The following is a 52,323-nucleotide window of genomic DNA, read 5'->3' as shown; positions in this document are numbered from 1 at the left end:
TCATCATTCCCTCATTTTATGCAGTATCATTATGGTCACGGGCATAAAAAATATTAAAAGCACAGTATTTACGCATACAATCAATATATTTGAAAACGTAGAAAAACATGCAAAATAGTCAATGTTATTGGTATTCTATTGCTTAGCAGTGTGATTACCCGTGATTAATCTTAGTGACTTACTGGCATGCAATTAATCAACAGTGCTAGTTGCTAGTACATAAGAACATTAAGAACAAAAGTAATAGTTTTAGGAGTGACTTTTTTTTCTAGTATAGCACTTGCTAGGTTTTTTACTGTAATTTTTAATTCTAACTTTTTTCTCTTATTTTTTTAGAACTTTATTCTGTTGGATCATGTAACTTCCAGGCTAACTAATTACCTGGGCTGGTGTCAACATTTTCTTTTCGTTTAATCCACCAATGGGGATTGTCAACAGTCCAGTGAAGGGTTTATGGCACCATTTATTTTTTTAGTCTAATCTAGATATTTGCCAAAACATGAGAATTGAACAAAGCTTCATCTGCCCATATCACCCACAAACCAATGGACTGTCTGAAAACACTAAGAAATCCCTCAAAAGGTAATTTTTGGAGAGGGCAGATTTCAATGACAAAGACAAGTAGAGTGCACCATGCCGGGCGCTGCAAATCTTCCAAGTCCATGTACTACATTGTCACATGTGAGATGAAAAACAATCATAGCAATGTACTGTAATGGGCTCCTCCTTACGCCTTTTGCATTCTCTATTATCTGTCTCAGGTTTTGTCTACCTTGGCAAGGTTTGTTGAAGAAAAGTGCCTCCGGTGACAAAACGGCATAAGTGTTCACACTGCTATGTGACTTCTGTTGGGGAAAAATCCTAGCTCCACACGGGACTTTTATCTTTTCCCCTCCCTGTGTTGTTGATAAAGATGCAGCTTGAGACAATTTGTTGCTGATTTTGGCCTCCAGGAAGTGGCCCATAATTCCCAATCTGTCACTCTGGTCAGCCATTTGAACTCCACTGCTCTGCATCCAGGTAACCGGCTACCCAGCCCTCCCACTTGCAAGTCCTGCAAAATTTAACTTAGCGGGCTGGCTTTTCTGTGTGAGCTCAGCAGAGAGGAGAGCGACTGTCTGGATTCAGAGACACAGTTGTGGAGGCACAGGGCTTACTGTACAGATAGATTGTGGTGCCCTATGCAGCCTGAGCGCTTGAACCCCCTCCCACGAGGCAGCTCCGTGTGTAGTATGGCCAAGGAATGTAGTGGCGTAATTAATTTCCAGTATAAACAATACCACTGAGAAATGAAGCCTTTATAACTGCCTTAGACTGGGACTGCCAAATTTGGAAGAGAGTTGACTGAGACAGTGGGATATAAACATATGGGCTACGTCTACACTGGCATGATTTTCCGGAAATGCTTAAAACGGAACAGTTTTCCGTTATAAGTATTTCCGGAAAAAGCGCGTCTACATTGGCAGGATGCTTTTCTGGAAAAGCACTTTTTCTGGAAAAGCGTCCGTGCCAATGTAGACGTGCTTTTCCGCAAAAAAGCCTGATCGTCATTTTCGCGATCGGGGCTTTTTTGCAGAAAAGAAATCTGTGCTGTCTACACTGGCCCTTTTCCGGAACATTTTTCCGGAAAAGGACTCTTGCCCGAATGGGAGCAGCATAGTTTTTCCGGAAAAGCACTGATGATTTTACAGTAGATCGTCAGTGCGTTTCCGGAAATTCAAGGGGCCAGTGTAGACAGCTGGCAAGTTATTCCGGAAAAGCGGCTGATTTTCCGGAATAAGTGGCCAGTGTAGACACAGCCTATAAGAGAGTGTAATTTGGGGGCTGCACTCCAGAGGGGGTGTGCACAGGTGGGCTGGCCACTCCCCAGGCTGAGTCCTCCCACAGAGGTGATCAGCTTGTGTGTAATTTTACAGTTGGGGGGTTTCCTACTGGTGCGCGTGCCAGAAAGGGGCTTAAGAGCCAGTCAGAGCATCACACAGTGATGTAAACCCAGGTGGAGAGACCGGTGGGTTCAGTGTGAGCCCAGCACATCCAGTGGCACCCAAAATGGGGGGCCATCCCATCACACTCTGAAACGGAAAGTCCCTGTTCCGGAAAAGGGCCAGTGTAGACAGCAGAGATTTCTTTTCCGCAAAAAAGCCCCAATCGCGAAAATGACGATCGGGACTTTTTGCGGAAAAGCGCATTTAGATTGGCACGGACGCTTTTCCGCAAAAGTGCTTTTCCGGAAAAGCATCCTGCCAATCTAGACGCGCTTTTTCCGAAAATGCTTTTAACGGAAAACTTTTCTGTTATAAGCATTTCCGGAAAATCATGCCAGTGTAGACGTAGCCATACTGTATAGAAATCCATATAGCACAAGCACATGAAATGTCCCTCTCCTTCATGTGGATGAAGATATGCACAGCTTAAGCCCCCCCTTATCCCTTCCCCGTTATGAATTGCACACATTGGGTTTTGATATAAAGAAGTACATTTATTAACTACAAAAGGGAAATGTTAAGTAATTTTAAGGGATAGCAAACAGGAGAAAGCAGATTACTGAGCAAATAAAACACACAAACTAAGCTTCACACACCAAGAAATGGGATAACCATTTATCCTAAATGTTGTTTTAGACAGTGTGACCTTACTCCAGTGGGTCCCATGCTTACTGGTGGGTCCCAGAGGCTCACTGTGACCCTCAGCTTCAGAGGGATAGCCGTATTAGTCTGTAATTGAAGAAACTTTAAAAACAATGAATAGTCCTGCAGAACCTTAGAGATTAACAAAAATGTAGATGTGTAGTCTTTCCCTCTCTAGAGTCATTTCCATCACAGGGTAACAAGGGGCTTAGTTGGAGAATTCAGTCTCTGTTGCCCCCTCAGGTTTAATAAGACCAATCTGGCCTCCTTTCTTAACACTGGCTCCCCTCTCCGGAGGTATCACAGTATCGGATCAGGGTAGGGATGTAATCGTGTAGTCGATTAACCGATAAGCAGAAGCTTATAGGTTAATACTACAGACTACTTGCATTCCCCCGCCCCTCCGCATTGCCAATAAAATTTTTAGTAGACTGCCCAGCAGCCCGGTACAGTCCTGGCTTGCGATGGCGCTGGGACTTACCCCGCTGCGGCTCTGCATTTAAAGTGTATTAAGAGCTGGGCAGCCTGACTCAGTTCCGGCTCGCACCAGCTCCGGAAGCTCAGACACCCCCTGAAAAAGGGTTGCTGCCACCCCGTGCTGCTGCCTCTTTATCAGAGGCAGCAGCAGCACCACAGGGCAAAAGGCAGCCGGTCTGCGAGGGGAGCTGGTTTTTAAACTGGCTCCTCTCACAGACCAGCTCCCTCCTGGCACCCTGTGCTGCTGCCTCTGATACAGAGGCAGCAGCACGGAGTAGCAGGGGCCTCCTTGAGAGTGTGGCCAGATCACACAGGCTGCCGGCCTCGCCCCCAGGGACAACAGAATTGTCGACTAACCAATAAGAATTCATGAGGTTACAAGGCTATTCAATTAACTGATATCCCTGGATCAGGGATGGTTGGGAGAGGGGATTCAGGCCCGCCTTCTACTCCAGGTTCCAAATCAAGGATCCTGGTGGTGGCAGCTACTGGCAGCTTCAGTCCCGCCACTGCTGGCAGCTAGGTTTTTTGGTTTCCACTGGTCTACAGCCACTTCCCTTGGGCTGCCCTCTCCCTCAATGCCCCTTCACTCTTACCTCAGGGCTCCCTGCCCTGTGGCTGTTTGATGCGCCAGAGCCCCGGGGAATTCGGGGAGGAGAGGAGTTAGCAGCCTCATGTTAGTGGGGAAGCCCTGCCTCTCATCTCCACAGCAGGGGGATCCTGGCTGAGAAGGGAGATGCAGGGGAACCTCAGCCAGGCAGAGGGAGAGTCTGGAGGAGTTTCTCTCTCCCCTCCCCGGCCGGTGGCCCATCAGCTCAGCAGTCAGGGAAGAAGGGCTGATGGAGGCTTCTTCTCCTCGGCCTGGTGTTTGCTGTTCAGCTGCTGCTGCTGAATCCTCACCTCAGCCACGGACCCCGGGAGCCAAAAGCCCCAGCTGGGGGTGGGAATGAAGGGGTGGGCTTGTCGCCCTAGTCACGGCCCTGAGAGAGTTTCCCTGCTGTAGGGAGGAGTCTCTGATGTCCAACATGGTGTGAGCTTCCCTTGGAACATTTTCCACACTGAAAACATCACAGAGATCGCCTCCCTGTGTGGATTTGCAGATGCCTGATACTCTGGGAGTATTAAATGATACTCCCCACCTCGATTCTATGTCTCTCTGTTGCAATGTTCCTTCCAATCTTTTCTAGCCATGTGCGGACTAACTTCACGAGCACCAAGGCATTTGTCGACATGGTGCATTTGTCGACATGGTGCATTTGTCACGTGCACCAAGGCATTTGTGTGTGTGCACCATAAGTGGAAACAAAAAACGTAGCCATGGGCCCTCTGCTAATCAGCTGGGCAGCTTTTGCATCTCTTGTGCATGTGTGGCCACACACAACTTATAGACACTTTGTTGTGTGAATCACGGATGTGTGAAGTCAGATTGAATCTTTTCGTAGACAGACTATTCCTAGTGTCTCTCACCCTTGCGGATGTTTTGCAGCATGGAAAGCTCAGATCTCTTACTGAAGCTTCTTTCACTCTAGGCATTTAAAAGGCCTCTTCCCTATGTGGATTTTCCCATGTTTTGTAAGGTGTGAGCGCTGACTGAATTTTTTTCCACACTCAAGACATCCATAGGGCCTTTCTCCTGCATGGGTTCGCTGATGTTTAGCAAGACTGGAGCTCTCACTAAAGCTTTTCCCACACTCATGGCATTTATAAGGTCTCTCTCCTGTGTGGGTTCTCTGATGACGAGTAAGATATGTTCTGTCAAAGAAACTTTTCCCACAGTCAAGGCACTGGTAGGGTTTGTAGCCTGTGTGGATCTTCTCGTGGTTAATAAGGTGTGAGTGCTGAACGAAATCTTTCCCGCACTGAAGGCATTTATAGGGTCTTTCTCCTGTGTGGATTCGCTCATGTTTAGTAAGGGCTGAATTTTGTATAAAACATTTCCCACAGTCGAGACACTGAAATGGTCTCTCGGCCGTGTGGATTCTCCCATGTTGAGTAAAGGCTTTTCTTTCCATAAAACTTTTCCCACACTCATGGCATTTAAAGGGTCTCTCTCCTGCATGCATTCTCTGGTGCACCATAAGTCGTGACTTTTGTATGAAGCTTGTCCCACAGTTTAAACATTTATAGGTCTTCTCTCCTGTGGGGGTTATCCAGTTTGTAATAAGGTTTGCACTGAAACGGAATATTTTCCCACAGTCCAGGCATTTGAGGGATTTCTCTTCCTTATGACTTGTCTGCTGGACTGCGCTTTCCTGGAGATTCCGGCATCCTCCGGCACACTGAATTGATCCATCCAGATTTCTCCTACTATAGTTTGCCAGCTGCCTCTCTGACCTGTGTCCATCTCCCCCGGCATTTCGCTGTTCCAAGCACTGGGAAAAATTCCCTTCAGCTCCTCTCAAAAACATCTCCCGAGGGTCCACTTTCCCAGAACCTTTCTGCTGCTGATTCTCCTCCACTGTCGTGTCACCTGCTGGGAGAGAGAACCAGGCAGGAGTCATTCTTTGTGCTGGGGAGAAAGGACTGAAAAGGGACACAACTCAGGCTACATCTATACTGCTTCCTTCTTGCGCACAAGCCTATGCAAATGGAGCGCAGATTAGCATATTGCCATACTTCATTTGCATAATTAATTAAGGTCCGTTTTTTCACAACAGGCTTTTGTGTAAAAAGAAGTTGGGGGAGGGGGAGGAATAGTTCAGTGGTTTGAGCACTGACCTGCTAAACCCAAAGTTGTGAGTTCAAACCTTGAAGGGGCCATTTAGGGAGCTGGAGCAAATCTGTCAAGGATAGCACTTGGTCCTGGTGGGAGACTAGACTCAATGCCCTCCCAAGGTTCCTTCCACCTCCATGAGATAGGTATATCTCCACTGCATCAGACAGCTCATTTTTGTGCAAGAGCCATTCTTCCTCATTTTTTCAGGAAGAATGGCTCTCGCATAAGAGGAAGTTTTTGTGCAAAAAAGAACCGTCTACACAACTCCTTTCTGCGCAAAAGCCTCTTACGCAAAAACAGACCCTAATTAATTATGCAAATGATGCATGGCAATATGCTAAACTGCACTTCATTTGCATAGGCTTTTGTGCAAGAAAGAAACAGTATAGACATAGCCAAAGAGAGAAAATACCGCACAGTAAGGCTGTGTCTAGACTGGCCAGTTTTTCCGGAAAATCAGCCACTTTTCCGGAAAAACTTGCCAGCTGTCTACACTGGCCGCTTGAATTTCCGCAAAAGCACTGACGATCTCATGTAAGATTGTCAGTGTTCTTGTGGAAATACTGTGCTGCTCCCGTTCAGGCAAAAGTCCTTTTGCGCAAAACTTTTGCACAAAAGGGCCAGTGTAGACAGCTCAGATTTGTTTTCCGCAAAAAAGCCCCGATCGCGAAAATGGCGATTGGAGCTTTTTTGCGGAAAAGCGCGTCTAGATTGGCACGGACACTTTTCTGCAAAAAGTGCTTTTGCGGAAAAGCGTCCTGCCAATCTAGACGCTCTGTTCCGAAAATGCTTTTAACGGAAAACTTTTCCGTTAAAAGCATTTCCGGGAAATCATGCCAGTCTAGACGTAGCCTAACTGTTGGAGCTGGAGACCTTGGATTCTGCGCCCACATCCCACCCAAACACTCCCAGGGAAGTGAAGACAGGGAGGAAATTCCCAACCACTAACAGGCTGGGTGGGAAAGCTGGGACTGATCTTTTACTTTCTGATATGAAGCTTGCTGGCTGAAGCCCTGATGTGGGCGAGATGGGGCAGAACGGAGGCGTGTTGCGCACAGCACATTTTGGGAGTCCTAGCTTTTTCCTTCAGTCGCCAAATTGTCCTTTCTGTTTCTTTGCCCCCCTCACCTGCCTGGGTGCCCCTTGGACTCTCCCTTTTCCGGGCAACCTGGAGATTCAGCACCCACGGCTCCTCCCCTCGCTCCAGCCGGGTGATCAACTCAGGTTTGGGAACGGGGAATCCTGTGAAGAGGGTGAAATCAGGCAAAGTGAAGGTACACGGAGTCTGGGCAGAGTATGTGTCACAAGGAACATTTCCTGAGTTTAGCCTGAGCCTGGGAAGCAGCAGACGGGGGAGTAGTTGTTCTCCAACCTCACTAGGAAGGCTCAGGGTAGATGGCTCTGGAGACTTACTGACACACACACACAGCCAGGCTATGGCTACACTGCAGTCTTCTTGCACAAGAACACCTGTTCTTGCACAAAAACTAGCCGAGCATCTACACTGCACACATGTTCTTGCGGAAGTAATTTTACAGTAAAGCATCAGAACAGAAGGTTTCTTGCACAAGAGTTATTCCTCTCCCCACAAGGAATAAGCCCTCCTGTGCAAGAGCTCTTGCGCAAGATGGCAGTGTGGACAGGCAACCAGGGTTTCTTGTGCACGAAACCCCTATGGCTAAAATGGCCATCAGAGCTTTCTTGCACAAGAGAGTGTTCACACCACCATGGATGCCCTGGTGCAAAAGCACATGGCAGTGTGGACGCACTCTTGTGCAAGACCTTTTGCACAAGAACTCTTGTGCAAAACAGTTCTTGCGTAAGAAGCCTGCAGTGTAGACGTAGCCCAAGTATTAAACTCCTGCTTATTTTCCAGGCTGTAGAACCCAGAACCCAGGGATGAAGCTGTTCCCGGAAGGAAGGTGAACAGTGTGTGAAGGAGAAATTATACAGGCAGGGCCGTACCCTGCCTGTGGCCCCGAGGGCAGGAGAGAACGGGGATGAATTAGCATGTCCCTGAGGTTTCTGACTCCCCTGGAGATTAAAGTCTGTCTCACACAGGAGCTGTCGGCTAGGTATCCCAGCCCTGCTAATCCACCTGAGCAGGGAAGAACCTGACTGGAACTCACAGACCCCACAACTCCTAATAGCTGAAGATGCAGGACTCCCTTACCTAGCGAGGCCACAGTCTCGTAGTTCTCCTGCATGACGTCCCTGTAGAGGGCTCTCTGAGCGGGGTCCAGCAGCACCCCCTGCCCCGCAGTGAAATACACAGCCACCTCCTCGAAGGTCACCGGCATCTGAAACAACAGGGCCCCCCCACACTCAGCGCCTGCCACCTCAGCCACAACCCCACTAGTCACAACGGAGGAGGTTTCGGGAGCAGAATCCCACTGCCCAAAGAAGCCAGAAGGCTGCAGGGGGAGGGAAAAGGGGAGAGCACTTTGTCCCACAACAGACAAGAGCAGGGCAAGGTCTCCTCATTCCCCACACGCCTGCCTGCCACAGGCTGACGTGGGAAGCACAGCTCTGGGCCAGGGACAGAGGGGAGAGGTAGCTATGCTGGAAGGCAGGGATAGGGTCCAGAGTGACCTAGACAGACTAGAGGATTGGGCCAAAAGAAATCTCATGAGGTTCAACAAGGACCTGTACAGAGTCTACACTTGGGACTGAAGAATCCCAAACATTGTTACAGGCTGGGGACTGACTGGCTGGGTAGCAGTTCAGCAGAAAAGGACCTGGGGATAACGGGATGAGAAGCTGGATAGGAGTCAACAGGGCACCCTTGTGGCCAAGCAGGCTAATGGCATATTAAATAGTAATAGTAGTAGCCGTGTTAGTCTGGTCTTGCTGAAACAAAAGACAGGACTATGCAGCACTTTAAAGACTAACAAGATGGTTTATTAGGTGATGAGTGGGGTCTGGCCCACGAAAGCTCATCACCTAATAAACCATCTTGTTAGTCTTTAAAGTGCTGCATAGTCCTGTCTTTTGTAATGGCATATTAGGGTGCATTAGGAGGGGCATTGCCAGCAGATCTAGAGAAAGATTATTCCCCTTTAGTCAGCACTGGTGAGGCCACATCTGGAGTATTGCGTCCAGTTCTGGGCTCCCCACTACAGAAAGGATGTGGACTCACTGGAGAGGGTCCAGTGGAGGGCAATCCAAATGATGAGGGGGCTGGAGCACATGGCCTACAAGGAGAGGCTGAGGGATTTGGGCTTATTTAGTCTGCAGAAGAGAAGAGTGAGGGGGGATTTGATAGCAGCCCTCAAGTTCCTGATGGGAGGTTCCAGAGAGGATGGAGAGAGGCTGTTCTCAGTAGTGACAGATGGCAGAACGAGGAGCAATGGTCTCAAGTTGCAGCGGGGGAGGTCTAGGTTGTATATTAGGAAAAACTATTTCCCTAGGAGGGTGGTGAAGCACTGGGATGGGTTCTCCATCCCTAGAGGGTGGAATCTCCATCCCTAGGGCTACGTCTACACTGGCATGATTTTCCGAAAATGCTTTTAACAGAAAACTTTTCCGTTAAAAGCATTTTCGGAAAAGCGTGTCTAGATTGGCAGGATGCTTTTCTGCAAAGCACTTTTTGCGGAAAAGCGTCCGTGGCAAATCTAGACGCGCTTTTCCACAAAAAAGCCCCGATGGCCATTTTCACAATCGAGGCTTTTTTGCGGAAAACACTACTGTGCTGTCTACACTGGCCCTTTCGTGCAAAAGTCTTTCGGAAAAAGACTTTTGCCCGAACGGGAGCAGCATAGTGCTTTTGCGGAAATACTGACGATCTTACATGACAGCTGGCAAGTTTTTCCGGAAAAGCGGCTGATTTTCCGGAAAAACTGGCCAGTCTAGACACAGAATAGAAGTTTTTAAGTTCTTGCTTGACAAAGCCCTGGCTGGGATGATTGAGTGGGGGTTGGTCCTGCTTTGGGCAGGGGGCTGGACTCGATGACTCCTGAGGTCTCTTCTATGATCCAGACGGCCTCCCTTCGTATTTCACAGCAGCCTCTGCCCCGTGGGGTCAGGATCTGGGCCTGGGAGTCCGGGAAGTTTTCCCACCCTGCCTGAGGGGTGGGAGCGGGGGTTGTTCCTGGTTCAGAAATAGGAGAATGTCCCCACCTCTGCCGATGGGCCTGTCCCAACTGGGTTGTCCCACCCTGTCCCCTCCCTGCCTCCTCTTGTGTGTTTCCGGCTCTGCCCCCTCCATAGCCAATCCCCTCAGCAGCTCCCTGGAAATCCCCTACCTGAGCGGGCTCCATCACAGCCGTTTCTCTGCCTGGTCTCCTAGAAGCAGGGCCAGTCTGGAGCGACTCATGGAGGTGATTTCTCAGCCTGTCAGGGAGGGGGAACAGAAGTGGGGGGTCTCCCCGGTCAATCGTCTGCATGAGAGAGGCCCCTTCCTATCCATCCCCACCCCGCAGGGGCAGCTCCTGCCTCCAACTGCCCCACCTGAGATGGTTCCCACGGTCCCACATTCAGTTCTGCACCGAAGCCAGTCTCCCGGCTCGCTCCCAACCCCCGGCCCTTTTTGGCCGGGCCTGGTGACCGGCTCATTGTGAGGCATCTCCGAGCAGAGCCGAAGACAGTGATGGCCACTGGATGGAATCCAGCCTCGGCGCCGCCCCTCGCGGCCGGGCGGTGACTCCTGCGCAGACATCAGAGCAGCCCCTGGTCCCGCCTGGCAGCCCAGGAGCCAGGCCCCAAACTCTGAGATGCATTCAGCACCAGTGGGAAATGGGGAGCAAGGAGCGGGGGCAGTGGGGCTCTGAGAGGACACTTGCAGCGCTTTGGGGAAAGTCTCCTGGCTGGTGCCTTACCCCCTGGGGTGACCACCTTTTGAAAGGACCCATGCAGGAGCCTCACCCGCTGACCTGCCCCCTGCTCCTCCTCTCTCTCTGAAGCCCTGCCCAGGCTGCAGTAAGAGCTGCCCAAGGAAGCCTGGTCACTGCAGGGGGTCCCAGACCCTGCACCTGCCCTAGGCAGCGGGCTGGAGAGGAGCCACAGGCCCCTGCGTGCGCGGTGTTCTCATCCTGCTCTTACTACGGCCCAGATCGCGCTCCTGGCCTGGTGGTGAGACCACCATGCAAAAAGGGCTAAGGCCTCCTCAGGCTGGCGCGGCCCCTGAGCCTTAGGCAGGTGCAGGGCCCAGCCACAGGGAGCCGGGGACAAGCGCTGTCCTGGCGTCACCGGGCCCGGGACATGGACTCTGCATTTCAGGATGGTCAGGAGGGATCCGCCCATCCCCCACTGCTGCTGGGACCATCGCTAGGGGAACAAATACCCGCAGGTGGCGGGGCAGGGCAGCGCCTAACCCCCTGGGGTGGGAGAACTGCCTTGTGTCTCCCCAGCCCCCTGCTCCCTCCCTGCCCCGGTCTCCCTTCCCCTGCCAGCTCTGGCTCTCACAATCGCCCCCGTCCTCCCCCGACCATTCCCCTTCTCCCTCCCCGGGACCCCCGCATCTTCCCTCCAGTCCAGCCTGATTCCCTCAGCCCCATCCTCCCCCTGCATCGCCCCATCTTCCTTCTTCCCCCTGCATCGCCCCCCCTCCCCTGGATCGCCCCACCCACCCCTTTCCCCCTGCATCGCCCCACCCTCCCCTTGCATCGCCCCATCCTTCGTGGCTTCCCCACATCGCCCCATCCTCCCCCTCCCCCTGGTTCGCCCCATCCTTCCCGGCTTCCCCACATCGCCCCATCCTCTCCCTCCCCTTGCATCGCCCCATCTTCCTTCTTCCCCCTGCATCGCCCCCCCCGCCCTGGATCACCCCACCCATCCCTTTCCCCCTGCATCGCCCCACCCTCCCCTTGCATCGCCCCATCCTTCCCAGCTTCCCCACATCGCCCCATCCTCCCCCTCCCCTTGCATCGCCCCATCCTTCCCGGCTTCCCCACATCGCCCCATCCTCTCCCTCCCCCTGCATCGCCCCATCTTCCTTCTTCCCCCTGCATCGCCCCCCCTGTCCCGGATCGCCCCACCCACCCCTTTCCCCCTGCATCGCCCCCCCTCCCCTGCATCGCCCCATCCTTCCCGGCTTCCCCACATCGCCCCATCCTCTCCCTCCCTCTGCATCGCCCCATCCTTCCCGGATTCCCCACATCGCCCCATCCTCTCCCTCCCCTTGCATCGCCCTATCTTCCTTCTTCCCCCTGCATCGCCCCCCCTGCCCCGGATTGCCCCACCCACCCCTTTCCCCCTGCATCGCCCCACCCTCCCCTTGCATCGCCCCATCTTCCTTCTTCCCCACATCGCCCCCCCTGCCCCGGATCGCCCCACCCACCCCTTTCCCCCTGCATCGCCCCCTCTCCCCTTGCATCACCCCATCCTTCCCGGCTTCCCCACATCGCCCCATCCTCTCCTTCCCCCTGCATCGCCCCATCTTCCTTCTTCCCCCTGCATCGCCCCCCCCCCCCGCCCCGGATCATCCCACCCATCCCTTTCCCCCTGCATCGCCCCCCCTCCCCTGCATCGCCCCCCCTCCCTTTCCATCGCCCCACCCTTCCCGGCTTCCCCACATCGCCCCACCCTCCCCCTCCCCCTGCATTGCCCCATCCTTCCCCCTCTCCCCCACATCTTCCCCTCTTCTCCCCTCCCCCTGCATCGCCCCATCCTTCCCCCTCTCCCCCACATCTTCCCCTCCTCTCCCCTCCCCCGGCATCGCCCCATCCTCTCCCCAGTGCAATCCCCGGCCCCATCCCCTCGCTCCTGGCCTCACAGCTCCCTGCTCCCCTCCCATCCAGACCCGCCCCCGCACACGCCGGGAGCAGCCCGGGGCCAACCCCTCCCCCTGCAGCCCGGGGGCACCGGGGCGCCGCTCCCGGGGGGTCTCTCTTACCTGCCCCCCAAGCGCTGCCCGCCCTGGGGCAGGGGCTGGGCCGGGCCGGGCTGGGGGCGCTGCCCGGGGAGAGGCTCCTGGGGGGGGAGCAGCGGGACTGGCCCGGCCGGAGATTCCCCCTCCCGGCTGCAGCCCGGGCTCCGGGGCCCCGCAGCAGCCCCCGCCGGGGCTCGGGGATCCGGCCCGGAGCCTGGCCCCAGAGTCCCCGCGAGCAGCGATCGCTCCCCCCGCGCCTGCTGCTGCTGCTGCTGCTGGGTCCTAGCGAGACACCCGCCGCGCTGCGGATTAAACCCCCCTCCTCCCAGCCCCCAGCATCCTCCAGCACATGGAGGGGCCAGAGCCGGAGCAGCCGGGGACCAATTCCCTGGGGACAGGGACTGCACGAGACACCTCCTCCCGACAAAGGCTTTGTCCTGTTTCCAGAGCTTCATTTGTGCCACCAGGCCGTCTGGGGGGGGGGGGGGGGGGGTGACCTGCGGCCACCGCCGCTGGGCCTGGCTGCTCAGAGCCCCAAGCCCTCTCTTATAGTTGTGAAAAATTGCTGGAGCCCCAGGCAGTGCTGGGGACAGACCCAGACCTCACCTTGGGCCCCCAGAAGAGAAGGGGGGGGCTCTGGAGGAAGGGGCAGGGATGGGGCCAGGCTCCCCCCAGACAGCCCCTCAGCACCACTAGGTGTGCACTGCTGGGGACGGTGGTGGTTACTGAAATCAGAGCTTCCCAACTGCGGACGGGCAAATCCAGTCCCAAACTTTTGGCGGAACCCGTAGCATTATATTTGCATATTCATTATGCAGATAATATGGAAATATGGAAACAAAATGTTACCTGTCTACCAACCCAGTCACCCGCTGACCCCGTCTGGTCACGGCACACCCCACTACTAGATCCAACCCCAGAACCTTCCGGCCCTCTCCAGCCAGCCCTGGTACTCTGTGGCTACGTCTACACTGGCCCCTTTTCCGGAAGGGGCATGTAAATTTCAGCAGTCGTCGTAGGGAAATCCGCGGGGGATTTAAATATCCCCCGCGGCATTTAAATAAAAATGTCCGCCGCTTTTTTCCGGCTTTTAAAAAAGTAGGAATAAGAGCCTCCGGAAAAGGGCACTTTTTCCGGAGGATCGGGGCCAGTCTAGACGCTCTTTTCCGGCTTTTTTAAAAGCCGGAAAAAAGCGGCGGACATTTTTATTTAAATGCCGCGGGGGATATTTAAATCCCCCGCGGATTTCCCTACGACGACTGCTGAAATTTACATGCCCCTTCCGGAAAAGGGGCCAGTGTAGACGTAGCCTGGGACTCTGAGTAGCACGGACCAGGGACAGAGACTTTTGGGGTGTCGGACTTTTTGGACTTGGGCGATTCTTGGCTGGGGGGGGGCTTGGCTCATGTTTGGGGTTATGAACTCTGTTGTGGTGTTTTCCCCAAGTTAATGCCATATGACTTCTCTCTCTGTTTCATTAAGGCTGTGTCTACACTGGCCACTTATTCCAGAAAATCAGCCACTTTTCCGGAATAACTTGCCAGCTGTCTACACTGGCCCCTTGAATTTCCGGAAAAGCACTGATGATCTGCTGTAAGGCTGTGTCTACATCCGGAATAAGAGCCTCCGGAAAAGGGCACTTTTTCCGGAGGATCGGGGCCAGTCTCGACGCTCTTTTCCGGCTTTTTTAAAAGCCGGAAAAAAGCGGCGGACATTTTTATTTAAATGCCGCGGGGGATATTTAAATCCCCCGCGGATTTCCCTACGACGACTGCTGAAATTTACATGCCCCTTCCGGAAAAGGGGCCAGTGTAGACGTAGCCCCAATGTTCACCCGCAGGGTTTCACCTCCCAACCTGGGTAGAAATGGGAGTGGCAGGGCTAGACAGGGGGCACTTTATACGAAACTACACCACGCTCCACCAGCTGTCTCGTTCTACGCTTCTGGATGGTCCGCTGGGCACCTGCCGCTGCTCCATGCCACACCTCTGGTAATCACTCCTTGCCTGCCGCCGCTCCACGCCACGGATGGCTGTTTCTCATCCGCCACCGCTCCACGGCTGGTCGCTGCTCCTTGCTTGCCGCTGCTCCATGCCACACCACTGATGACTGCTCCTCATCTGCCACCACTTTACTGGCTGCGATATAGATCTGGTGCTCAGCCAAATCAGTGATTTTAACTCATTAATTTTAATTCTTTAAGCCACCAGTTGGATTGGCAAATTAATCCAACTTTCACTAAGTTAGCAAAAGAAAAGACTCCTCAGGGAGTCTGCTTTAGGTCTGCCTTTAAAACAAAGGAGGAAAGGTGCAGGCTAGGCTATTCTTATAGCTCATACCTGGCAGGTGTGCAGTAGACTGACTCACACCCTTTAACCCTTTCCCCTAGTTCTGTTCACTCAACTCTGGAAGGGGGGAGGCTTGTTCTTCCGAGACCTCTTCCCATGATGGTGGTGTCTCTCCTGCAAGCACTGGTGGCATGTTTGACAGTTCCCACATTTAGGGGTAGCATGATTAGTGACCCCCACAACAGTCCCAAATTATATACAATTCTCCACATTCCATTCCAACACTGACCCTCCATCAGCCCTGGCTGAATGGGATTTACATAGCCACACCTCGGATTCCCTCCTGAGCTGTATTTACATGTCAATAGTTAACAGTTAATTACCTTGCAGAGCTAAACAACTGGGGCTCGTCTACACTGGCCCCTTTTCCGGAAGGGGCATGTAAATTTCACCAGTCGTCGTAGGGAAATCCGCGGGGGATTTAAATATCCCCGCGGCATTTAAATAAAAATGTCCGCCGCTTTTTTCCGGCTTTTAAAAAAGCCGGAAAAGAGCGTCTACACTGGCCCCGATCCTCCGGAAAAAGCGCCCTTTTCCAGAGGCTCTTATTCCTACTTTGAAGTAGGAATAAGAGCCTCCGGAAAAGGGCACTTTTTCCGGAGGATCGGGGCCAGTGTAGACGCTCTTTTCCGGCTTTTTTAAAAGCCGGAAAAAAGCGGCGGACATTTTTATTTAAATGCCGCGGGGGATATTTAAATCCCCCGCGGATTTCCCTACGACGACTGGTGAAATTTACATGCCCCTTCCGGAAAAGGGGCCAGTGTAGACGTAGCCCTGTAGTGGGCACACCCACCCCTCCTTTTAGCTGGCTGACAACAAGCAGCAGTTCAGCCCCTGCTTACACCAGGAAAAGCTATTTCACTGGGAGGGTGGGGAAGCACTGGAATGGGTTCCCTAGGGCAGTGAGAAGCAAGTGGGTTGTGGGAGGGGACAGCCCTGCCACCAGCTGAGAGCAGCTCCTCACATACACAGCACACACGGCTGCATAGGGACCCCAACTCCCTAGGCCAAGAAGAAGGACAAAGAGTCCTTCCCTGGCTTGGTCTGGTCAGCACATGTCTCTGGATCTGGGACATGAAAGCCCACCAGTATAACGAAGGATTCAGAGGTCCTAATGGATGGTGGGGGTGGTAGCTACCTGTAATTTGTGCCCACCTGTAATTTCTCCCCCAAACCCTCTTTTAGAGGATCTTGAAGGGAGTGGCAGGGGAATAACCCGTCCTCTCCTTATTTTGTTCACTAGCTTGGCCTAATTTCAGACACTCCCACTGGGGCCCATTGATTTCCCATCCCCACACTTCATGGCTGTGTCTAGACTGGCAAGTTTTTCCACAAAATCATCTGCTTTTGCGGAAAAACTTGCCAGCTGTCTACACTGGCCGCTTGAATTTCCGCAAAAGCACTGACGATCTCATGTGAGATTGTCAGTGCTTTTGCGGAAAAACTATGCTGCTCCCATTCGGGCAAAAGTCTTTTCCTGAAAGACTTTTGCGCAAAAGGGCCGGTGTAGACAGCAGAGATTTCTTTTCCGCAAAAAAGCCCCAATCGCGAAAATGGCGATCGGGGCTTTTTTGCACAAAACCGCGTCTAGATTGGCCACGGACGCTTTTCCGCAAAAAGTGCTTTTGCGGAAAAGCATCCTGCCAATCTAGACGCGATTTTCCGAAACGGCTTTTAACGGAAAACGTTTCCATTAAAAGCATTTCCGGAAAATCATGCTAGTGTAGACGTAGCCGATGTGGTTACTACGCATGATTGTAAAACAAGTTCTGGAATTAAGCTGGGAGTCTGCCTGTTGGGACTGATTTAGTCCGCCTGACTCTCACTAGGGCCAGGGCCAGGTATAAGCAGTTACATAAGTACTGGAGCAGCAGAGGGGCCCCCAGTTTGTGGAAACAATGCAGCTGGATTTCTCGGGTTGGTAAGAGCCATCTTCACCTCTCTTGCTTAGGGCCCCCGATGGGCTAATATTGGCTCTTTTTGCCATTTTTCTATCCTCATTTATTGCTATACACCATTGTGAGGTTTTATCGACTTCCCCTCATGTCTCACAGCCCCTCTCACAAGTCGGATAGATTTGTAGCCCAATTATCACAACACTACACCGTGAGAGAATTTATTATTTTCCAAGACCCCACGGAATTCAGTAGGTTTCTAGCATGCAGCTAGGCACCATCTTAGGCTACGTCTAGACTACAAAGAAAAGTCGGAAAAAGATACGCAAATTGCGAACCGTATCTTTTTCCAATTTTCTTTCGAAAGAGGCTTTTCCGGAAATTTGGCATGTCTACACAGTGCCAAATTTTGGAAAAACCTGCTCTTTTGAGCCATCCCTTCTTTCTCAATGAAACGAGGTTTACTGCAATGGCGAAAGAATGCCTCTGCTTTTCCGAATTTCTTTTTTGAAAAGCAGATGCATTCCTTAGATTGCTTTTCCAGATTTCCTTTGGGTATTCTGGAAAAGCGCTTCAGTTTAGACGGAGCCTTATTTTTGTCCCCCTGCTCTGCTAGGACCTGTTTCGAGGAGAAAAGCTCAACATTCAGGAAAGAGAATCTGGGCCAGGCTGTCTCCACACCATGTCGGGCCTGTGGGGTTGCCAAGTGTCCGGTATTGAACCAGACAGCCTGGTATTTGGGCCTTCTGTCTGGTAAAAAAAATTCAGAAAATACCGGACATGTGAAATGTCTGGTATTTTCTGTTTTTCCCGGCTCGGGCGTCTGCCGGAACATGCACAGCTTGGCTGGCTGGGGCGTGGGGTGGCTGGAGCATCCTGGGCAGATTTAAAATGGCACCTTAAAAGGCAATGTCTGCTCTGCTCTTAAAAGAGCAAACTGGGTGGGGTGGGGGTGTTTTTGGTCAACAACTTTTCCCGTGGGCCGCGTCTAGATTGGCATGATTTTCCGGAAATGCTTTTAACGGAAAAGTTTTCCGTTAAAAGCATTTTCGGAACAGAGCGTCTAGATTGGCATGGACGCTTTTCCGCAAAAGCACTTTTTTGCAGAAAAGTGTCCAAGCCAATCTAGACGCGCTTTTCCGCAAAAAAGCCCCGATCACCATTTTCGCGATCGGGGCTTTTTTGCGGAAAACAAATCTGAGCTGTCTACACTGGCCCTTTTGCGCAAAAGCTTTGCGCAAAAGTGACTTTTGCCTGAACGGGAGCAGAATAGTATTTCCGCAAGAAGCACTGATTTCTTACAGTAGGAAGTCAGTGCTTTTGCGGAAATTCAAGCAGCCAGTGTAGACAGCTGGCAAGTTTTTCCGGAAAAGCGGCTGATTTTCCGGAAAAACTGGCCAGTCTAGACACAGCTCTGGAGTACTGGCTCCGGTCAGTTCCTTTTTCTTTTCTCAACAGAATTTTTCTGGTTGTGTTTTTTTTTTTTTGTGGGGGGAGGGGTGTTCGGTATTTTTTGTTAAACCATCTGGCAACCCTACGGCCTCGGAGGCCCAGGGAGCAGGGCTCAGACACTGGAGAGCACAGACCAAAACCCCCACCCCCAACCTAAACACTGGTTAATGTTACCTCAGGGAAGTGAAGTGAATTAACCTGGCCACTGAGGCTAGCAGCTGATGCAGGAGGATTTGGTCCCATTCTTACACAGGATTCGCTGTGTCACCTGTGGAACTGAAACCCGAGTCTGCTGCCCTCCCAGCTTCCGTCTCACGGCACCGTGGGTGTGTCACAGGAATTTGATCATTGTGCCTCACAATCACATTCCAGCCCCTTGTCTACTTTCAGTTTTGAAGCCGGAGGGATGTGTCCTGAGAGGACGGCCCTGCCACTTAGCTCAGCAGCAGGCTGGAGTGGCCCCTGCCCCCGTGGCTCTCTGACCCCTGCAGCGGGATGGATGTGACAGCCTGGGATAGGGAAGCCGTGCCTGGGAGCCGGAGCTCTGCCTAAGGCGAATGGCTCTGGGTGCCAGGCAAGCAGGGAGCCCTCGGGAGAGACTGGAACGGTGCAGACATCACGCCGTAGGACACCGCAGGTAGGAGTCACTCACGGCAAGCCCCCGGCCCTGGGAGGTGGGGATACAGTGTCACTGTCCCACTGGGATCTCAGTGGTGGCTGTGGAAATGCTCTCACGGATTCAGACCTGCCTGGTCCCGTCTCTCCTGCCTGGTTCCCCTTTGCTGCTCTGCCCCTAGTCACTGGCAGGCGGGGGGGCCAAGTGCCAGTTGCACTGCACCTGTGGGGCACTTTTGGGAGGGTGAGGGTCTGTTCCTCGTCTGCTCACGGCCGTGACAGTGCAGAGCGAGAGGGTAAAAGATGGAAGGGAAACACCAGGGACCAGCTCAGGTGCCACAGAGGCAGGGAGGGGGAGATTTTCTAAAGCGCCTAAGGGATTCAGGAGCACAAGCCCACTTGACCCTGACTCCCCTGGGTTTGTGAAAATCTACCCTTCCGCGTGTAAATTATCCTTGTCTGTGCCCATGAGGCCCTCGGCATCCCAGGGAAGGCAGGGGAGGCTGCTGCTGGCCTCCAGGGGTTTTTGGAAGGGCAGGGGTAGCTTTTCCTCTCACTGGAATGCTGTCTGTGGCCACCACTGCATGCAGGTGCTCAACAAGCCACTCGCTTGCCTACTCCATCCCCAGCACGGCAGCTTTCCTGGATCTAGGCTGGTTCCTGCCACTGCACCCTGACACCACCCAGACCCAGCCAGAGCGTCCATCAGTGTAACAGGGCATGAGCCGGGAGTTATATCCGCCCTTCTCAAACCCCCGCTGCCCTTTCCAGCCTCACGGCCCCGGGCTACTTTTCCAAAAGAGCTCAGCTCCGACCGGCCCCCAGCAGGCACCTGTGTGAAATGGGCAGGTTTCCGGGGCCTCGGAGCTGCTCCCCTTGTTCTAAAAGGGAGAGGCGGGAGCAGGGGGGAGTCTCCGCTGGTTTCAGCTGCTGCGCTCCCAATGCCACCTGCAGCCGAATCCATCGCTGACGTCACGCTGAGCCTAGCGACGCTGAGGCTGGGCCTCAGGCACAGAAAGGGAGTTCATGGAGAGGGGGAGCCGTGGAGAACCCTCCCCTGCGATCAGCACACCTGGGCCATGGGTCACCATCTCCGACCAATGCTTATGTTGTTGCTAGGGATGCTAACGGGTAACTGGTTAACTGATACCTGGGAGCAGCTCCCCACCTGTGGTCTGCTGCAGGCAACGGGCTGCGCCAGCCCACGTGGGCTGCTGATTCCCGGCCCATGCGGGCTGCTGGACAAGGGTTGGAAGGGTTGGAAGGGGAAGGGCTATTCCCAGCCTACTCCCGGCCTGCTGCCACACCAGCCTTTGCTGGCAGAGGGTCTGGACCACACTAGCCGTGCTGTGCTCACCGAGCCTGGGCTGGGCTCCCAGCGGACTCTTCCAGGGGCTAGGCAGGGCTAGGCAGGGTTTTGAAGCCTGTCAATACCCAGAGCTGTCCCAATCATGGGACGATTCAGAGAAGCCACCCTAAGCCCCAAGCTTTGGGGAGCCCCGCGGGAGCTTCTTCCTCCAGGCTGTGGACGGGAGGCATCTGGAGGATGACGGGGGCCTAGCAGGGGGCAGCAGCAGAGGTCTCCCCCTCTGCCCCCCGTGCTGCCCCACACTCAGCATGGTGGGGAGATCCAGAGGGGGTCAGGCAGCCTGCTCTGCTCTGCTTCAGCACAGCCGCAGGAAGGAGAATGCCCCGGCTGCGGCCCCAGGCTACTCCGCTTCCCGCCACCGCAGAGACTCTGAGGACAGCAGCCCAGGAAAGGGGGCGCAGTGGAATGGAGCTGGCTGCCTGGCCACTCCGGATCCTCCTGCACGGCTCAAACCCTGCTGCCTCCCTGTGCCAGGCCCCCAGAAATGCCCCGGCTTGTGTTGTTTGGAGGAGAGGGGGAAAGAGTGGAGCAGAGGCAGGGAATGGGCAGAACAGGGGCTGGGGTCTTGGGAAAAGGTTGGAGTAGGGGCAGGGTGGGGCAGAGCAGAGGCTGGGTGGGGGCGGGAAATGCACCACTCCCCTTCCAGACAAATCCCTGAACCCAAACAAATGATATTTGGAAGAAAACCTTGACTTTTCTGCCATTTCGTTCTCAACAAAATGGAGCATGTTTTCACCTGTGTGCCTGACAGTCTTTGGGAGGACTGACAAGCAGAAGTTACCTTTTACATGCATCTGACGAAGTGGGTCTTTGCCCACGAAAGCTGATGCTCCCACACTTCAGCTAGTCTATAAGGTGCCACAGGACTCCTCGTCGCTTTTGCAGATTCAGACTAACACGGCGACCCCTCTGATATTTAATATAGCCTGTTAGCTAACATGGAGGCAGCCTGCAAGTGCCCGGAGCCCCTTCTCACTGATCCTGGGGAACACAGAATGGCAAGCCCCTGCTGAGGCTAGTTGAGAAATCGCCGTCCTTCCTTCACACTAGCAAACAAGGTGTCAGGCAGGAATCAGACGGCTAAATGTGCCACCTCATCTTCACACAAACACGCTCGAGGGCTCCCTGTGCCGATTGTTTTCACAGCAGGAACCACCTCAGCCATAGCATAAAAACGGCCCAGAGGACATGAATCCTGGCGGTAAGACACAGGCTGGCTGCTGTTTAGACACAATGCCACTTGCTCAGCTCACAGGACCAAGCAAGCCAATCGTCCCACTGAGGCAGCATGGTGCTGCCACTGCCAGCTATATGTGAAACTCTTTTGCCAGGTAGCGCCAGCAGCAGCCAGGGCCAGGTTCAATATCCAGGGGTTCCTCTCCATCCATCCCACCCAGAACCAGCCTGGCTAGACCAGCTCCTGTCTGCGGCCCCCCGGGCCCACCACAGACTGGGACTGCTCCAGACGCCCAGATCTGTCCCCACCTGCGACATGCCAGGGCCTGCTGCTGGGCTGGAGCAGACCCCTGCCAGCAGCTTCAGCACCCACTGGTGGACTGCTTAACCTTTCACATCCTAATCCCGTCCTCAAGGGTGTGACATGTCCGGTGCAGGAACTGGGGGTGTTGTGAAAAATAACAAGGAGTTGCTGGTCTGAATTAGTCCCTAGGGCACCCTCTGGTTTCCTCCCCAGACTTGAGCATGGCGAGGGTGGGGTGGGGTGGGGGAAACAGTTGGTCATTTCCTGCGAGCCCAGGTGTACCAAACCTTGCTTTAAACCCAGGGTGCTCTGCTCTGAGAGGCGGGCGGCTGCTGGGTCGGGCAGGTGCAGGGTCTGGCAGTGTGTTTGCTTGCGTTACATGGTCTCCACTGAGCAGTGGATGGGCAACAACGTCGGTAGTGGGATGTGTGGAGGCGGGCCAGGGTGGGCCAGGGCCAGCTCTAGGCACCAGCAAAACAAGCAGGTGCTTGGGGCTGCACATTACCAGGGGCGGCATTCCAGCCTAAGGAGGAGCAGGGCGGTGGGGAGCCCCGCGGAGGCCGCCCTGAGATGGGAGCCCTGCGCCTGGATACTTGGAGCCTGCACCTGGCCCCGGGGTGCTGGGAGGGCAGGGCAGAGCAGGGCGGGGCGCTGGGAGGGCGGGGTGCCTGGCCCCAGTGCACGGCAGCCATGGCTGATGATGCTGAGCATGGTGGGGCAGGCTGCAGCCACGGTGGCTGCTCTCGGCAGCTGGCTCACTGGAGCAGAGTTCAGGGGAGCCCCGCGGCATCCGCCCAGAGCTAGAAGCCCCGCGCCCAGCTGCTCGGAGCCTGCGCCTGGCCCCGGGGCGCTGGGAGCTCTGCGTGGGCAGCCCTGAGGCGCGGCCCTTTCCTGGAGGGAGGCATGGGGTGTCCGTGGCTGGTGAGGCTGAACCCACCAGCCTCTTCTTCACCTACATGAGTGCGCCCCCCCGCCTAGCAATCCCCCCTCCCATGCCCCCTCCCCACAGCTCCCCCTTCCCCCAGCCCCCCTCTGCCTGTGTTCTCTCCCCTGCAACTCCCCTGCCTGTGAACCCCCCTTGCCCAGCTGTCCCCCCCCAGCCTGTGTGCCTCCCCCCCCCCCCCCCGCTACCTCCCTCCTCTCTTCTCCTCCCCTGGCTTGGCCTCAGCCCAGCAACCTCACTCCTGGCCCACTGCAACCTTGCTGGGACCCTGTCTCCTCTTCTCCCCCCCCCCCCCAATCCCTATCTCCTGTCTGGCTCTCTAAACAATCCTCCCTCCCCTTACTCTCTGGGCCCTGAACCCTCCCCCCCACACACACACACCAGCCCCCTTGTGCTGTGTCTTGACAACCTCACCCCTGCCTGGGACCCAGGTGAGTCTCCCTCCCCCTTTGTCTAAGGAAGAGGAATTCTGGTGTTCCCAGTGCCCGTGTCCCCAAGTCCCTTCCTGTCTGGAGCAGGAGATATTTATTAAAATTGGAATTGAGATCCCATTTAAATAGGCTTTGTTTTAAATAATATACCTTTAAAATTAAATTAAAAATTGTTATGGCCTAAATTTATCATCACCTATTTAAATAACGTATGAATTAAATTTAAAAATTAAATAGAACATGTCTCCTGTCAACTTTTTGAAGAAATTCTACCAGTTCACTAGTGTAAGTACCCAGAACCAGTGTTTATATCAGCAGTAGCTTCTTCTGCAGGTGACGAGAGAACGTTTTTATCACTTTGGTTTATTCAGCTAGTTCAATTCAATGATTAGTTCATTCACCTTTGCAAAACCGAGAGTTGACGAACCAGAAAAACTTGTTTTCCTCTTCTCTCAGTAAAAAACAGGTTATGAGAGCATTCTAACATCTTGAAGAACATGATAACTAGAGTCGATCTGCTAAATTCACTATGGATATTTCCTTTGTTTATTAAATGAATTTTAGATGCAAAATGTGTTTGGATAATTTTCTGTTATGTGTCCTTCACATTTAAGGTAGTTTTATTTCATACAAAAATTAAATGCTGGTTTTGTTTATTTTAAATAGAATTTCCGTCCAGACGGAAGTAGATGCAAATTATATGTTTTTAAAAAAGTAGGCACCACTTAGCAAATAATAAATGGGGTAAAACCTGTCTCTTAAGTGTTCCTATTAAAAATTAAGAATCTGATTACATGTAAGTTACACAATTATTTGGGCATTTATTTAGTTGGTAGCTGTACTGAGTGTATTCTCCTGGAGGTATGTCTACACTACAACGTTAATCGAACTAACTTAGTTTGAATTAGTTAATTCGAACTAAGCTAATTCGAACTAACGGATCCAGACTAAAAAACTAGTTCGAATTAGCGTTTTGCTAATTCGAACTAGCATGTCCACATTAAGTGGACCCTGAACCGGGGTTAAGGATGGCTGGAAGCAGTGCCGGCAGGGCATCAGAGGAGGACTTAGAGCGTGGAGCTGCTGTCTCAGGCTAGCCGAGGGCTGTGCTTAAAGGGTCCCTACCCCCACCCCAGACAGACAGTTCTCAGGGGTGCCCCGCTTGCAAAGCAGTCCTGGCTTGGATTGCCCGGAGTACCCACACTGGGCACATCACACCACTCAGCCATCAGCCCGGCTGCACTTGCTGCAGGCTGCCATCTGGGGAGAGGGGGCAATTGGGGGGCTGCAGGAGAGCTTCCACCCCAAAAGCCCACAGAGCCAGCCCAGTCCTCCCCATCGGGGGCTTGTACCCCATTCCTCCCTCACCTCCTTCCACTTACCCTTCCCTAGCCCCTCTTCTTGATGTACAAAATAAAGGACAATTGTGTTCAAAAATAGAATCTCTCTTTATTGAACAAAACTGGGGGAGACTGGGAAAAGGAGGTGGGAGAGGGGAAGAGAGAGGGTGGGAGAGGGGAGGGCAACTAAAATGATCAGAGGTTTGGAACAGGTCCCATATGAAGAGAGGCTAAAGAGACTGGGACTTTTCAGTTTAGAAAAGAGGAGACTGAGGGGGGATAGGATAGAGGTCTATAAAAGCAAGAGTGGGGTGGAGAGGGTGCATCAAGAAAAGTTCTCCATTAGTTCCCATAATAGAAGGACTAGAGGACACCAAAGGAAAGGAATGGGGAGCAGGCTTCAAACTAGTAACAGAAAGTTGTTCTTCACAAAGCAAAGAGTCAACCTGTGGAACTCCTTGCTGCAGGAGGCTGTGAAGGCTAGAACTAGAACAGAGTTTAAAGAGAAGTGAGATAAAGTCATGGAGGTTGGGTCCATGGAGTGGTATTAGCCAGGGGGTAGGAGTGGTGTCCCTGACCAAAGTTTGTGGAAGGCTGGAGAGGGATGGCACGAGACAAATGTCTTGGTCATTGTCTTCGCTCCATCCCCTCCAGGGTCCCTAGGGTTGGCCGCTGTCGGCAGACAGGCTACTGGGCTAGATGGACCTTTGGTCTGACCCAGGACGGCCATTGTAAGCTCAGGGCTCAGGGTCGGGGGTCTCAGTGGACCCCCCTGATTTTCATGCACACCTGCTCCTGGGTGGCCAGGCTGGCAGCTCTCCTGCCCAAGCCGGCCACTTTCCTGTGCCTAGTGCGGAGATCGTGGACGAGGTCCACGATGTCCGCACTAGCCCAGGCGGGTGCCCGCCTCTTGCGGTCCAGGGCAAGCTCCCGGGAGCCGCCAGCTTGGTCCCGGGAAAACGGGGAGGGCTGGGGGGCATCGGGTGGCTGGCTCGAGCCGTGCCAGGTGCAGGGTCTGCTGGCTGGGTGCTGGCAGGCTTGCACCTGGCACAGGCATCGTAGCCAGCCCGTGCCCCTTTAAGGGGTCCGGGGCCGGGAGGGGGGCAGACGAGTTTCCCTGGTGTTGGTCAGAGTGGCCACCAGGGAAACCTGGGGAGGGCTAGCCTCCCACTAGTTCGAATTAAGGGGCTACACACCCCTTAATTCGAACTAGCTAGTTCAAACTAGGCTTAATCCTCGTAAAATGAGGTTTTCCTAGTTCGAACTAAGCTCTCCGCTGGTTCAAATTAAATTCGAACTAGCGGAGCGCTAGTGTAGCGCCTATGAAAATTAGTTCGAACTAACATCCGTTAGTTCGAACTAATTTTGTAGTGTAGACATACCCCTGGTTAGTTAATAGAAGCACCAGATTTGGCATAAAGGTTATATTTAGTTGCAAATCAACATGTTTTAAAGGTTGCTAATAAATAAGACTCAATCATATTTTAGGAAAATATTTTAAAAGTATAATTTAAATGATTAATTGCTCCTTTAAACCAAGGTTTTCTGCTTGCCAGTTTAAATCATGATTAAAATTAGAGATTTAAATCAAAGCTATTTAAATCAATCCACCCTGCTTCAGAGGCTGTTTGGTCCATCCCTGAAGGAAAAAGCACAGGGCTGTGCTCATGGAATAGGTCTTAGGCTAGTTGGGTTTTGTGGTCTGTTGCCTGTCTTGTTCTAGACAGTTGAGCTGGAGAGTTGAAACAAAAGTTCTCTTAATCCCTTTGAGCTATCTCATTGTATAGTGAGGCTGATTCTTGTCCATGGACACCAAGAGTTGGACAGCTTATGTGTTGGGGTTGGAGTCTGAGGGTATGTCTACACTACCCTCCTAGTTCGAACTAGGAGGGTAATGTAGGCATACTGCACTTGCAAATGAAGCCCGGGATTTGAATTTCCCGGGCTTCATTTGCATAAACTGGGCGCCGCCATTTTTAAATCCCTGCTCGTTCGAACCCCCTGCGCGCGGCTACACGCGGCACGAACTGGGTAGTTCGGACTAGGCTTCCTAGTCCGAACTACCGTTACTCCTCGTGGAATGAGCTCTGCAGCTCATTAAGTTGCCCTTACTCTGGATGACGTCAGGGTGATGCCCTGGAGAGTTTCTAACAGTCTAATTAGACCAGACAGCTCCACATACACCGGCGGCTCTGGGGTGTTACCACGGTGACCGCTAACCCTGCTCAGAGCCAGGGCAGACCAGGGCTGCTGGGGGATCCCTTCCCTTTGGGGTAGGCCAGGCAGCAACAAAGGTTGTTAGCTCCTGCGGGGCCATTACTGCCTGCCACTCCCTCGCCCTCCGGCTCCTTCTTTCTCCTGTTCCCAGGCCCAGCGACATGACGGGGAAGGTTCCCTCGTGCTCCCGCCGCTCCTCGGAGAGCCCCTCTCTGCCCGGCTACCTCACGCTCTGCCTCGCTCTGCAGGCTCCCAGGCTGGGGTCAGGTAGGTGCTCCGGCCTCCTTGCTGGGTGGACGCTGCCTCTGTCCTGCAGCCCTGACTGGTCCCCAGCAGCTTCCAAAACACACAATACAGCAAGGGCCATGGCAGGGCTCTCAAGACATTTAAAGCAACATGACCCAGCTCCGGGTCATTGCGCCAACAGCCCGTACGTGACACCCACTGGCCTCGTCAGCCGTGAAAGATCCCTGAATCCTGGACTCTCTGGTTACAAAGAAATAGCCCACTTAGTCGGCCAGGCTTCACTTGGGACCGTGCTGATTCGGGCTCAGAGCCGGGTCTCAGCCAGTTTCCTCATTCCTCAGGGAAGGGGTGGGGAACCTTTTCTCTGTCAGGGGCCATTGACCCATAGCGGGGCTCAGAGGCTCAGGGCTTCCCTCTTCAGTGGTGTGAGCTGGAGGAGAGGGTTGCCAGGTGAGAGGGGCTCCGGTTTGTGCGGTGCTTATCCAAGGGGGCTGCCGGGCAGGGTTGCAGAAGGTCTATGTCAGGCTCCCTGCCTGCCCTGCCTCCATGTTGCTCCCAAAACCAGCTGGAAAGTCTGGCCTGTAGGCGGAGTTGCCTGGCAGCTCTGCATGGTGCACGCTTCCGGCTCCCATGGGTGCCCCAGTCCCCCACCTCCCATTGGCTGGGGTTCCCAGGCAACAGGAGCTGCAAAGGTGGTGCTGGAGGTTCCTTGGTCTGCCTAGGGTCCCCAGGAGCATGCTGGTGAGCCAAGCTAGGCGGGAGCAAGCTCAGGGTGGGAGGGGAGAGGTTGCCACGACTCTTGGTTTCTGGTCTGCAGAAGGGAGGCTTGCCATGGGCTGGATGAAATGAGACCGTGGGCTGGATCTGTAGGTTCCTCACTTCCCCACCACTGCCCTTTCATGTCCCGCTCCTCTCCCCTTCCCCTGCCTCCCCAGGACTGGCTTCACAGCGACTCAGACATTTCCATTCCCTCCTATTGTGGTTTTCATCCTGTTAATTTAACCAGCCCTCTCTTAATACTGAATCTTTGCATTGAGACCCCTCCCACCCCCATGCTGTGCAATTCAGTGACCGGTTCTCTGTTTACTTCATTTTTCTAGCTGCTTCCTTCTCTCTCTCTCTCTTTCTCTATCTCATCTGACCTCTGACTTTAGCTTTAAAGCCATCACCTGCATGGTGGTGATCTGCTTTCATCTCTTTACACCCTGTCAGCTTTACACAGGGGTGAGCGACCTTCCTAGGGTTAGGGGCCACTCACACGCAATAAAAATCAGTCACAGGTCACACACAAGGGAGAAGAAAAAAACCACATCCCTGACCTGGCCTCCAGCTGAAACGCAGTAAAAAAGAGACACTCGCCTCGTTCATGCCGCTCAGGGTGCCAGAATTCCTCTCGCACTCCAGCCCCATGAGCGGGGAGGCTTTGGGATTAAGTCTGGGCCAGATTAAGTCTTCTGGGGGTCTGGGGCTAGTAAATTTATTGGGCCCTCCCTAGGCTCTGGGGTGGAGTCAAAAATGAGGTGGGGAGGCAGGCTCTGAGTGGGAGGTAGGGTGCAGGAGCAGGCTTGAGGTGGGGGTCGGGCAGGAGGGAGGGTGTAGGAGCAGGATGAGGGTGGGAGTGTTGGGTCTGGGAGGGAGAGAGGTGCAGGAGGACACACACTGACTTTCACATGCACATACATGCCCCCAATGCATATTTTGTAACCCTCTCTAACACACACACACACACACACACACACCTCAATGCATATGTGTATTGCATCCAATTTTGGGACCCCCATTACATTGGGATGTGGATGCACTGGAGAAAGTCCAACGGAGGGCATCAACAATGATGGGGGGGCTGGAACACATGGGATTTGGGTGGAGAGATTTGGGTCTATTTAGTCTGCAGAAGAGTAGAGTGAGGGTAGATTTCATAGCAGCCTTCAACTTCCTGAAGGGAGGTTCCAGAGAGGATGGAGAGAGGCTATTCTCAGTGGTGGCAGATGGCAGAACAAGGAGCCATGATCTCAAGTTGCAGTGGGGGAGGTCTAGGTTGGATATTAGGAAAAACTATTTCCCTAGGAGGGTGAGGAAGCACTGGGATGGGTTCCCTAGGGAGGAGGTGGAATCTCCATCCCTAGAGGTTTTGAAGCCAAAGCCCTGGCTGGGATGATTGAGTTGGGGTTGGTCCTGCTTTGGGCAGGGGCTGGACTCGATGACTCCTGAGGTCTCTTCCAGCCCTGGGATTCTATGATTCTATGACTTTGGGCCCTGCCACCAGTGAGTCACGTGTGCCAGAGGAGAATCCTTTGGATAATGTGTAACGTCTTCAGACCTCTTATTGGTTATGGTAACTATTCTCTGCCAGGCTTTTGTCCTTCAGTGTTCTCTGCTTTGGAAGAGCCTGTTGGTCACCGGTAGCCGCTGGCACAGCCTGCTCATAGTGCTGGGAAGGAAAGCAAAGTGCAGGTGCTGGTTTTTGCTTGGGCCTCCTGGGGGATCTCCAATGAACTGCATTGAGGCTGCAAGCCTGAAATCCCAGTGTGGAGGGAGAGGGCCATGGATCCCTGCCCAGAGAGAGGTGGTGGCTGGAGGCCTGAGATCAAAGGGAGCGTTCCTTGAGCAGACCACAGAGGAGGTCCAAGGCTCCCCTCCCCCAAGCCTGTGACTCTCTGCACTCCTAGACTTGTCCAGGGCACTGCATGGGGATGGGTGTTCAGTTCTCACACAGGGCTCTCTCTTCTGGGTGTCCAACTGCTGAGTTAATGCTGCCGTCCAGCCCCTCACCGATTTCACTTTCGGTTTGCATTGTACATTTCACAGCACAGTTCAGAGTGACGGGACCTGACCGCCCAGTCACTGCCCCCCTAGGTGGGGAGGCCGTCCTGCCCTGCCACCTCTCCCCCCGGATGAGCGCTGAGAACATGGAGGTGAGATGGTACCGGTCCCAGTTCTCTGCAGTCGTGCACCTGTACCGCGACGGGCAGGATCAGTACGGGGATCAGATCCCGGAATATCGGGGAAGGACTGAGCTCTTGAAAGATGACATGGCCTGTGGGAGAGTTTCCCTGAGGATACGCGACATCCGACCCTCCGACGATGGGAAGTACAATTGTCTTTTTGAGTCCCAGGTCTTTTTTGAGGAAGCTTTATTGGAACTACAGGTGGCAGGTCAGTAACGTGTTCTGATGCTTTGATGTCTTCAATGGGATAATTGGAGTGAGATGCCAAACCACAGTAGGTAACTATTGTCTAGCAGCATTACCAGCATCGCTGCTTACTGAGCTTTTTGGGTATGTCTACACAGCAAAGTTATTTTGAAATAACAGCCATTATTTCGAAATAACTTTACACAAGCCAACTGCTATTTCAAAATTAATTCAAAATAGTGGAGGGCTTATTTCAAAATTGGTGATCCTCATTCCAAGAGGAATAGTGCCAATTTTGAAATTCCTATTTCGAAATAAGCACTGTGTAGACACTAATTTTGAAATAAGGGGCTTCCAGCCCTTTTCGGGGTGTTCTGCTGGCCACCTTAGCCACAAGGTAACTTCTGACCCGATGCCCTGCCGGAACCAGATCTGGCTGGTCTTAAATGCAATTCAGTGGTCAATCAGTGTGGACGTGCTATTTCAAAATACCAAAAAGCTATTTCAAAATGCATTTTGTGTGTAGACACATTATTTTGAAATAAGATATTTCAAAATAACTATTTCTAAATTAGATATTTCAGAATAACGCTGTAGTGTAGACATACCCTTTCAGACATTTAGGGGTAAATTAGAGCTAAGTAACAACACAGAACCCTGAGAGTTGGACTGGTGGCTGCAAACAAACTTTATGGGACCATGGGAAACTTGGCCACACCCATGATAAGTGGGCATCTGACTAACTGAAATCATGACGGACCATGGACGTTGCCACACTAAAGCGTGCCAGACTGGAGAGGTTCAACCCTATAGTAATTTATTCAGAAATGGCTTTTGCTGACAGTGTAATAAAGACTTTGGCTCATCACTGGGCACTGTAGGATTTTCACACGTTCATTTATTTCATCTGTAGGTCTGGGCTCTGCTCCTGACATCTCTGTGGAGGGACGTCAGGACGGAGGGATCCGAGTGGTGTGTCGATCATCCGGATGGTACCCAGAGCCCCAGGTGCTGTGGAGAGATCTCCAGGGACAGCCCTTACCCACAGCCTCTGAAAAAATAACTCCGGAAGCCGGCGGCCTGTTTCGAGCAGAGATTGCCATGGTTATAACAGAAGAGTCCAACCAGAAAGTGTCCTGCTGTGTTAGGAACCCCCGAGTCAACCAGGAGAGAGAGTCGGCGATTTTCATAACAGGTCAGTGCCCGTCTATGCCACGTGTGGGCAGCCTGAGATGCTGCTGACATGGGCGGAGAGTATTTATCAGTGTGTCTCCTGTTCATTGGCCTGCGCCTTCCAAGAGCTGAGCAGGTCTTGGAAAGTCCCGAGTAGCTTTGGAGAGGTCTACGCTATAATTCAAAGCCCTCTGGTGGTGGCCACTGCTGTTAAATTGTGGTGTACCCTTGACTTGGGCTGGAGACCAGGATCTAGGTCCCTCTGAAGTGGGAGGTCTATACCAGGGCAACGCATAAGAGGGCACAAGGAGGCACATGACCCCAAATGCTGAGGGCAGGAGGACCAATGGGCCAGTGCCTCTGCGTGGCCTGAGGGACTAGCAGGAATGTCTGCCACTCACTGGCAGCAGCAGGGGGGATCTGAGCACCATGGTACTATCCCGCTCTGCTCCCGTGGCACCTGGCCGTATTGCTTGGGGGCAGAGGGAAGAACTCTCTTGTGGGAGAGCAGAGCAGGCTGGGATAGTGTCGCTCTACTCCCCCCACCCCATCGCTGCTGGGAGTGCAGGGGTGGGGTGATCCCTGCTGCTGCTGCCAGACCCCAGACCCTGCTAAGTCCCTGGACTGCATTGCTGGGGGGGTGTGACTTGGGGGAAGTGGCAGTGCAGGGAAGAGATGGGGCAGGAGTTGAGCAGGGGTGGGGTGGGGCCTGGGACAGAGGAGGGATTGGCTCCGGCTCTCGCCTAAGCTCAGGATAATGTGGGGAGGAGCACATGGGGGGTGGACACATGGCTGGTGCCCCCCTCCCATGTGCCTTCTCTACAGTTGGCCCTAATCTACACTGCTCTGAGCCCAGAGATCCCAAGTCAGTTGGCATGAGCCAGGCGCAGCTGTCTGATTGCAAGTAACACGATTAAGTCCTTTGCAGTCGGAATCGCCATTAACTGGATTTTCAGAAGAGCTCCATCCCCAGCAGTCACTGGGCTTTTCAGTGGGTGCAGGGTGGGAATTCTCCTTTGTTCCTGTACTGGAGGGAAGATGCTGTGTTGGAATGGCAAGCTATTGCTTTAAGGGTGGGAGGGGATGGGGATTTCCAGGTCAAGACTGCAGTGAGGAGGCCTCTGTCGCAGAGCTTGTGAGCAGAATTGGGGCTTGTCTCTGAGGGTACGTCTAGACTACAGGGTTTTGTCGACGGAAGTTTTGTCGACAGATACTGTCGACAAAACTTCTGTCGACATAGAGCGTCTAGACACATTCAGTTTTGTCGACAAAGCAAGCTGCTTTGTCGACAAAACCCTGTAGTCTAGACGCAACCCTACAGGCAGTAACACCTTCTGTCGACAGAACTCTGTTGACAGAAGGCGTTATGCCTCGTAGAATGAGGTTTACCAGCGTCGACAAAACTGCTGAGTTCTGTCGATGTTATGTCGACAGAACTCAGCAGTATTGTAGACGCAGGTATAGTTTTGTCGACAAAAGTCCACTTTTGTCGACAAAACTCAGTAGTCTAGACACACCCTGAGACCAGTTACCCTGTGGCAGACCCAGGGAAGTGTGTGGGGGAAGAGGCAACATGGTTCCAGTAAAGGGAAATCATGCACCATCAATCTAGTAGAATTATTTGAAAGGGTCACAGAAAGCCTTTGCCAAAGTTCTTCGCCAAAGGCTGTGTCTAGACTGGCCAGTTTTTCCACAAAATCATCTGCTTTTGCGGAAAAACTTGCCAGCTGTCTACACTGGCCGCTTGAATTTCCGCAAGAACACTGACGATCTCATGTAAGATTGTTAGTGTTCCTGCGGAAATACCATGCTGCTCCCGTTCGGGCAAAAGCCCTCTTGCGCAAATCATTTGCGCAAGAGGGCCAGTGTAGACAGCACAGTACTGTTTTGCGCAAAAAATCCCCGAGGGCTAAAATGGCGATCGGTGCTTTTTTGCGCAAAACCGCGTCTAGATTAGCAGTGTCCGTGCCAATCTAGATGCTCTTTTCTGAAAATGTTTTTAACGGAAAACTTTTCCGTTAAAAGCATTTCCGGAAAATCATGCCAGTGTAGACGTAGCCCAAAGGTTCTACGGCAGGGGTGGGGAACCGCAGGCCTGGGGCTCAGATGCGGCCACTGGCTTCCCTGGATCCAGCCCTCGAGGTTCAGGGCTCCCCTGCAACATTGTGAAGCCTGCACTGGTACTCCAGCATGCCCTCACCCCACTGCGGGGCTAGACCACACAAATCTAATAGCCTGGGCCACCCAGGCTCTGATGCGCAAGGGGAATGTACAAAGTGTCTTTTGCCTTCTCAGCTGGGGGCCACAACAGCGAAGCTACGTCTATACAGCTTCTCTCTTCTGCAAAAGCCTATGCAAATGAAGCGTGGATTAGCATATCGCCGTGCTTCATTTGCATCATTAATTAGGAGCCGTTTTTGCACAAGAGGTTTTTGCACAAAAAGGCGCCATCTACCCAGTGACTTTTTGTGCAAACCCCCCTCTCTTGTGCAAGAGCCGTTCTTCCTCATTTTTTCAGGAGGAATGGCTCTTGTGCAAGAGGGGGGTTTTGCGCAAAAAGGTGCTGTGTAGACAGTCCCTTTTTGCGTAAAAACGGTTTTCTTTCTCGCTTGTGTGTGGCCCCCAACAGATTTTTCTGTGGGTCAGTGGCCCCCAACCCAAAAAAGTTTCCCCACCCCTGCTCTACAGCAAAGGAAGCTGTCATAGGATTAGAGGGAAGGTCCTTCCATGGATCAGGAACTGATAAAGACAGGAAAGAAAGGGTAGGAATGAATGGTCTGTTTTCAGAATGGAGAGAGGTAGCTAGTGATGTCCTGCAGGGGTCCATACCTGGCCAATCCTTTTCAACCTATTCATAAATGATCTGGAAAAGGGGTAAACACAGAGACCTGGCCCATGGCTGGATCTGGCCGGGGGGCTGTAGATTCCCCACTTCACCCACAGCCTTTCCGTGTGCCGCTTCACTCCCAGGGCTGATTTCACAGCTACTCAGACATTTTGGTTTCCTTATTTAAGTCAGGGGTGGGGAGCCTCAGGCCTGGAGGCAGAATCCAGCCCCTGAAGCTCAGGACCCCCGCCCCCCCAGCACTGTGGAACCCACACTGGCACTCCATTCCCCCCTCCCCTCACACACACACACCTCCTGCAGGGCTGAAACACAAAGGGTGTGTCTAGACTACATGCCTCCTTCGACGGAGGCATGTAGATTAGCCAGATCGGAAGAGGGAAATGAAGCCGCGATTAAAATAATCGCGGCTTCATTTAAATTTAAATGGCTGCCCCGATCTGCCGATCAGCTGTTTGTCGGCAGATCGGGGGAGTCTGGACGCGATGCCCCGACAAAGAAGCCTTTCTTCATCGACACAGGTAAGCCTGGTTTCACGAGGCTTACCTGTGTCGATGAAGAAAGGCTTCTTTGTCGGGGCACCGCGTCCAGACTCCCCCGATCTGCCGACAAACAGCTGATCGGCAGATCGGGGCAGCCATTTAAATTTAAATGAAGCCGCGATTATTTTAATCGCGGCTTCATTTCCCTCTTCCGATCTGGCTAATCTACATGCCTCCGTCGAAGGAGGCATGTAGTCTAGACACACCCAAAATGTTGTTTCTGGTGCGGAAGGGGAATGTGGGGAGGTTCCCCACCCCTGATTTAAATCCATTGCAGATTGTGAAGAGTTATAAAGGGCTCTCACAAAACTGGCAACAAAATATCAGATGAAATTCAATGTCGCTGCATGTAAGGTAATGCACATTGGAAACCATAATCCCAGCAAAAGCAAGCTATTCCGATGTGTGGGAAAGATAGAAAATATGGCAAAAGACCAGCTTGGCTTAACCACGAGATCTTGCATGATCTAAAAATGAAAAAGGAGTCACATAAAAAATGGAAAATAGGACAAATTACAAAGGATGAATATAGGCAAACAGCACAGGAATGCCGGGACAAGATTAGAAAGGCAAAGGCACAGAATGAGCTCAAACTAGCTACGGGAATAAAGGGAAACAAGAAGACTTTTTATAAATACATTAGAAGCAAGAGGAAGACCAAGGAGAGGGTAGGCCCACTGGTCAGCGAGGAGGGAGAAACAGTAACAGGAAACTTGGAAATGGCAGAGATGCTCAATGACTTCTTTGTTTTGGTCTTCACCGAGAAGTCTGTAGGAATGCCTAACATAGGGAATGCTAGTGGGAAGGGGGTAGTTTTAGAAGGTAAAATAAAAAAAGAACAAGTTAAAAATCACCTAGAAAAGTTAGATGCCTGCAAGTCACCAGGGCCTGATGAAATGCATCCTAGAATACTCAAGAAGCTGATAGAGGAGGTATCTGAGCCTCTAGCTATCATCTTTGGAAAATCATGGGAGACAGGAGAGATTCCAGAAGACTGGAAAAGGGCAAATATTGTGCCCATCTATAAAAAGGGAAATAAGAACAACCCAGGAAACTACAGACCAGTTAGTTTAACTTCTGTGCCAGGGAAGATAATGGAGCAAGTAATTAAGGAAATCATTTGTAAACACGTGGAAAGCGGCAAGGTGATAGGGAACAGCCAGCATGGATTTGTAAAGAACAAATCATGTGAAACCAATCTGATAGCTTTCTTTGATAGGATAAGGAGTCTTGTGGATAAGGGAGAAGCGGTGGATGTGGTATTCCTAGACTTTAGTAAGGCGTTTGGTACGGTCTCGCATGATATTCTTATCAATAAACTAGGCAAATACAACTTAGATGGGGCTACTATAAGGTGGGTGCATAACTGGCGGGATAACCGTACTCAGAGAGTAGTTATTAATGGTTCACAATCCTGCTGGAAAGGCATAACAAGTGAGGTTCCGCAGGGGTCTGTTTTGAGACTGGCTCTGTTCAATATCTTCATCAACGATTTAGATATTGGTATGGAAAGTACACTTATTAAGTTTGCAGGTGATACCAAGCTGGGAGGGATTGCAACTAATCTGGAGGATAGGGTCAAATTCAAAATGACCTGGACAAATTGGAGAAATGGTCTGAGGTAAATAGGTTGAAGTTTAATAAAGACAAATGCAAAGTGCTCTACTTAGGAAGGAACAATCAGCTTCATACATACATAATGGGAAGCGACTGTCTGGGAAGGAGCATGGCAGAAAGGCATCTAGGGGTTATAGTGGACCACAAGTTGAATATGAGTCAGCAGTGTGATGCTGTTGCAAAGAAAGCAAACATGATTCTGGGATGCATTAACAGTTGTGTTTTAAGCAAGACCCGAGAAGTCATTCTTCCGCTCTACTCTGCGCTGGTTAGGCCTCAGTTGGAGTATTGTGTCCAGTTCTGGGCACCGCATTTCAAGAAGGATGTGGAGAAATTGGAGAGGGTCCAGAGAAGAGCAACGAGAATGATTAAAGGTCTAGCGAATATGACCTATGAGGGAAGGCTGAAGGAATTGGGTTTGTTTAGTTTAGAGAAGAGAAGATTGAGAGGGGACATGATAGCAATTTTCAGATATCTAAAAGGGTGTTCATCTTGGCCTCTGAGGATAGAACAAGAAGCAACAGGCTTAAACTGCAGCAAGGGAGGTTTAGGGTGGACATTAGGGAAAAGTTCCTAACTATCAGGGCAGTCAAACACTGGAATAAATTGCCCAGGGAGGTTGTGGAATCCCCATCTGTGGAGATATCTAAGAGTAGGTTAGATAAAAGTCTATCAGGGATGATCTAGACAGTACTGGGTCCTGCCATGAGGGCAGGGGACTGGACTCGATGACCTTTCGAGGGTCACCTGGTATTGGCCACTGTCGGCAGAGAAGACACTGGGCTGGAAGGACCTTTGGCCTGATCCAGTCTGGCTATTCTTAGGTTAGTTGCTGTGGATGAGCCAATGGAAAGCAAGGTGCGGGAAGGTCAGCCCTCTCACTTAGGAAGCAACCCCTTTCCCCAACATGTGGTTCTTATGCGTTAAGGTTCTGGATTCGGAGACATAAAGTCATCTTAAGCTGCCATCTTCTTGCCAGAGCATTTATGTTTGTATCTACTCCGTGCGCTGTAACAATCACAATGTATGGTGGAGTGTGTGTGGGGGGCGAATTCTCTTTCTTCTCACTGAGAGTTGCTGGGGGCTGAGTATTTATGAAAATCTGGGTAAGAAAGCCTGTTTTACCCCCAATAGCACAAGAAAGCCCTGGTCTGAGTGTCTAGACTTACAGGCTACATCTACACTGGCATGATTTTCGGGAAATGCTTTTAACGGAAAAAATTTCTGTTAAAAGCATTTTCGGAAAAAGCACGTCTAGATTGGCAGGATGCTTTTCCACAAAAGCGTCCGTGCCAATCTAAACGCGGTTTTCCGCAAAAAAGCCCCGATTGCCATTTTCATGATCAGGGCTTTTTTGCGGAAAACACTACTGTGCTGTCTACACTGGCCCTTTTGTGCAAAAGTCTTTCGGAAAAAGACTTTTGCCCGAACGGGAGCAGCACAGTATTTCCGCAAGAACACTGACGATCTTACATGAGATCGTCAGTGTTCTTGCGGAAATTCAAACGGCTAGTATAGACAGCTGGCAAGTTTTTCCGCAAAATCAGATGATTTTCCGGAAAAACTTGCCAGTCTAGACACAGCCACAGAGTTTTGTGCTGTCAATTTCACGGGTGAACCTGTGAAGAGAAGTGCTAGTTTCGGTCTTCACTTACTTCCCCAGGGCTCAGGGAGCGAGTACATTTGAAACGCTTCCCTCTCTGACGAGAGCAGCACCCTCAGGGCAGCTATCCCACCGAGCGGCTCTCCCCATTTTGAGAATACATCTTGTGGGGACTGGAAGGTGGAGGAGGGATCAGGGCGGGGATCTGGGAGGGTCCGCAGCAGCAAGGAGGTCACTGTAGCGACCTGGGTGGAAGGTGGGGCTGTGGTTCCTAGCCCCAGCTGCTGGCTCCTTGGGGAGAGGGGCAGGGCTCCTCTCAGGTTTGGGGGGGCCCAGAGTTCTGGGCTGTTCAGCCCGGGCCCAGCTCCCAATGGTGCTGCTCTGGGGCAGTGGGCTGCTGGCTGGCAGCCTCCTTCCTCCTCCCACATGTGGTACTTTGGCTGAAGGCTGAGGGAGAGTAGTTTGGGGCAGAGGGGCTGCTTCCTAGGGCTGTCTCCTGTAATAATGACTTTGCAGTGTGGCAAAGTAGAGAGAGAGCAAAACCTTTCACCTCCCACTACCCACAGCCCCATTGTGATATCTACCGAGCTCTGGTAAATAGTGTTATCCAAACTCACAGCTTCTTTTCAAAACCTCAGCATGTGACAAATACAGAAACAAACTCATTGGCTACGTCTAGACTGGCATGATTTTCCGCAAATGCTTTTAACGGAAAAGTTTTTCTGTTAAAAGCATTTACGGAAAAGAGCGTCTAGATTGGCACCGACACTTTTGCGCAAAAGCATCCGGTGCCAATCTAGACGCGGTTTTGAGCAAAAAAGCCCCGATCGCCATTTTCACCATCGGCACTTTTTTGCGCAAAACAATTCTGAGTTGTCTACACTGGCCCTCTTGCGCAAAAGCATTTGCACAAGAGGGCTTTTTCCCGAGCGGGAGAGTGATTGTATTTGCGCAAGAACACTGACAATCATACATGAGATCGTCAGTGTTCTCACGCAAATTCAAGCAGCCAGTCTAGACAACTGGCAAGTTTTTGCGCAAAAGCTTGCCAGTCTAGACGCAGCCTTTTGGGTTTATTATTATTAATTTACTTATAGAATCATAGGATCATAGAACACTAGAATGGGAAGGGCCCTCGAGAGGTCATTAAGTCCAGTCCATTGCCCTCATGGCAGGACTAAGCACCATCTCTAGACCATCCCTGACAGGTGTCTGTTGAACCTGCTCTTAAATATCCTCACGGATGGAGATTCCACAACCTCCCTGGGCAATTTATTCCAGCGTTTAACCACCCTGATCGTTAGAAAGTTTTTCCTAATGTCCAATTTAAATCTCCCTTGCTGTAGTTCAAGCCCATTGCTTCTTGTCCTATCCTCAGAGGCCAAGGAGAACTCCTCCCTGTGACACCCTTTTAGATACCTGAAAACTGCTATCACGTCCTCTCTCAGTCTTCTCCTTTCCAAACTAAACAAGCCCAGTTCTTTCAGTCTTCCCTCATAGCTCATGTTCTCTAGACCTTTTACCATTCTCGTTGTTCTTCTCTGGACCTTCTCCACTTTCTCCACATCTTTCTTGAAATGTGGTGCCCAGAACTGGACACAATACTCCAGTTGAGGCCTAATCAGCACAGAATTAGAGCGGACAGATGACTTCTCATGTCTTGCTCACAACACTCCTGTTAATGCTAATTTATTCTAAGCTCTAAGTAGGCCTGTGCTACAGAATTAATAATTACATGTCACTTCTGTAGCCTAAATATTCCTGATAGCTTTTAGCATAGGAGGATAGTCTAAGCATAGTTCAGCTCCACCCTATGCCCGCCCTTCCCCTATTTAGTCATGCTGAGTCACCAGGCTCAAACCTGGACTTTCATTGGCTTAATAAGAAACAGATAAGCCACAGTTCCCTGTGGCTATGTCTACACTGCACATTGTTGCACAAGAAGATGTGAATATCACCGCGCCTCACTTGCAAACTTGATGGGTCGCCATTTTTGCTGACGGGGCTTTTGTGCAAGAAGGAGCTGTCTACACTGCTCCTTCTTACACAAAACCCCCCCTCTTGCGCAGGTGCTGTTCTGCCACTTATTTTCAGGAAGCACGACTCCTGCGCGAGAGGGGTTTTTTGCGCAAGAAGGAGCAGTGTAGACAGCTTCTTCTCGTACAAAAGCCCCTTGCGCAAAAATGGCAGCTCATTAGGTATGCAAATGAGGCATGGCGATATTCACGGCTGCGCCTCATTTGCATATCTTCTTGCGCAACAATGCGTAGTGTAGACGTAGCCTGTGTGTTTCCCCATGAGTCAGTGTCCTGCCTGTATTCTGCACGGTTGCTCCCAAATCATTAAATTAATAGGCAGCAGGTTTAAAACAAACAAACGGAAGATTTTCTTCACTCAGCGCACAACCTGTGGAACTCCTTGCCAGAGGTCCATCAATGGCGATTAACCAGGGTGGGTAGAGATAGTGTCCCTAGCCTCTGTTTGTCTGGAAATGGATTATAGGGGAGGCATCACATGGGGATTCCCTGTTGTGTTCCCGCCCTTTAGGGCATCTGGCATAGGCCACTGTGGGCAGACAGGACACTGGACTAGATGGACCTTTGGTCTGACCCTGTATGTTCTTACGTTCAAGCCAATGACGCTTTTCCTTGCAGATCTCTTTCACCCGTGGTTCTCCCCCTGGATGCTGGCTCTGGGCGGGATCCTGGGTGTGATGCTGGGTGTTCTCATGGCCTTGGCCTTCTGCTCCAGGAGGCAACACAGGCTGAAAGGTAAAGTAACCAGAAGGGAGGATGCTGCCGACCGGGGGCGGGGGAGCAGATTTTACAACGAAATGGAGGCGTAGGGCTTGAGGGGCTTGGGTGTCATGGCGGGCAGGGTTTGGAACGGTGGCGACGGGTCAAGAGGGAGCTGAGTGAATTGTGGCTTCATGCTTGAACTGAGAATTGTCCAGTGGTTGCCGCCCTTCCAGTCTCATTGGGGATCCCAGCGGAGTGCTCCTTGAGGATCAGCACGGCCCCGTGTGGAGGGCTGCGTGCGGCTCAGGCAGCAGGGCCAGGCCATGCGCTGTCCTATGTCCCGTGGCTGCAAGCACCAAAAAACAGAACATGAAGTTGGGGGCGGGTAGAGCCACATTCTGGCCTCCAGTCGGTGCATCTGCCCCTCCTCCCCTCGTGGTACATAGGAGCTGCGGACGGGCGAAGCAGTGACTGCTCAGATGGAAAGAGGAGCCGTTCCTGTGTCTACCCTAGGGTTAGGTCCACAGCGCAACGAGAAACTTGCAGGTGGCCCTGCCGGTGTATAGGCAAAAAGTGAAACCTCTCCATTTTTGTGACTGTCACACCGGCTCCCTTCAGGCGACTACAGATTTCCCGTTTTCACCCAGAGCAGGAGGTTGCTACCCATTGGTGCCTAGAACGTGCCCTGAAACGGTGTAATTCGTAGTTTTCAAAAGTTATCCCATTGCAGACAGGCAGACACACCATTAAGTGGGGGGGGAAGGGGCTTGCTTGTCTAAGCCAAAAGGGAAAGAGCCATTTACTCAGCATTTTACCTGCACTGGGCATTGTGTCTCGGTACAGTGTTGGCAGTGGGAGTGGCGAGGCAGGGCCACCAATAGAAATCTTGCCCTGTGTTTGCAATAGTGAAGTCTGCTGCCTTGTAACCCCCTTCTCCTGTTGTTCACTTCCAGCGGCACATCAGGCAGAGAAAGGTGAGGTCCCTTTGTTCCTTGCAAAGGGCTGTGTGGGGTAAGGGGGTGGGGAGTGTCCTAAACTTTACAGCCAGCCTCACAGACCTCTCGGGGGCAGGTATCGAGAGCTCTCCCTAGGAACAGTCTGCCTGGCGCAGTGCACGCAGAAACGCGGCGCCTTCCCCCTCGCCCTCAGGACACGGAATGAACAGACAAGACTCCGCTCCACGCACAGGGGGCTTGTTGCTCCCACACGACCAGGGAGGGATCAGGTTTGGCCTCACTCTGCTGCCGGTGTGGCCAGCACTGGGACCCTGCAGTGAGCCGGCTGCAGGACTTGTCACCCCTCCCAGCGCAACCCTGCCAGGCAGAGGGTGGTCAGGGATCTGGAGAGCGGCCGACTATCCTCATGTTGCTTGCGACAGTGTCATTGTGCCCTGTTTGTGCCGGCTCCAACCTCCTCCCAGTGTCCCCAACTTATCTCGCTCCCCTCCTCCTCCCTGCTCCCCGCCCTTCCATGCAGCTCATCCCCTCCCCCCGCACAGCGCAGGGTGACTGTTCAGCGGTGGCACTGACCCGCCATTTGCACCATCCCTTCACCAGCTCCGCTTGTGCGTCCTACCCCAGTGCCTGTCTTGTCTGGTCAGAGTGGGAGCTCTTTGGGCAGAGTCTGGCAGCTCCTCTGTGTCTGTGCGATGCCCTCACGGCACTGCCAGAACACAGGAGGCCCGACGCAGGGGCGGGTGAAGGGTGCCAGAGCAGCCCCCATATTCGCCCATGCTCTGGCCGGTTGGGGCAAGACTGGGGCTGATTTCCCCACTTACTTGAGGGACCATGGGGGGTGCATTAAGACCCTTGTGGTCCATATTTACAAAAAAAAGTACCCCCCACACTCCCGCACAGAAATCCCTGCGCACGGGCCTGCACAGAGAGGGGGACACGCTTGGTTACTCCCCTAGGTGGAGCTCTACCCCCCAAATGAACCCTGAGCCCCACTGCAGTCAGGACCCTCCTTCGCCCCATCCCACACTCCATTCCGGGCAGCTCCATGTTCAGTCGGGTGAAAACTGGAAACCACATTCCTCTAAAACCTGCCATTTCCATGCTTCTGATTTTCACCCTGATCAACGGGGCTCTGACCCTGGGGTGTGTAGAGGCTGAAGGGTGGCAGGGTTGGAATGAGCACCCCACTAATCTAACCCTGCCCGAACCCATGAGATCACCGCCCCCCCCCTTCTCTCCGGTATCCGGTAGGATCGTTACCCTGTGATTTGACTGGAAATCGAGGGTTTAAAGTTTTCCAGTTTTCACCAAAATCAGGAGGCTTCTGTTCTGCCCGCCGATGTCTAGAGCATGACCCTGAAACACGGGAGCTGCAGGGGACGTGGTTTTCAGAAATGCCCCCCTTGCAGAAAGGCAGGAATCCCACCACGTGCAGTGTGCAGCCTTGCTCCCCTCAACCAAGAATCACACTCGGTTTTCATAAACGCTTTAAAATAGCCGTGTTCCAATGCCACTGCCCCTTTGCTCCCCGCCCCCATCAGCGGCCTGAATGCTCCCTTCTCCTGGCTCCATCGAGTTAGTATTTTCCATTTGCTGAAGGGTGCCTGTTTGGCTCTAATAAACCCTTGCACCAGGCCAAGTGGGGGAGAGGGTTCCTGTGTTTCTTCTCTTTTGCTAGGTCTACACTGCACGGTTAGTTCGAAATAAGCTGTTTCGGAATTTTTTTTGGCGAAAGTTTATTTCGAAATAGCACATCTACACTGCAGGGAAGCCTCAAAATGAGTCCGAGGCAGGTTTCCCTAATGTAGACGCGCTATCTCGATTCAGATCCCCGGGAGCACTGGGGAGGAGCTATTTCGGCATAGCCGCAGTGGAGCGTCCACACGACCTACCGCTATTTCAAAATAGCTACTTCAGAAGAGGCGTTATCCTCGTGGAGCGAGGCTTACAGAAGTCGGAATAAGCCCTCCGTTATTTCGATTGTATTTTGAAGTAACCGAATGGCTGCGCAGACGCTCGTGTTATTTTGGAATAACGGCCGTTATTCTGAAATAACGCTGCTGCCTGTAGACGCACCCTTGCTGATTCCAGGTTGTGGCTGCCGACGTAGCCGCCAGGGCCAGGCTGAGTCTCAAGATTTTACATTTCCTTGATTTACGATCTTTCTGATTCACTCCTCTTCTGCAGGACAGTCATAGAATTGCAGGGCTGGAAGGGACCTTGAGAGGACATTGAGTCCAGAATCTGCTCTCCTGGCAGGACCATGTTTTCTCTAGACCCTCCCTGACAGGTGCCTGCCCAACCTGCTTTTAAATCTTTAACCTGACTGTGATTAGCGCCCATGGCTTCCTATCCTCGCCTCAGAGCTTAACGAGACTCCTCCTTACAATAACCTTACAATGGCCTGAGGCCACAGACAGGGATTCCAGGCCCCAGGACAGCACAATCAATAGGGGAACAGAGGGAAGGATACCTCAGTGTTTTGAGCATTGGCTTGCTAAACCCAGGCTTGTGAGCTCAATATTTGAGAGTGTCACTTAGGGATTGGGGATCTGTGATGTGATACTATCCGAGCCTGGCCCCCTCCCTCATACAGAGCCACAAGCCCCTCCCCCACTGAGAGGAACCCCAAGCATCACCAGCCAACCACCTGGATGGCCATAGCCCCATCCCCCACATGTAACAGGGTGCCCCTCTGATGCCCCTGGCCCAGCTTGGCAGTCCTGTCCCCTCCCTTGGTTCCTTTTCCATCTGTCTCTCAGCTCTCTGCCCCCAGTGGTCCTGTGTCCCCACCCCTTCCTTGGTTCCTCTCCTCTGCCACCCCTCCCCCCAGCTCTTTTCCCTTCCCAGCCTGCTTCCTCTGCCCCCCCTGAGCCCTTACTCCCTGCAGTCCTGTTCCTGGTGCTCTGTAGTGAGGTGCTCCCCAGCAGTCCCTCCTTCTCCTCCCCGCCTGGCTCCCCCTCCATTCCCTGCTGGCTCTCCCCTCCCCACTCACCTACATGCTGGCTGGCTCCTCCCACCCACTGCCCCAGCTCTGCCTCCCCCGCTGATGGCTTGACTCCCCGTGGGGCTGCCGTGGGGCTGCCTCCTGCCCCAGCCTGTCTGGTGGGGTGCACCGCCCACCCGGTGGAGCTGCTCAGCAGTGCCTGATGAGCGCTGGGACTCAGGAGGAGCCCTGCAGCGCGCCTGGAGAATTTAAAAGGGCCCAGGTCTCCCAGCCGGTGCTACTGCGGCAGTGGCAGGAAAACACCAGGCCCTTTTAAATCGCCCTGGCCAACTGCCCTCTTTGCCACCCCCTGTCGGCGGGGGCGTGTGGGCTGGTGGCACTGACTCCTGTCTCTGTGCTTTGCTTTCAGACAAACTCCAGGCGGAGCTCAGTAAGTTCCTTCCTCCCCCCGCACCCTAGTGTGACCCTGTCTCCTGCTCAGCGTGTCTGTGCTCAGGGGAGTCTCACCCCTCTCTGTGTTTGGTTGCAGGGTGGAGACGCGCCCAGCTCTGTGCAGGTACTGTACACCCCGCCGGTATCTTAGCCCTCCCCGGGAGCTCGGCTCCCTTCCCTGCATGGAGCACTCTCCTGTGACAGCCAACAGGCTGGAAACAGCAGTGCCCTGCGGGGAGCGATGGAAGGCAATTGGTGACACCCCGGGTGTGCTGCAGCGCAGGGACCTGTCCCCGCTGGGAAAGAGAGGATGGATGAGGAAATGCTGCCCCCGATGGGACCTTTGCCAGATGATTGTTCTCCTCTATCCATCACTGGCAGTGGGCAGGTCAACTTGCTCACCCCCGTGGCAGCACCAGGCTCCGGTTGACGCTTTCCCTCTCGCGTCTCCTGCCCAGAGAGGCGCTGTTCAGGGTTCCCGCTCTGGGGGAGGCGGGCCCTGTCCCCACTGACAGGCAGACAGGCTTTAGCACCAGCTTGGGATGCTCCCCGGATCTGCAAGGACAGACGGCACCCACAGGGCAGCCGTGTCCCCGCCTCACGGGGCTGGCTGAGCCGTGTGCGCCTTCGCTCCCCGCCTGCTGCGTGGCTGTGGGCGTGCTGACCTGTGCTGGGAGGGGCTGGGCAGCTCTGGGGCAGCGTGCACCCTGGCCCAGGCACGCTGCAGTGTCCAAGGGGGCCTGTTAGGACTGCCACCCTGCTCCACATACACCGTGCGACCCCGCACCCAGGCCACGGTGTCCCCATCCCGCCCCAGGAGAGGCCACCAACCGCCACGGGCTCCTACTCCAGAACAAGCAGGACGTCTCACCAAAGCTCCCCCAGCGCTTAGCCCACAGCCGGTCCCGGTGCAGTGTGACTGGGCCCTGCCCTGACCGTGGGGCTCCCAGGCACACTGGAGCCAGAGCTCCCTCGGTCCAGGCACTGCTCTCTCCCTCCCCCCCATCCCAGCTCGCCTGCTGCAGCCTCCAACCCACCCGGGGCTTGTCGTGTGCTGGGCAGACTCGCAGATTTCCCGGGCGAGCGACCTGAGCGAAGGGGCCACCCAGGGAAACGTGGGCCAACCCAGATCCTGCCCGCACAGCCCCGTAGCGCCCTGCTCCGCTGGGCACAGGCAGCCGCCTGCCAGCCCGGGCCCCGGCAGGGATGCTGAGCCGCCAGTGTCACTAACAGCTCAGCCCAGCTCTGTGCCAAACACTGCCAAGGCAAAAGCCTCTCAGTGGATCTGGACGCGGCCCGCCGAGGGCTTTGATCCGGCCTGTGAGGCTGTTCCAGGCAGCCCGGGGGAAGGCACGAGCCCTTTCAATAGGAGCAGTTGAAAGGGGCTCGCACCCCAGACAACTCTGGGAAGAGGCTGGCCCCCAGCACCCTCCGCTCTGCTCCAGGTCTCTTCCATTGGCCAGAAGTCAAGGGGCAGGGATCCCCAAGCAAAATTCCCGGTAGGGTAGCTCTGAACCCCGCCCCTTTCTGCCCAAAGCCCCGCCCCTTCCAGGTCAGCCCTCGTTCACTTCTGAAATTTGTGAATTGAACCCCCTTCAAAAACTATTGCCCACCCCTGGCCTAGATCCGCCATGGCCTATGTCCAGCCCCGGAACAGCTGTGACCTAGGCTCACTGCAGCGTAGGGCTGGAAGGGACCGGTGTTCCCTGTAAGCTGGGGGCTTGTGCGGCCTCGCAGGACAGATTCAATGGCTGCCCGTTGACTAGCAGGATGCCCAGAGCTAGGTTAGAATTTGGGGGGTGACAGCCTGTCCCCACGTACATGATGGCTGCTGCATTCTGTAACCTGCACCTGGGAGGGGGTGGGACACCAGGAAGCGGGGCACAGGCCGGAGGAGGGGCTGGCTGCAGTGCAGGCGGGGGAGGAGGGGCGGTTTGCAGTGTCTGGATGAGTCTCGCTGGCTTGGGGGGGAGGCACAGATGGGCTATAGGGGCCCATGACTCTGGGCCCCCCTCTCCCCGCGATAAATGGTACTGACCCTTCTCCTGGCTTCTGTGCTGACAAGTCAGTTCTATGCTGTGTCCCAGTTGGCTAATAAACCTCCTCTGCTGCCTGAGTCACCTCTAGATGCAGATGGGGGTACAAGGCCCGGTGGCTCCCCATGCCTTGGTGACCCTTCAGCAGACCCTCTGCCACCCCCCTCCATCCCTGCACCCCACCCCCATTTCTCCCTGTGACTCCCACCCCTTGCCACCTACCCCTCCCCCATTTCGTGCACCCTCTACTCCCTGGTGTCCTGCCCCATCCCCCGGCACTCTCCTTTTCTTCCCCCTCTGATTCCTTGGTGATTGCCTCACCCCTCCTGCTGCTGCTGCCTGGACCTCTCCCTTTTTCCTTCCTTTCCACTCCCTCGCCGCACTCTTCCCTTCACCTGACCCTCCCCCAGCCCAGCCCGGCCCCCCAGCATTAGCTGAGCTCCTGACTCCCTTTGGAAGGCAAAGAACATCAAGTCACAGTGATACCTGGTCATGTGAGTTCATTTCCTGTTGGTCCCAGGCTCCTACCCCTGGCCCTGACTCTGTGCCTCTCTCCCCAGCGGACGTGACTCTGGACCCAGACACGGCTCACGCCAACCTCGTCCTGTCTGCAGATGGGAAAACGGTGACCTACGAGGACCGACAACAGGATCGACCCGACAATCCCGAGAGATTCCGTACCTATCCCGTCGTCCTGGGTGCAAGCGTCTTCACAGGCGGGAGGTTCTACTGGGAGGTGGAGATGGGAGACAAAACAAATTGGACCGTGGGGGTTTGCAGAGAACCTGTGATCAGGACGGGGAAGGTCAAACTCACCCCTGGGAATGGATACTGGACAGTGTGGCTGAGGAATGGGAAATATGAGGCCTGCACCTTTCCCCCGACCCCTTTGGACCTGGGTGTCAGGCCCAGGCGGGTGGGGATTTTCCTGGACTACGAGGCGGGCGAGGTCTCATTTTACAGTGTGACTGGCGGGTCCCATCTCTTCACTTTCACTGACACCTTCTCCGGGACGCTCCGCCCTTATTTCTATATTGGTTACAAAGAGGAGGGTAAAAACGCAGCTCCCCTCGTAATCTGTCCGGTCCCAGGTCAGGCTGGAGAGCATCACGGTCCCTGACAGTGACACCTGCATTAGAGACGGTCCCGTCCCAGTGCAGGCCTGTTCCCATGGGGATGGTACAAAGAGTGTCACCAGCCTGCTCCCCTTCAGTTCCCCCAATACCAGGCCTGTGGGCTGGGGCAGAGAAGGGGCTGGAGCAGGAGGCTGTTGGGCTTTGGGGTGAGCAAGGGGAAGGAGGGGTGTGAGTGACTGAACTCTCAGGCCTAGCTCCCATAGAGGAGGGCTAGGTGGGGAGGGGGGTGCAGAAGCCCAGCTCGCAAGAGAATGACTTTGAAGAGGGAGTTGGGGGAATGTAATGCGGTGGGGAGGGAGACCACAAGGAGAAAGCGTCAGGGGCAGAATGACACGGGGGAGGAGACCTCAGTGTGAGGAGGAGCTGGGGGAAAGGAGGGCAACAGGAAGGTAGGAACCGGCAGAAGGGGGGGGAGGGATCCAAGAGCAGGGAAGTTTGGAGGCTAAGGAGGAAGAGGTTTGAGGGGAGGGATGGGCCTTGCTAACCCTCTGACTCAGGCCCTGCCAGCACTGTTCCTGCAGGAACCATGGCATGTACGGGGCTGCCAACACCCTCAGAGCACACCTGGGGGCAGCTCGGTCTCACCTGTGCCCTGAGCCAGGCTGCAGAAAGGAACAGAGCTCAGAACCATGTTGTATTGCAAACCCCACCCAGCATTAGCCAGGAGGGTGCAGTGACTAGATTCCAAGACGGGTGGTTTGGTGATGGAGAGGACAGGCCCATGGGGCAGGAGGGTGGATGATGGGACGTTGGAGGGAAAACAGTTGCTGACAGTGGTGGTGAAAAAGCAGCTGCCAGTGGGGTGCGGGGTGGGAAAGAGAGAAGGTGGTGTTGGGGGGTGAGGAATGGTGTTGTAGAGAAACACCAGGGCCAAAATATTCCCAAAGTGCCCCATGAGCCCTTCAATACCAACTGCCAAAGCCATTGTACTATAACTCATCAGATCTGACACATGCACTACAGTGTCATATGTGAAGTGGCGACATGCTGGTCCCCAAATCATTGTGTGATCTGTGTGTCAGCTGTGTACAAAGAGTAACACATGAATGCTGGAAATAAATTCTTAAGATGCATGTGAGAGGCAGTGCGCAAACCCAGCCAGCCCTAGCCAAAGGAAAGTCTGACTGGCTTGAACACAGTCAGGGGACAGCAAAAGTACATTTACATATAAGGTAAATAAAGCAATCAAGCCAGCAAACTACAGAGGAAAGAGCTCAGGCTATGTCTAAACTAGCTGGTTATTTCAAAATAAATTATTTCTATATAATAACTCCCCAAATCACTATTTCTAAATAAGCTTATTCCTCTTCGCAAGCAGGCGTTATAATTTCCAAAAAACAGGCTGGGCAGCGTGGATGCTTGTTATGCCAAAATAAGGGGAGCCATTAAAAAAAAAACTCCTTAGTGTAGACATGTCCTTAGCGAACATTCTGGGGAACAAAGTCTGCACCCAGAAGAAGTCTTCCTGGCTCTTGAGAAAATCCAATACACTTCCAGGACACACCCATCATCGCTGAGCCCTGATCTACACTAGAGAGTTATTTCAAAATAATCCCCATAATTTCGAATGTATACACAGAGCGTCCACACAACGATTCTTGTTATTTCAAAATAAGGGGCTGCTTGGTTTGAAATCTGTACCCTTGTTTCCTCGGGGAGGAAAGCTAATTTCAAAATAGTAATTTTGATAAAACAAAGACAATAAGGAAATAGATAACAAAGAGATGAAGAGATAAGGAAATAGGAAAGTAGATCAGTGTAGATGGGTTCAAACTAGAGAATGTAGAGAAGTTCACGTACTTGGGGAACAACAGGATGTATGATCTAGACGGAAATAGCGACTAGAATAGCAAAAGCAAGAGTGAGTTTGAAGGCGATAGATAAGCGCTGGAAAAGTAAAGTGATTAGCTTAGGAATGAAGCTGAGCATCTTGAAAACGTATTTATTTAGCAGCATGTTGTACGGATGAGAGACATGGGCGATAACAAAAGATTTGAAGAGAAGGATATTGGCATTCGAGAGGAAGATCCTGAGAATAGGATGGATGCAGAAAGTCATAGAATCATAGAATCATAGGACTGGAGGGACCTCAAGAGGTCATCGAGTCCAGCCCCCCGCCCTCAAAGCAGGACCAAGCTCCGTCTACACCATCCCTGATGTCTATCTAACCTGTTCTTAAATATCTCCAGACAGGGAGATTCCACCACTTCCCTTGGCAATTTATTCCAATATGACCACCCTGACAGTTAGGAAGTCCAATCTAAACCTCCCCTGCTGCACTTTGTGCAGTGACCAGTGAGGAATTATATAGGAAGATACAGCCAAAGAAAACTTAGTGCAGAAGCAGCGAGGAGTCCTGTGGCACCTTATAGACTAACTGAAGTGTGGGAGCATAAGCTTTCGTGGGCAAAGACCCACTTCGTCAGATGCATGTAGTCATCTAAGTGCATCTGACGAAGTGGGTCTTTGCCCACAAAAGCTTATGCTCCAACACTTCAGTTAGTCTATAAGGTGCCCCAGGACTCCTCGCCGCTTTTGCAGAATCAGACTAACACGGCTACCCCTCTGATACTAGTGCAAAAGGTTATACAATGGGGTTGTGTCTACACTGGGCCACTTATTCCGGAAAAGCATCCTGCCAATGTAGACGCGCTTTTTCCGGAAATACTTATAACGGAAAACTGTTCCGTTTTAAGCATTTCCGGAAAAGGGTGCCAGTGTAGACGTAGCCTGGAAGTTACAGCTATTGGGCATAGCTGCAGAATGAATGACGAGCGACAAGTTAAGACCCTGGTATTCGGCATAATGGATGGTCCGAATAGAAGAGGCAGACCCCACAGAGAATGGGGAGATGCTATAGTAGATTAGTGCGGAGCAAGTCTACAGAAATTAGCCACTCTGCACTGAACACATAACTGGTGCTGGTTCCCCCCAGCCCTGCCACGGACATGAGCAGCCCTGGGTGACTCTGCATTGACGGGGCAAAGAGGCGGATGGAGCTGGAGAGTCCCTTGGTGGCTGGAGGGAGCAGCAGTGGGTAAGGGGTGGGTGGCTGGCAGCTCACGAGGGGACTAGGGAGGTTGGGGGGCAGCAACGGGGACTCGGTGGGAGCTGGGCAGTCTCCATGGCAAATGTGGCTTTTCCATTCACCTCCTGTGCCCTAGCTATGCCCTGTCTGGCACAGAACAGCCACCACGTTCCCCACCTCCTGCCCCCGGGTGTGACTGTCTGAGCACTGGGAGAAATGACCCTTCCAGGGGCCATTTGGCCTGAGCTGCTAGTGACGGTGGGGAGGGGAAAGTGAGGGGCCGGGGCAGCTGTTTGTGCCCACTTTGGGACCTGCCAATAGGAGCAGGGCCAGAAAGCAGGAACAGCCCTTGAGCATCCCACTTTTCTGCCCCATTTGGGCCTGTCAGGGTTTGGCCAGCTCTGTGGTTGGCAGCTGGTGTAGCACCTGGTGCCTGGCTCTGATCACGTTCTTCAGGAGCAGGTTGGTGTTACTGGGTGTAAAAGGAGAAACAATTCAGTTCTGAGATGGGGGGGCAGGGAGTTGTCCACTGGGGGGGAGTTGACCCCCCCCTTTCCTATACACCTCCTCCCACAAAACAAATGACTCAGCGCTAACGGCTTCCCTCCAAAAAACAATTTACTGCAACTAAACCATGTGAGGAAATCATTGAAATTAGAGGGGATTGTATATAAAAAGCTGGAAAAGAGCAAAACCTGAGATTTGACATCACTGGTCAATTATTAAAAAGAAAAAGGTGGGGTTGAATGGATATAACGGGGAAAACGATGTGATTCTCTGGTTATGTCTACACAACACTGTTCTTCCGGAAAAAGTGACGCAAATTGCGAATCGCAATTTGCCTTGCTTTTTCCACTTCTTTTTTTCCAAAGAGGCTTTCCTGACATTTGGCCCATCTACACTGGGCCAAATGTCACAACACCCCTGCCAAAAAAACCCATCTGCTCTTCTGAAAAACATTTCGGAAGAGCAGCTGTGTTCCTTGGAGGTGGTAGTTTTTGCAGGATGCCGGTGTAGACAGACATGAGGGGAAAGTTGGTGCTTTGAGGATTGAGCTCCACCCCCGCACTGGGGTAACAACTCAGGGCAACATATCCACAGTCGTATCGGCGGATGCAGGTACCCGTGGGTATAAAGCAGATAGCCACGGATCTGCAGGGCTCTGCTCACTG

The 52,323-nt window shown here is 53.0% G+C and overlaps 2 protein-coding genes across 9 annotated transcripts; one reads left to right on the top strand and one right to left on the bottom strand.

Annotated features, from left to right (window-relative positions):
- Positions 1-2,458: 2,458 nt before the first annotated feature.
- Positions 2,459-12,881, bottom strand: LOC102457878 (uncharacterized). 7 transcript variants are annotated; one of them, XM_089770853.1, is made up of 5 exons: positions 12,653-12,881; positions 10,065-10,152; positions 7,994-8,120; positions 6,949-7,062; positions 2,459-5,577 (listed from the first exon to the last, which is right to left on the bottom strand). In XM_089770853.1, the coding sequence occupies exons 2-5, from the start codon at positions 10,077-10,079 to the stop codon at positions 4,625-4,627; spliced, it is 1,209 nt and encodes a 402-aa protein (XP_089626979.1). In that variant the 5' UTR covers positions 10,080-10,152; positions 12,653-12,881; the 3' UTR covers positions 2,459-4,624. The 7 variants fall into 7 exon arrangements, with proteins under 7 accessions (XP_089626979.1, XP_075770190.2, XP_089626978.1 ...); XM_075914075.2 differs by lacking the exon at positions 12,653-12,881 and adding an exon at positions 11,102-11,219; XM_089770852.1 differs by lacking the exon at positions 12,653-12,881 and adding an exon at positions 10,638-11,066.
- Positions 12,882-18,707: 5,826 nt separating this feature from the next.
- On the top strand, positions 18,708-49,381 carry LOC142823242 (butyrophilin subfamily 1 member A1-like). Of its 2 annotated transcripts, XM_075914026.2 has the most exons (9): positions 18,708-18,960; positions 26,870-26,985; positions 29,773-30,120; positions 31,012-31,293; positions 40,533-40,649; positions 41,570-41,590; positions 44,929-44,949; positions 45,049-45,075; positions 47,548-49,379. In XM_075914026.2, exons 1-9 carry the CDS (start codon positions 18,881-18,883, stop codon positions 48,105-48,107), a joined length of 1,572 nt encoding a protein of 523 aa, XP_075770141.2. In that variant the 5' UTR covers positions 18,708-18,880; the 3' UTR covers positions 48,108-49,379. The 2 variants fall into 2 exon arrangements, with proteins under 2 accessions (XP_075770141.2, XP_075770142.2); XM_075914027.2 differs by lacking the exon at positions 26,870-26,985 and having other exon boundaries at positions 47,548-49,381.
- The last annotated feature ends 2,942 nt before the right edge of the window (positions 49,382-52,323 follow it).

This window comes from Pelodiscus sinensis, chromosome 19, assembly GCF_052426305.1.
Source record: "Pelodiscus sinensis isolate ZL-2025 chromosome 19, ASM5242630v1, whole genome shotgun sequence".
NCBI lineage: Eukaryota > Metazoa > Chordata > Testudines > Trionychidae > Pelodiscus > Pelodiscus sinensis.
This window is presented reverse-complemented; position numbering and strand designations above follow the sequence as displayed.

Excerpts from the sequence above, each read along its gene's own strand:
- LOC102457878 (XM_075914073.2), bottom strand. The coding sequence starts at position 10,295 with ATGTGGGACCGTGGGAACCATCTCAG. Across the intron at positions 8,121-10,064 it reads CTGTGATGGAGCCCGCTCAG|ATGCCGGTGACCTTCGAGGA; the intron begins GTAGGGGATTTC and ends CTGTTGTTTCAG. Across the intron at positions 5,578-6,948 it reads TCCAAGGGGCACCCAGGCAG|CAGGTGACACGACAGTGGAG; the intron begins GTGAGGGGGGCA and ends TCTCTCTCCCAG.
- LOC142823242 (XM_075914026.2), top strand. The coding sequence starts at position 18,881 with ATGGCTCTGGGTGCCAGGCAAGCAGGGAGCCCTCGGGAGAGACTGGAA. Across the intron at positions 31,294-40,532 it reads GTCGGCGATTTTCATAACAG|ATCTCTTTCACCCGTGGTTC; the intron begins GTCAGTGCCCGT and ends TTTTCCTTGCAG. Across the intron at positions 41,591-44,928 it reads GGCACATCAGGCAGAGAAAG|ACAAACTCCAGGCGGAGCTC; the intron begins GTGAGGTCCCTT and ends CTTTGCTTTCAG.